A 72,089-nucleotide genomic window follows, 5' to 3' on the forward strand; every position below is an offset into this window, starting at 1 on the left:
CTGAGCCTTGGCTCACGGGTGCTACGTGGTGCAGGTAAAGGCAAGGGCAAATTAGATCAGCCCTGATTGGAGAGCTCAGCGAACAGAATGTACATAGCCAGGTGCTCGACCGCCACGGTTGAGATCTAAGCAAGGACATGTAACCTAAAAACTGTCTGTTTTGCCTTAGTGTGGCTAGTGGATGCTCATGTTTTTTTTGAGAGTTTGTAAACTTGTTCTAACTCTGTTTTTATATGGGATCCCATGTTTACTACAGTTTAAATATATGAAATGAGTCTTTTGAGACCAAAACCTTTTTTAACCTTAGCTTTTACATGTTTAGTGACACGTTTTCAAATTAAAGACTTGATTAGCAAGTCCTGCACCTTTATAAGTACACAGTGTAGCGGTCCTGGCTATCCAGGGCGTTACATTACAGGTGGCTTCTTTCTGTTCAGCTATCCTGGCCTCTTGATCTAGGACTTGTTGTTTCATTCTGACCACCTCTGGGTCCTCCTGTTTGGGATTCATCTCTTCTTCAGGGATTGCAGGATCTTCAGCATCTTGATCCTGGTATCCCCCTTCATTTTCTCCATCTTCCTCATAGTAACCCTCCTCGTAGTCTGCTCCGTCCTCAAAATTCTGGGAATCATCAGGCTGAGGCATTTGATAGGGTGTGTCCTCGGGTTGGTTCTGAGGGAACAATTGATTGGGCAATGGATCCCCATTGCCTTGTTGTTAATGGTGGGCAGGATGGAACACAGTGTGTCTAGTGTTCACCATTGTTGTAGATATTCAAGATTTCTTTCAAGCTTTCTTCGAGCTCTCAATGAAAGCACCAAAATGTTTACCGAGTTTTTTGGAAACTAGAATTATCAAAGATAAGAGAGCACAAAGAAAGGATTAGAAGAGAAAAACACAAGGGTTTTTACGTGGTTGGGGCGTTAACGAGCCTTAGTCCACGAGTCTATTGTATTAGAGCTTTAACAATGGAGTTTTTCTGTAAGTTTGAGCAGAGTATGTGCTTACAAAAGAAAACTCGGATCCCCCTTACAGTGCACAATTGGCCCTATTTATAGGCAGTTGGATGCTCTGGACTTTGGCCAGACTAATCCGGGCCCAATGCGGATGTAATTAGGATTTGCTCACTAACGGAGGCTTAATACAAAAGGTTCTATTAAATAAAATACACTAATCAGGGCCCATTGGGCCGACTCGAGCATAACCATGCTGTATGACTGACAATAGTATCCAGCTTCAGTCTGGTCTGCGTGGGCTTCTAAGGAGATGTTTGGGACAGGATTTGTCAGAGTAGCGGCAGTACTGTTCTGAATAACGACGGACATTCCGTATGTAACCTCTTCTGCAGGTTAGTTGAGGAGACAAAACTCCGTGTTTCTTGGGGTGATGTCAGTGTCGGGGACAGTCTACCATACCCAACCCGAACGCCTAATCCGGGTTCACTTACCAACGTCCCGGTCCATTTACCAGGACCTTGGTTCATTTACCAGAGGTTGGGTTCATTTGTTATCGTCTTGATCCATTCTTAGACTTGGAAGCACCCTCCTTATTCGCACCCCGGACGACGCCTTATATTGGGTCCGGGTTGGCGAATCGTGCCCAAGTCATGGTCCCGACTTCCTCGGCGCCGGGATGTCTAGTGGATAATGTTGGGCTTGCTGGTATTTGGGCCACCAAGATTCATTCCTTCCCCATCCCTTGGGCTCAGTCTGGGCCTCGAATCCCTTCAGGATAACCCATGGACCTAGAGTATTGTGCCACGTGTGCGGGGAGGAAATGGGGATAACAACTGCATATACCAAACAATCTAAAAAACTCTTCAGCAAAAAAATGCTATTTCAAAATATAAATTCAAATAGGAATTAGAAAGCTCAAACTTTTACTTCTCTTCTTCTTATGTCTAAAAGTAAAAGTGAAAGCTATACCAGACAAGCCATGCACTTGGGCTTTTTATTTTTTATAATTATGGATTTTTTAAAAGTTGTTTACATGATTATGGAGTACTAAATAAATCTTTTAAAATAAGGAAAAATAATAAAAATTTAATAAATATGAAATTAATTAAATTAGTATAAAAAGAGAATCTCCATATTTTAAATTTAATAAACCTGGAACTGTATTATTTGTCTTTTTAGCTTAACAAAGTAACATGATACATGTATTATTTGTTAATCAAATATGTTGAGCCTCAATTGATTTTAACAAAATGAAACTTGGTAGTGGAAAAAGTAACTTGGAATTTGATTCTTTATCTTTATTAGCTCAATGAAGTCACCTAGTACTCTGAATTAATATAATTTTTAATTTTTTAAGTAAAGTAACCTAGTACTTGAACTATTGAATAATATTTTGTATTAGATTACTTATTTAGAATACACTTATTAATTATGATTTTGTATTGTTTTATGTATCTTTTTACAAGTCTTACCATGCAACACCATTATTTTCCAAGTTATTGAGGGAAAATGAACATTTACAATCAACATTCAAGAAGAAACTTGCACATATAGAATGTTCCAAGAAGATGGAGTACCATGTTCAAACACCATTGTGAAATCTACCAATGGAGAAGTCACACAAGCAAAAAAAAAAAAAAACAAGGAAATGTTTCATTCAATTTACTTAGACATATATCATCTTTATACATTCATAATACAACTACTAGGTTACTTTGGAAACGTAGTGAGCCTTAATTGATTTTGAAACAGGTTACTTGGTAGTAAAAAAAGTAACATGTAATTTGATTCTTTGCCTGATTTTATTATTAAAGTAATCTGGTCACTGAAATTATCATGATTGAATATAGCGACTCTTAATGAATTTTGGAAAAAGTAGCTTGGAGTGAAAAATGTACCATGCCACTCAATTCCTTGACTTTTTGGCCGAATAAAGTAATCTAGTGTATAAAAAAAAAAACAACTTAAATGTATACGTAAATAACAACAAAATCACTTAAAAGTAATATGGAACAAAAATTGTAACCTAAAACTCATGATGGTAATCTAATCTGGAACAAATGTACCAGGTTATCGCTAAAGGTAACCTAATCTGTAAATAATGTACCAAGTTACTCATGAAGGTAACCTAATATGGAACTAACAATTATATGAAGAAAAATGACGTTAAGTAAGAAAAATGAAATAAAAGAACACATAAAATTACAAAAATATCCTTTAAAAATTAGGTGAAATGACAACAAGTGCCCCCAAAAAATAATACAAAATGCTAAACACTGAACTAGTTAATAAAATATGGATTTATTTCAAAATAAACTTAAAAATATAGAAATACTTTCCAAGACAATTAGATTAAGTTAGAAGAAAGCCATAGATTAAGAAAAATCTTAAAATGTCCATATTTATGAAAGAAAAGAAAAAAAATCCATATCCTACATAATTTCTTCTAAGCTATTTGTTGATTGGTTTTTTCGATAACTTGCATAGAGCAATAAATGAAGAGTTGTTTTGTGTGTAAAATCCCAAAGTGGAATCCTAGTTGTGAACAATGAGCCAAAGAAAAAAGAAATACATGCAGTAATAAATGAAAGAGACAAAAATTTACAGTGGTTCTACCCAAAAAGATGACATACGTCCACTTTAGTCAATATTGCTTGTGATGAACTTTGAACCCTCAAGAACAAGTACACTGAGTTTGATCTTGTTCTTGGGGAAGTTACGATAGTGGAGAGTAGGAGCTTTCTTTGAAAATGGATAGTTACTGGCTTTATTTTTTTACCCTTGTTACATTTCGATTTACACTATTTATAGCCGCGGAGATGGGAAGAGCTGACTGTGGCAACTTGTTTCCCGATCAGGCTAATTTTTGGTACACTTGAATGAAGGAAAGTTTCTGTCTCACCAAAAATGATAATGCGACGTGTCATGTTCATTTAAAGGTTTAAGATGAACTCTAGTGTAGGGAGAAGGCTCGGGTGGCAAGGGCCACAGCGAGTATCCCCAGTGATCAGCGAGGGCCTCTGACGACTAGTTAAGATTCCTAGCGACTAGCTGGGGCTTGTGGTGTGTACTCGTTTGGCTAGCTCAACTGGCTAAGGCCCTTTTCTTCTTATGGTTGGTGCCAGCATAGCCATTTAGGGATCATTTGGCTTCACGCAATGGGAGAAGTAGGCCACCTCTCGCGAGAACGTTTTCCTAAGTGTTGGGAGAGTGGCGAGGAGTGAGATTGATGAACTTTCCTCCATAGCTTTAATTAGTATAAAAACCTTAGAAATAGACAATCTTGGAAGAAAAAATCAGGGTTTGGGTTAGACATTTTTTAATGTTGGGGATATGGATATGTACAAACTTTGAATGTTAAAATTCAAATAAACAAACTAAAGATAATCTAGTCTACAATAGATGAATAACACAAATAAGATCAAGTGATAGAATAGACATTTGGAGATAGAAATCCTTAGTTACATAATATCATAAAAACTATGATTTCATGTGAATCAATGGAGGTGACAAAGGCTTGACCAAAATGAAATTTGTTGTCCAAAAATCTCTATTCCTAGCCTCCTCCTTGAGATTGCTTGAAGCTACAACAAGTGGAATGAGATTGGGAATTACATGCCTTGAATCTTCATGCAAGTCAAGCTTTCTTGAAAAAGATCTTGGAGAATACTAGTAATCTTGTGAACTAGAGAGAGAGTTTTAGATAGGGAAAATGGTTAGTGATCGATTCCCCAAAATCTCAAATGAACCCTTTAAATAGTATATGAACCCTCATTAGTCTCAACCAATGAGATTATTGCATTTTAAATTAAGTTTTGGAGCCAAAATTACGTAATTGTACGGTCCTGTATGGACCTCCCAGGCAATGTGTCACCTCCGACATGCAACGCAAACTTGCCCCAAAATGTCTTCTATTGCCTCTAAACTTTTTGGGTACTCTTATACACTCCAAAGAAAAAAAAAAACTTTGGACCCAAAAAGTTAATTTATAGATGTCTATACCAAAATTTAACCCGTTCATGTTGAATTTAGTGGAATCTTATGGTTTTTGAACCTCTTCATGCCTAACCAATTTCAACATGAGCGGGTTGACTTTTGGTATAGGCATCTATAAATTATCATTTTGGGTCCAAAGTGTTTCTTTGGAGTGTATAAGAGTACCCAAAATTTTTGGAGGCATTTGGCGATGTTTTGGAGCAAGTTTGAAGGTGCCAAGTCTGTTGTACCAGCATTGTGTTACCTGTAAAAGGCGACACATCGCTCGGGAGTGAAACCCCCAAATAGTCGATGCATCGCCTGCATGGTGGCGACGCACCACCTCGCCTAAGTGCAAGAGACATCGCCTGAGCGGTCTGTACAAGACCATACAATTAGGTGTTTTTGGCTCCAAAACTTAGTTTAAATGCTCTAATCTCATTGGTTGAGACTAATGAGGGTTTCTATACTATTTAAAGGGTTCATTCGAGACTTTGGGGAATTGATCACTCACCACTCTCTCTCCCTCGCTCTCTCACCTAGAAGATTACTAGTTTACTCCAGGATCTTCATCAAGAAAACTTGACTTGCATGAAGATTCAAGACTTGTAAATCTCATTCTAAGTTGTAGTGGCTTCAAGCAATCTCTAAGAGGAGGACAGGAATAGAGATTTTTGGACAACAAATTCTATTTGTGTCAAGCCTTTGTCACCTCCATTGATTCACATGAAATCATAATCTTTATGATTTTATGTAACTAAGGGATTCTGTCTCGAAAGGTTTATTCTCTCGCCTGTTCTTTTTGTGTTATTTTCTTTGAGTTATTCCTCTATTGTAGACTAGACTATCTTGGGTTTTTTTTTTTGAATTATAACATTCAAAGTTTTGTGTATAACCATATCCCCAACAATAACTATCTACATGCCGAAAATATAAAAAAAAAAATGCAGTTATCCTGTAAAAAAAGTGGATGCACTATAATTGCACCATATATATATTATTTAATTAATGGCTAGAGCAATTAAAATAAGTAATATCTCGTTAAAAAACCAGCAAAATAAGAAAATAGGTATATTTATGTCTTATTTCACTATTACATATATGTTTGAATAAACAAAATACATTAAATGACAAAATAAATAATTAATAAAAGAAAGAAAATAATAAATTTAAGCACATAAATATTTTTCGGTTATAGTTTTGAAAACATAATTGATAGAGTAATTTAAATACTTTAATATGAAATGTTAAAATATGTGATGAGAAATTATTATGGCTCATTTTTTTTTTCAATTTATTTACCTTATTTAGATGACTTTAAAACTAAAGGTAGTAGAAAACAATAAAAAAAATATTAAATCTAACGGAAAATAACAATTTTCCGTTAAACTCATATTTATAATATATAAAGATCTATGATATCACCCAATAGTTCACCTTGCGGTCCCAGTAATAAACGACTTTGTCGTATCCAAAGAGTGACAAAACACAACTAAATATTAGATTAGTAAAGTAAAATAAATAGAAAATATACAATTGAAAGATGAATTTTGTGAAATGTAGAAAATATTTAAAAATAATAAAATGATAGATGAAAAAGGTTGTTCAATAAAGAGCTTGATAAGGTAGAGATGCAGTACTGTAAATCATATTCCAATATTGATATTAATTCAAAACGCAATTGCAACTGGAAGATGTATTTGTTCAAAACACAAATTAATTGATCTAGATTAAATCGAATCTAACTTCTAATTTCATAATATATCATATTATATATCCAAATGTGACAAAATACCATTGGCAGAATGTAGTAAAAGACATAAAATATAACAAATAAACCAAAATTAATTATGAGTCTAAGTTACATAAGAAAAGCATGGCCGAACTTATGTAAAAACTGTTAACTAATTTTAGAAAAGAAATTAAAAGATGAGAAACAAAATAATTAATGAGATATGTAGATGAATCACTAAAAAAATTAATATCACTATTAAGAATGATAAGTACAAAAACTATACTTTAACTTTACTAATATTTCTAAAATAGTTAACTTATTTTTGTCTCATAAAACAAGCGAAACTAAGATAGAAATAAGAAAAGCAACAAAATAACTAAGTGTATTTTCTCTAATCTAAAAATCTGATGTCCTTTTTACACTTCCTACAGTCCCTATTTATTGTATTTTCGAAATGTTAAAAACTTAGGTACTCTTTGGTAATACTTAAAAAAATAGTTTTTTATTTAATTAATTAAAAAGTTGACAATTAAACATAAAACAGTGTTTGGTAACTTTATTTTTAATTAAAGTTCATTAAATTTGACTTTCAAAATTTTTTAAAACTGCTTTTGACTTTTTTTTTTCTTCTCTTCTTCAAATCAACACCTCATTTTATATTGTTAAGCAAAAAATAAAAATAAAAGTTATCAAACAAATTTTGTTATTTTTGTTTTTAAAAACAAAAAACAAAATAATTACCAAACATATTTTTATTTTTTAAAAATAAAGAAACAAAAATAAACATTTCCATTTTTGTGTTTAAAGTTTTTTACCTAACACAACCTTAGCAAATAAAAATCAAATGAGCTTCGTGTAGACCAAGACTGTGACAGTGGGTGAAGTGAAGAGGAAACTACACTAAATATGAGATTTTTTTATAAATTTTGAAAAATATGGCAGTTTTTTTTTAAAGTTTTTTATGGCATTTTTATTTTGTTTATATTTTTATGGGAGTTTTTTTCTCATATATTTGTAAAACTTTATTTGTATACCATATTTTATCTTTTATACTTTTTTCAGTACCTATTTTTGATATATTTTGATATTATTTTTATTATTTTAATCTATTTGTGTTAATTTTTACTATTTATATTTGATAAAATATTTTTTTTTACATAATTCTCATTTCTTCTTCTTTTCTTCCATTTTTTATCTTCTTCAATCAATATTTTATCCACAGTAACTGGTTACCACTATCAAAACAATTTTGATTTTTTTTTGTGATAATAATAGTATGTCACTGCCCATTTTTTTAGTGATGTGCGGTAACCGGTTACAACTATAAAAAAACAGTTTTATCATTTAAGTGGTGTGGTAGTAACTAGTTACAACTATAAAAATTATTTTTATTTTTTTAAGTAATATACCATTATCAAAATATCAACTGAATTGTAACTGGTTACTTAGTAAGATTTAGAAGGAAAAAAATTATATGAAAAAAATAAACTAAATTGATCGTGAGGTAACTGGTTACAACTAGGTCTGAAAAAAAAAATGAAAAAAAAAACAGAGACAGTTGCGATGGTAACCGGTTACTTAGCCAGACTTGGAAAAAAATAAGATTCAAACAAAAAATTTAAACTGATCATAATCGTAACTGGTTACAGCTAGGTTTGAAAAAAAAATCAAATTTAAAAAAAAGAACAAATTGTCATGGTACCTGGTTATTTAGTCAGGTGTGAAAACAAAATCAAATCTAAACAAAAGAATCTAAATAAATCGTTATTGTAACTGGTTACAACTAAGTCTAAAAAAAATCAGATATGAATAAAATGAATTAGATGTCATGGTATTTGGTTACAGCTAGATGTGTTACTGTTACCTCATGGACTTGTGCAAATAATGATTCCAACTATATTATTATTGAATTTGGCTGAAACCATCTATGTATATAATTTAGGGGCTTATGTCATCTAGATTGTAGATGATAGTACAGAGAAAATGCGTGAAAAAATAGGAGAGAAAAACCAAGGTGATCATTTAATTGTTTTGCTTCATTTTTATGAGTTTACCTACTTTCGTTTATTTCTAAAAATGTTTTCCATGTCTACTGGTGTGATACCTAAATCTTTTTTCCTTTCTCCTGAAATTTTGCTCTTCATGTACATGCACTTTTTCTTCACTTGCTTTTCTAAATCCCTGTGTTATCAGATGTTCAAATTTTGATGACTAAGATTGGAATATATGCAGATAATTCGTCGGGCAAATGAGATTGGGGAAGATCCATTAAGTCTAAGTAATCGTTTCTGCCAAGAATACCTAACTGACATGGATGTTCTTCAGTGTCTCCTTCCTACCCATCAGCCACGTGTATCTGATCATTTGGAAGAAATAAAGGATATGATATCTCTGGTAATTATATTTCTGATTGTATTGTATTGTATTCATCATAAATTAAAGCCATAACTAATACCCCAAATCATGGACACCAAAAAAAGAGAAGGATTTCAATATCAATTAGTGGTGCTTTCTCCCCAAAATCTTATTTATGAAGTTGTTTTAATATTAATCTTTCTCTTCATATTTTGCAGATCATCAACAAGGACTTTGCATATGCAGTTGATGGAGATGTATTCTTTGCGGTTGAAAATAAGAAAATAAGATAATAAGATAGAGTTGTGTAATTAAGTTTATGGTAATTTATTTTATATATTTTATGGAATTACCATATTTAAAAATTTTATTTTCTAAAACTTACCATATTTTGTATAATTATTTTTTTCTCCATAAATTTAGAAATTATATATATTTTTCTTATATTTATGTAAACTACTCAATTGATAATGGGATAGTTGCATGCTGTTGTGAAAACCTGGGCAACTGCTACTACTTTCTGCCCATTGGTTTCTTGACTTATCCTTTAATTGCCTTGGGCTTGGAGAAATGGAATGAGCTTTGGACTATATAATGTTATAGACTTGGCTGGTGTGGAAAGAAACACGCATTGGGCCAATTAACATGATGAAAGTGAAGAGCATGGGCCATAGACTTGATGAAGGAAAATTGGGCCTTTTGGGTCTTGGGCTTCCTTTTTGCAAAATTAACAGTTCTGAAAAATAACACAAAATTAAGTTAATTTAATATTTTCATCTCTAATTAATTTCTTATTTAAAATAAAACTTAATTTTATTATTTCATTGAAGCTTTAAATTATGCAGTTTTGTACACTAATCAATATATATATATATAAATTAAGGAATAGAGTCAGGTGATCTAAGGAAAGACATAATAACATAGTGATTTTATGGTAAACATTGATACTTTGTTTTATCAATTGTATCACAATTCTTTTCACTTGTTTTGTAATTGTTCTTATCCTTTTTTATAAGCTAATTGTTCAAAGTTTTTGATAAGGGCATTTTGGACTATAGATTTTTAGTTCTCTCTAACTTAGATTATGTTAATTCTTAGTATTTTTAATATTTTTAACTTAATTTTATGAATTTATGATGTTCAGGCTACAATGTAGTTTTTAGAAGAAAATGTATGGATTTCATGCAAGTTGTAGCTAGATGATTTGATGGGAAACAAAAAGACTCAAGAAAACGAAGTTTGAACAATTTCGAAAGTGTTTTGGAGTCCCTAAACTCGAGACTTGAGGTTACAATGGAGGAAAATCTAGGCTGCGACCTAGAAAATTGAAGAGAATGAAACAAAGGGCTTAGGTCGTTGCAGAAATAAGCCAAGTCGAGGCCTAGACATATTTCTAGGCCCCAGGCCACAGCGGAGGAAAGCTAGGCCACGACCATAGCCTGCATTACCATTTTCAATCCCAACTCTAGGCCGCGACCTAGAATGTTCAGGTTGCGACCCAATGTGTCTTTCTACATTTTTAATTGTATTTTTAAATGTAATTAAGAGGGGGACTATAAAAGTGAAATAATGAGAAGTTCCAAAGTAACTTTTAATTACATTTTTAAGAGACTTAAACTTAGAGAGAAGGGGGATTGATCATCATCAACAATCTAGTTTTTTATTCTTCTCCTAAACTCTATTATTTTATAGTATGATGTTGTATATGAGATTATGGAGCAGTTTCTTTCTAGGTTAAGGGTTATTTCAAAACTCTAGACATGAGTTCTTGATTTCAATGAAGATTATTGTTCTCTCTATTCCTCAATATTAAATTGCTTATATTCTTCAATATGAATGTTATGATTAATGTGAAATCTTGCTTAGATGACCACTAATTAGGGTTTGACATTGTTCTATTGTCATCTTAGGATTTCTATTCTCCTAATTGTTTAGAACTCTATGTTTAAGTGATAAATTGCAATTAAAATTAATGTCAAAGTTGTCTTTAATTGTGATGAAGAATATGAACTAGGTTAAATAAATTGTACGCTTGTTGGGTTTGTTGCTTAGATTAACTTATCTCTAATAAAATTAATGCTTTAGCTATATTAAATCTAAGATTATTTTCCATCAGGTAGTTTAGTAAAATGAATTTGTTAAGAGCACTTTACTTTAATAAAGTACATTAGAGAGATTTTGGATAATAATTACTTATGTATTATTTGTCGGGTTAATAATTTGATTTGGAATAGAGAATAATAATAATCAATATTAATCTTGAATGATTGTTGAAGGTGGAGAATAATTCTTAACTGAAACTTTAAAATGTTATTATTAGTACAATTATTTTTTAATCATTTTTATATTTCCTAAAATTTAAAGTCTAAATCCCTTTTTAATTCTTATTCTCAAAATTGGATAATAATAAATTGAATAGTAGTTCTTGTGGGTTTGACCTTTATTAACTGTTATATTGAAATAGTTGGAAAGTTGAAAAGAAAAATATAATTAATTTTAGTTCGGCATAGGACATGCACAAGTTTTAGAACAAATCCAAACTCGAAACTCCACGTGTGACCCATTTTAGGTAGTCACAAACTGAAAATAAAATTGAGTCAATATCATAAAAGTTGTACTTTTACTTAGAATATATAATACAAAAAAAAATTATGTATTTGATATTTTTTAGAAAGTAAACAAACAAATACTCCCGTTTTTGGAATCAACAATCAGATGAGAGAATTGAGTGAATGATAGAAGATTGAAAAGTCCATACATCGACGAAACCTTCACATTGTGCAAATGTTAAGCCATTATCAGATAACAAAAGATGAGACAAGTCTGGCTATGGAAGCTGATCAAGTATTTCCAAGTGCTCCACCAACCCCTGATGCTAGGTCGATCCATAGGTTCTAAATGAAAGCACCACAAACCAAGCTTCACTACCATTTCCACTTTCTCTACCACTTTGATAAGTTTTAATGTTTATATGTGTGTATATATATATATATTTATATAGTAACTTTCTATCTATCATTCAAACCCATATTTTCTACTCATTATTAGATGTGAATGGAACAGAAGAGATTGTGTTTCACTGTTTCTTAAGCCTAGATTATTAGAGTATTGCAAAATAATCTTTTCGAGAACACTTAAGTAATCTTGAAATTGTATTGTTCGTAAACCTGCTCGGCTAGGGTTTGTTTGGTCTAGTGACCTGGTTGTTGTTTGGGTGTCGTGTTGGGTTTTGTTGGGGCTTTCTTATTTGGGCTCGTCCTCTATCTGGGTGATGGCTATGATGGGGGTTTCATTGGACTCTCTAGAGGAAACGTGTATAGGTCTATGTTTGGAGGAAGAAGAGCATGGCGGCTTGGCGTATGATACGAGTAGGGAAAATTTCTCTGGGGTCGATACTAGTTGTTGCTTGGTGGGACGTTTCTTGATCGATAAGCCCTTGGATTTTGAGATCATGAAGCACATGATGGCAACTTTGTGGAAACCTGGCCGATGCATGTATGTCAAAGAGTTGGAGTGCAATCTGTATTTGTTTCAATTCTACCATGAGATTGATATACAGAGGGTGATCGAAGGGAGTCCTTGGACATGCAATCGGGTTCAATTTATCTTTGCAAGACTGAAACTAGAGGAGAATTCAAGATTGGTAAAGCTGAATAGGCTGGATATATGGGTGCAAATCCAGGAGCTACAACTTGGATTCATGGCAGCCAAGGTCGTGCAAGATATTGGTAATAGTGTGAGGATTTTTCTTGAATCTGACCCACAAAATTTCAAGGGTGTTTGGCGGGAGTTTTTGAGGGTGAGGGTTTCCATTAATATTGAGGTCCCTATAAAACACAAGCTGAAGATAAGGAAGAACCATGGGGAGTTGTTTTGGGTCTATTTCAAATACGAATGAGTACCAACCTTCTATTTTATTTGTGGGATAATAGGTCATTCAGAGAAGTTTTGTGATAGAATCTTTGATCAACCTTTGGAGACCATAGCCAAGCAATATGGAACGTGGATGAGGGCTACTCCAAGAAAGCACAACCTCTCTATTGGAGCTAAGTGGTTACGGGCAGAGCCACAGGAAGTTCCTTCTTAGGGCAGGGGTGAACCAAGTAGAAGGAGTGGGCTTTCATATGAGTTGTTTGTTGGGCTAGGTAAGGAGACAAGGCTATGTGGGGAGGAGATTCAGAGCTCTTCGTGTATGCCAAATAGGGTGGACATAGTGGATTTACTAGCGTTGCCAAGGGTTGTGAGGAATGTGGCTATTATTGGAAATGGTGGGACTCAGGAAGTAGAACTTCCACAAGGAGAGGAGGGTATCGGTGCTGATGAGGCTTTGGTTATTACATAGAGTAAATGATGAAGGAAGAGTGAGGAGGGGCTACCATTGACTTAAAATGAGGTGAAGATTGGTGATGCAAGAATGTGGATGGTTTTGGCAAAAAAACGTGCAAATGGCGGGTCAGGATGTCCAGACCCTCCTATCATCATGAGCATTCTAAGTTGGAATTGCCATGGGCTTGGGAACCCATGGAGTGTGCGATTCCTTAAAGATCTTATAGGTTGGAAGAAGCCCATTTTTGTATTTTTTAAGTGAAACGTTGTGTAAGCAAGATGTTTTGGAAGGGATTATGTCTATTGGTTTTGATGGTTTGTTTGTGGTGGATTCTGTTGGTCGGAGTGGGGATTGGCCATGTTTTGGCGTATTCGTGAGGATGCCCGGTTGCTCAGTTTCTTTAGAAATCATATCGATTTGGTGATTACAGTGGATGGTTTTGATGATTATCACCTAACTGGTATGTATGGTGAGTCCAATAGAGCCTTGAGGGAGAACACTTGACTGCTTTTGAAGAATTTAGCGAACAAATCTCAGCTACCTTGGTGCCTTATAGGTGACTTCAATAATGTTCTTAGTCAAGTGGACAAGAGAGGTGGTTAGCCTTATCCGAGTAGACTTATTGATGGCTTTAGGAAGGTAGTGGTTGAGTGGAACCTGGTGGATTTAGAGCTGATTGGCGTATACTTGGGTGAGAGGGCGGGGGCAAGCTTGGTGGATTGAGGTTCATTTGGATAGGGTTTTGGCTACTAATTATTGACTGTCTATGTTTTCGCAGGCCAAGTTATCTAACTTAGAGTTCTCCTTCTCAGATCATTGCCCTATATTACTTGAGCCTAGGGTGAACATGACTTTTCGATATCATTGGCCTTTTCACTTTGAAAATGCATGGTTAAGGGAACCTGAGTGTAGAAAAATTGTGCGTTCTAGTTGAGCAGTGTGTGAGGGTATGTCTTTAGAGCAGAAAGTTCGTTGCTACAACTCAGTTCTTTCAGGTTGGGGTCGTCACATTACTGATGCTTTTCAGACTCGACTTCATGAGTGTCAAAGTACTATCAGTCAGCTTAAAAGAAGGACGAATTTTCGGGCGTTATAGGAATATAAAGCTGCTGAAAGGAAAATGCTAGAAATTCTGCATCAAAAGGAGATTTATTGGCGTCAAAGATCAAAGTAGTTGTGGCTTAAGGATGGTGATCATAATAGCAAGTTTTTTCATGCTATGGCTTCTGCTAGGAGATGGCAAAATATGATCCATTGTTTGCAAGATGATATGGGTCATTGGGATAATGGTTTAGAGAAGTTTATTGTTGAGCATTTTCAACATTTCTTCATTTTAGAAGGCACTAATTGTGGAGAGATTCTTTCCTATATTCCCACGGCCATAACTGAGGAGATGAATGTGGAGTTGCTTCATCCCGTTGAAGCTGAGGAGGTTAAGGCAGCGTTATTCCATATGCACCCTGATAAAGCTCCTGGACCTGATGGGTTTACGCGGCTTTCTATCAGCGTTTTTGGTATCTAGTAGGGACTGACATTATTCATTTTGTTCAACACTTCTTTGCTACTGGTGAGTTTCATGATAACATTAATGATACCAACATTGTCCTTATCCCGAAAAAGTCTAACTTGAGTACTATAGGTGAGTTACGACCTATTTCTCTTTGCAATGTGCGTTGCAAGATTATTTCCAAGGTGCTTGCTTATCGTTTGAAGGTTGTTTTAGATTTGATTATCTCATATTCTCAAAGTGCGTTCATTTCGGGTAGGCTTATTTATGATAATGTGTTGATCTCCTTTGAGGTTCTCCACTATTTGAAGAGGAAAGTTAGAGGGAGGAAGGGCTTTATGGCTTTAAAGTTAGACATGAGCAAGACTTATGATATAGTGGAGTGGGGTTTTTTAGAGAATATGATGAGGAAAATGAGGTTTGCTAATCGTTGGATTAGGCTGATTATATCTTGTATTTCTTCTGTGAAGTATCAGATTATTCATAATGGGCGTGTTATGGGTCCTATTACTCCGTTTCGGGGTCTTCGGCAAGGGGATCCAATCTCCCCTTATTTGTTTCTCATTTATGCTGAGGGTTTTTATGCTCTTCTCAGGTTGTATGAAGCTAGAGGTTGGGTTCATGGGTGTCAAGTGGCCCAGAATGATCCTTCTATTACACATATGTTGTTCGCGGATGATTGCTATGTGTATTGTCGCACTTCGGAGAAGGAGACCTGCAATATTGGGCGCAATAAGAGGGGTTTTTTTTTTAGAGAATATGATGAGGAAAATGAGGTTTGATAATCATTGGATTAGGCTGATTATATCTTGTATTTCTTCTGTGAAGTATCAGATTATTCATAATGGGCGTGTTATGGGTCCTATTACTCCGTTTCGGGGTCTTCGGCAAGGGGATCCAATCTCCCCTTATTTGTTTCTCATTTCTGCCGAGGGTTTTTCTGCTCTTCTCAGGTTGTATGAAGAGGGATTTGTTGGGTTTTATTAAGGATGAAATTACTAAGCGAGTTGCTGGTTGGGATGGCAAACTGTTGTCTAGAGCTGGTAAAGAGGTTCTATTGAAGTCGGTTGCTCAATCTATCCCCACGTATGCAATGCATTTTTTTCTGCTTCCCTTGACTCTTTGCTCGGATATTGAGAGGGCCATGTGTAATTTTTGGTGGTATTCAACTTCTTCTAGAGGCCAGGGCATTCATTGAACGATCTGGAAAAAGTTGAGTAAGCATAAGCATTGCGGTGGTTTGAGTTTCAAGCATTTAAGGGATTTTACTCTTGCCAATCTTGGGAAACAAGGGTGGAGGCTCATGACTAAGAGTGAGTCTTTGGTTGTGAGATTGTTTAAAGCAAGGTATTATCCTCAGACTTCGTTTATTGATGCTCCTCTTGGTAGTAATCCAAGCTTTGTGTGGTGTAGTCTTTGGGAGGCCCGTAGTACTATTCGACTGGGGTGTAGGTGGTGTGTGGGCTCGGGTAAGGATATTAACATTCTTAGTCAACCTTGGCTCCTGGATGACAACCATCCTTTCGTAATCTCTAAGCACCCTGCGTTAGAGTCTTGTACAGTTGATTGTCTTCTAACTTCTAATGGCAAAAATTGGGATAAGGTTCTTGTTTATGATCTGTTTGAGGCTCGGGATAGAGAGCTTATCTTCAGGATTCCTTTAAGCGAGTACGTTTCAACTGATAGGTGGTATTGGCAACCTGAGGTTTCGGGTTTGTATAGTTTTTGGAGTGCTTACAGATTATTCCAAACTCACTATGGGAGGTGGACGGTGGATAATAATTCTGGAGGGCTCTATGGAATCTAAAGTTGCCTCTGAAAATAAAGAACTTTCTATGGAGAGATTTTATTGGTTGTTTACCCACTAAAGATCGGTTGGTTGAGAAACATGTGAATGCCACTATAACATGCCTGATGTGTTTACAAGAGCCTGAGACCATTCTGCATAGTTTGGTCTGTTGTCCATTTGCTCAATCATGTTGGAGTCTTATTGATTGCTCTCTGGTTGGGCAATGTTGGGTGAGTTTAGGGACTAGTTGGATGCTCTTTTTAGGCGTAGAGGGGTTGCTGATATCGATCTCTTGGCAGTGGTTTGTTGGATGTTGTGGAAGGCTAGAAACAACAAAGTTTGGAACGATGTCCAGCCAAATGCGAATTATGTGGTTGCTTCACCTAGAGATTATTTTGAACTTTGGAGAGATGCTTAGGACATTGGTGTTTCTAGCCTGGGCTCTAAAGAGGGGTCTTCATCGATTTGTGGAGCACTGGACGAAACCAAGGAGATGATGGATCAAAATCAATGTTGATGCAGCCTGTTTTGAGGCTAAGAATTACTATGGTATTAGTTGGATTGCGAGAGATAGTGAGGGGGCTATTCTTGCTGCAGGTCAAAGGGTGTAACGACCCAAAATCACTAATAAGGCATAAGGACCTTGATTAGCGTGTCAGGAGGGCATAATTGGTATATGTGTGATTACATGATTAAAATGCATGATTAATATGATTATATGACTATATGACATGCATGCTTATGTGTATTAGATATGCATGTGGGCCCTCTATAACTTATAAGGGCATATTTATAATTTTGGCTCGTTGAGAGCATAAATGTGATTATTTGTGATAAATTGTTGAGACCACATTATTATGTAGATATATTTTTAGTGTATGGCTTGAGACGGGCCTAGTGAGCAGATTAGCGAAATAGTCACAGCGGAGTTCAATACCCGGCTCGGGGGAGCCTAGGGGAATTTTTGGGAATTCAGAGAATATTTCGGAAATTATTAGATATTGAATAATTGATTGGTAAATAGTTAGACATGACATGGTCAATTGGTGAATGTTAGGAACATTTGAGGAATTAGCGCGAACTGGGAGTGGAATGACCAATTTACCCCTAGGAACAATTTGAAGACTAATAGGCTTGAGGGGAAAAATAGTCTTTTGTTAAGCAATGATATACTTAGACAAATCACTTGGGATAAGCTCAGTAACTCTAAGAAATAACCAGAAACTGAAGGAGAGCTCTCTCTCTCATCTCTCTCACGATTTCTCCCTTCTCTCTCTCTCTTGGTGATTGAGTTTGAGCAATTGAGGGAATTGAAGGACTGAGGAGCTTAGGCTTGAAGCTGGAAGTGGATGAATTGAGGATTTGGAAACCAGGAGGTTTAGCTAGGACTTAAGGTCAAGGCATGGAGGTTGTAGCCTGTGAAGATTCAATCATAATTGAGGTAAAATTTTAGCTCTTCATCTTTGAGTTTCTGGTTGGATTTAGATAGGATTATAGGTGCTTGGTTAGTTCTAAATTGGGGAATTGATTCTAATATGTTTGTTAAGGTTTTGGTGTCCAAATATGTGATTAAAGGTCCTAACCCGTAGCTAGGCTTGTTTGTGGTTGGGAGGTTTCTTTGAGTTTCAATTCTGGGTAAACTGGTTGGGAGAAGTGTGAAGAAAACCCATAATTTCTGGGTTCGAAAGGGCGCGCCGCGGTGTGTGTGGCCTTTTGGCCCTGGGTTTGCTTTCTGACTTAGGGGCGTGCAGCGACCTTAGGGGGCAAGTCGCGGCCTGCCTCCCTGTTGCCTGGGGTTCTTGGTCTCTGACTTGGGGGCGCGTCGCGACCTTAGGGGGCAAGTTGCAGCCCGCCTCCCCTGTTGCTTGGAGTTCTTGGTCTCTGACTTGGGGGCACGTCGCGAACCGCATATGGGATTTTCCCTAGATTGATTTCTAGGTTTGGTAAGGCTCGAGGGCTCGAACATAGACGCTCGGGACAATTTCTACTACCCAGTTTAGTAGAAATTGAGGTTCCAAAGGCTAGTTTTTTATCTCATAAGTATTTATTTGGATTAGACGTTGACAATTACCCATTGGCCACTGCAACTAGGTTTATTGCCAAGGCTCAGGACTTAGGACTGTACTCGGGACCATTCCATTATCTTCGCTTGGAATTCAAGGTAAGAAAACTGCACCCTTGAGTGGTTCTAACGAGACTGAGATTCCCAATACTTGAACATCTTACTGTATGGCTAAATGATTGACTTGTCATATAAGAATGAACGCCCTAAGAGAGCCGGGGCTGATAATTTGCGCATAGGACACGGCTTGGCTATTGTGAGCTGAGGTCAGCTAGATAAATATTGGGCTCGGCCTAAGCAAGTCGGAGTCAGTGAAGTAAACAGAGAGTGCGATCTAAGGGCGCCGACCCTGGATATTGTATATTGATTGAGATAAATTGTTGAATGTATATGTTTACTGATATTAGTTTGATGTCTATGAATCGTTGAATATTTGAATAACTGTTTTATAGTTGAATGATTATCATCACTGATTATGTATTACTGTTATCATTTTCTTGCTGGGCCTTGGCTCACGGCTGCTACGTGTTGCAGGTAAAGGCAAGAGTAAGCTGAATCAACCATGAGTTAGAGAGCTCTGGGAGCGAGGTGTACATTGTCAGCTACTCGTTCACCACGATCAAGGAAAAGTATAGGGACAGAAGCCTAAAACTTGTAATTTTGCCATTAGTGTGGCCACTGATTGTATATAACTTTTGAGAATTTTGTAGCTTTGTCTCTTAAACCCTGTTTTTGGGATCCCATGTACCAAACATCTATTTTAATGAAAAATAAACTGTTTATGATCAAAATCTTTTAACCCTAATCTGGTTGTTGACCCTAGGATCACATTTTTATTCAAATGACTTGATTAGCAAGTCCTGCACTATTTTAACTACAAACTGTATCGGTCTTGGTTATCCAAGGCGTTATAAAGGGGGTTCAAAGGTGCAGTTCCTTCCTGCTTGGCTGAAGCTGTTGGAGTCAAAGAAGTTTTGAGCTGGATTATTCAAGCGACTTGGTCTGGTGTTGACATAGAATCGGATGCAGCTGTGGTTGTGGCTACTATTCACAGTTACGATGAGATTGTTTCTCCTTTTGGTGTGCTTGTAAATGATTGTAAAGGGCAGCATACTGCTTATACAGATGTTATTGTGAGGTTTGTCAAGCGTTCTGTGAACAAGGTGGCTCATTTTTTTGGCTAGGAGCACCTGTTCTGATACAGGTCGTACTTTTAGCGGAGTTAATATCTCTGAAGATATTCTTTGTATTCATTTGGCTGATTTAGCCGTTTAATAAATTCGTTTTTCTTCAAAAAAATAAAAAGATTATTAGAGTATTATTATAAGATACTCAGGTGTCCAACACCACTTTACATATTTTTTCGTGTCAACCTAAAACTTGTAAACTTAACAGAAAATTTAACAGAATATGAATGAAGACTAACAGATACAAGTAAATAATTAGGATGGAGATTTAAACGCTAAAAAATTTAAATAAGGGACTTAAGTGCCAAAGATAAGAAATGTTGAGTATTTTTGCAGTAAAAAATTCCATTGCACAATACCCTAATTATATACATGACAACTAAAATCAAGTAATATTTAAATAAATAAATAAAAAAAAGTCTAAGATTAGATTGATAGAAAGTAAGGCAATTAACAAACTTTGTTGAAAACCACAAGCAAAGCTTACGGAAACCCATTATTGTCTCCATTTTTTCTCAAATTAACTGCCATCATCATCTTAGTTTCTTTCTCATTCATCAACAATATTATTTCCAAATGAACACAACCCCAATACATCAACGCCATAATTTTTAAATCTGAATAGTCCAACAATATAATATATTAACTGTGGAACCATGGTCCAAGCTAGCAGGTTGGTGGTTTGGGTGGTTTTGATGTTTGTAATAATAGAGATGAAATTTGAGGTTGGAGAGAGCATAGGAGTAAATTGGGGAACAATAGCATCGCACCCATTGCATCCAAACATAGTGGTGAACCTTCTAAAAGACAATGGGATTGAGAAAGTGAAGCTTTTCGACGCAGATGATTGGACAGTGAGCTCATTGTATGGCTCTGGTATTGAGGTTATGCTTGGAATTCCAAATGACATGCTTAACAAGATGGCTTCTAGCTATGACCATGCCAAAGATTGGGTCAAACATAATGTCACCAAGCATCTTCGTGATGATCATGGAGGAACTGATATCAGGTAATTAATATGCTATTTCAAAATTTCCATGATTGTTATTTGTACTACTCATCTTCATTCATATATATATATATATATATATATATATTTTATGAAATCTGAAATTAATAATATATAACTTGCTTTTCCTTTATGTGCATAATTAATAAACCTCACGTACATTTGTGACCTCTTAAATATCTTCTATTAACCTTCCCTTTCAAAATAATAATAATAATAATAATAATAATAATAATAATAATAATAATAATAATAATAATGTTGCTTAATGTGACCTATTATTGGATTAGTCTTTTGTCTTTTTTCTTTAGAATAATATTGCTATGTTATATCTATATTTCTATACATGTATAAGAAATGAAATGAGAACGTGGTTCTCCAAGTCTACTGACCGTTTTATGAAACCATTTTAATCTAAAAAATAAGGGTAATTTACAAAAATACACTAAAAGTTTAAAAAAATATGAAAAATACGGTACATTACAAAAATACGGAATTTTTTGATAAAAACACGGAGTGGCAAAAGCGTAAATACGGAGTGAAAAAATTGTAAATAAAAGTGGCAAAATACAATTTTTTGTGATCAACGTTTACAAACTTGTAAATATCTGTTGCAAAATTGTAAACATCTGTTATATGTTTGTAAATAATATTTACAAAAATCAGTTTTAGAATTGTATTTTTTTTTTTACATAAAACTTACGAACAAATTTGTAACTAAATTTTTTATTTTTGTACCAATAGTTTACAAATTTAGTTTCATAAATTTGAAAGATATTTTTTGTAACTAACATTTACGAAAATAATTTATTGTTAAGAGGTCGTAACCAAAATTTACATAAAAATAATATATTTTTTCATATTGTTATAATATTATACCAAAAAATTACAGGAACCATCTTATTTATACTATACAACTCAAAAATATAAATTTAAGATATTCATTATTTATAAAACACTTTATTAACGGAAATCTACAAAAATACATTAAAATATAAAAAATATATGAAAATCTGTTACAAATTTGTAAATACCTGTTACAATTGTAAATATTTGTTACAAATTTGTAAACATCTATTATTAAATGGTAAACAATTTTTACATTTTTGTAACTAATATTTAAAAAATTAGTTTAAAAAGAGATTAAATTGTAACTAAAAAATTTATTTTTGTAACAAAAGTTTCTTAAACTAGTTTTATAATTAGAAAATATATTTTGTAACTAATATTTACAAAAACATTATATAATTTTTATTGGCATAATTGTAACAAAGATTTATAATTCTAATTTAAAAATATTAAAATAATAATATTGTGACGATCATTAACTATATTGTAATATATAATTATTAAACCAATAACTAATGTAACTCATAGATATTGATTTTTTTTAGTAATCATGGATATTGAATTCGAAAGCAATAAATAAAACATAAATTTATTTAGTTTGATCAATTTTTTTAATTATTTATCCTTTGTTATTTTTATAACATCTCTCAACATATATACTACTAATTTATTGATTGACTTAATTAAAATAAGTTTATTTTTAAGAGTAATATTATATGTTTTCTTAAAGCAATATCATAATTGTTTTGTCTATATAATGCTTTGTTAACCTATTTAAATATCAAGTAAAAAGTAAAATATTAAAAAAAAACAAAAATAAGAGATATAGGAAAAAAATATAGACTACAAAGACAAAAAAAATGGAAAATATTAGCAAAAAGACAAAATAAATTTAGTTGATATATATTTATATATAAAAGTAGCATATTATAAAAAAAAAAAAACATTTATACTACCGTTGGAATCATTGAATGGGTTATTCAGCAAAAACAAAGAATTAATTTGTGGGTGGAGACTAAAACAGAAGTTACAAATGGGAGAGATAACAATTATACCGTAAATTTGTAATAAACTTATATAACCGTATATTTAGACTTTTTTTCTCAAATACCGTACAATGTGTAATTTTCCCAAAAAATAAAGCGAGAGTCTGATAACCATTTTATGTGGGCCCATAAACTATTTTAATCCAAAACATAAAGGGAAATCTACAAAAATACGCTAGAAGTTAAAAAAAATATGAAAAATACGGTATATTACAAAAATACGGAATTTTTGGATAAAAACACGGAGTGGCAAAAGTGTAAATACGAAATGGCTTTTAAATCTTAAATAAAAGCGGTAAAATACAATTTTTTGTGATCAACGTTTACAAACTTGTAAATACCTGTTACAAAATTGTAAATATCTTTTACGTGTTTGTAAATAATATTTACAAAAATTAGTTTTAGAATTGTATTATTTTGTACATAAAACTTACGAACAAAATCATAACTAATTTTTTTATTTTTGTAACAATAGTTTACAAATCTAATTTCATAACTAGGAAATATATATTTGTAACTAACATTTACAAAAATAATTTATAGTTAAGAAATCGTAACCAAATTTATATAAAAATATTATAATTTTCCATATGTTACAATATTGTACTAAAAAATTACAGTAAACATTAAATTTATGTTATACAACTTAAAAATATAAATTTAAGATATTCATTATTTATAAAACACTTTATTATATATATATTTATATAAAAATACAGTTAGAGAGTAGTGAATTACAATAATTTTATATACAAGTTTTACATTTTTGTAACAACAGTTTGCAAAACTAATTTTACAATCAAGAAGTTTATTTTTGTAACTAACATTTACATAAATATTTATAAATTTATTTAACATGATTATTACAAAAATTTACAAAATTAATTTTTTAACTTTAAAATATATTTTTACAACAAAGCTTAAACTTTGACTAGATTAATATTTTAGTTTAACATTAAGTGTTGAGATTTGACTAGCTATGATTTTCAAAATAATATAATATTTTTTATCACTATCCCTCCTACTACTATTAATATATGTTACAAAAATTTATGAATATATATATATAATAAAATTGAAAGATCATTTATATCAATTTAAATAAAAATAGGACTGTAAACAAATTAAATATAAAAAGTAATATTAAGGGAGAGAAAAAAAAGTGAAAAATGACATATTTAATTAGAAATTTTATGTATGATACTAAGATAATAAAATAAAAAAAGTAGAAGATAGTTGATATTATTATTATTAGCACACTAAAAGTATGTATGAATTAATTACTGAAGAAAAAAAGACAAAAAAAATAAAACTAAACTACAGAGAATAGAAAGAAAAGAGTAAAATATTATCATATATATATAAATAAATATTCATTTTTCAGTTTAAAAGTTGCGAATCTAAGATTTATAATTGTATAAATATATATATATATATATATGTAAACATCTATTTATATATATATAATATTGGTTTGAGGAAAGGTGAAGTGATGCATAATAATTGTGTAAGTGTGTTAACAAGTAATTATATGTTAGTCTCAAAATTAATACCGTAAATTTATAATTATTTTATATAACCGTATATTTAGATTTTTTTGTTCAAACACCGTGCATTTTGTAATTAACCCAAACATAAATCATTTACTTCACATTTTTGAGCTTGTTTATTTCTATGTATTTGAAAAAAAAAGCTTCTCCAAAATCTACTTCGGTTTGTTTTTCTAAACCGAACTTCTCATTTATAAAAAATAATAGATGATAATGGATTTTTCATAATATGAATTTTATGCTATTATTGTATAAAAATATGTGATTATACTTTTTCTAATTTGTATAGAAAAATTTATTAAAGAAAAAAATAAAGTATGAGAAACACAATTGCTAATTAACTAAATATGGTAACTTGAATAAGAGTAAAACTATGGTATTAACTAACTTTTATAAAAAAAATATAAGAAACTAAGTTCATAAAAGTGGAAATTCTTAGAAAAAAATTATAAAATAACTTTTTATTTTTTGAAAAAAAACTATATTTTTGCAAATTTTATTAAAAAACTCATATAAAATATAATTTCTAGTGACATCTTTTCATGCCCGCCTTGGCAGAGGTGAGTCATGCCTGTACCTAGGGCCCCCACACAACGAGGTTTCAAATTTTTTAAAACTTTTATTTTTTACATACACAAAAGCTTTTGTTTTGAAAAATGTCATTTTATATATAAATTTATTAAAAATAACATATTTTGTATAGGACCTTCAACTATTGCTGACCAATAATAATATATTTATTAAAATGTTATTTTATATTCCGTTAAAGTTAACATTAAAATAAAATAAAAAACTGTTAAAACAAAAAATTTCTGTTATGTACGCCCTTATTATATAGAAGAGATATATAATTTAAAAGTTACATTTTTTTTTGTCATTTTAAAAATGACACAAAATTCAATTATAATAAGCTCATTACTCCATAATTATAATAAACTCTACTGTTCAATAATTAGTGTATACAATTTGTCAAATAATAATAATAATTACTGTACACAAATGTAAAACATATTTTTTTTATATAGAGTTTTAATATAATTATGTGTTGTGTGTGGTATACGTATATATATTATGTACAGGTACGTGGGTGTAGGAAACGAACCCTTCTTATCAAGTTACAATGGAACATTCATAAAATTGGTATTACCAGCATTAAAGAACATACAAAAGGCACTAAACGAAGCCGGCGTAGGAGACAAAATCAAAGCCACCGTACCCCAAAACGCCGACGTTTACGAGTCTTCATCCAACACTCCCTCAGATGGAAACTTCCGCAACGACATAAAGGATCTCATGCTCCAAATAATCCGTTTCTTAAACGATAACAAGTCTCCTTTCGTCGTCAACATCTACCCTTTCCTCAGCCTGTACGACAACCCAAACTTCCCCCGCGATTTCGCCTTCTTCGACGGTGGTTCCAAGTCGATAAACGACAAGAACAACCTCCAATACGACAATGTTTTCGACGCCAACCACGACACCCTAGTTTGGTCCCTAAAGAAAGCAGGGTTCCCTAACATGAAAATCATAGTTGGCGAAGTTGGTTGGCCAACCGACGGTGACAAAGACGCCACCGTAGATTTGGCGAAGAAGTTCTACGACGGGTTATTGAAAAGGTTGGCCAAAAACAAAGGGACCCCACTTCGACCTGGCCACATTGAGACCTATCTCTTCAGTCTTTTCGATGAGGACGCAAAGAGTGTGGCGCCAGGCTTCTTCGAACGACACTGGGGAATCTTCCGGTTCGACGGACAACCCAAGTTTGCTATGGACTTTTCTGGAGAAGGGCATGAGAAAATGCCGGTTGCGGCTAAAGGAGTGCAGTACTTGGAGAAGAAGTGGTGTGTTTTGGATAGTAGTGTGAAGAACATGAGTGCAGTGGGAAGTGAAGTGAACTACGCTTGTTCGATGTCTGATTGCACCAGCTTGGGACCAGGGACTTCGTGTGAGAAGTTGAATCAAAGAGACTCTGCTTCTTATGCTTTTAATATGTACTTTCAGATGAACGATCAGAGTGTTGAGGCTTGTGATTTTAGTGGTTTGGCAAAGATTGTGACCCAAAATGCCTCTCGGGGTGGTTGTTTATTCCCCATTCAGATTGAGAGTTCTGCTGTTAGGCTTGTTATGGGTTTGGGCTCTTATGTGTTTCATGTGGCTGCAGGAGCTTTGGTCATGGTTTTGTTCGCGATTATGTAAATGAATTAATGCATGCACAATGCTTATTGGTATTAATTATCTTTCCATTATGGTCGAAACATTATTGCCATTTCACGCTGATGTATGTATGGTCTAATGTGCATTTTTAAATAGTAAAAGTATAACTTAATTTAAAAATAATTAAAAAATAAAATAAATAATAACATTAACATTATAATGTTAATGCTATAGAAACTCGTTAACTATAAATTATTTTAGATTAATGAGTGAATTAACTGAAGAATAGAGATGAATTGTATAGAGAGGTAGTGCAATAAAAGAGACAAAATGGAGGATCATTCTTTACTGTGTTGGTAAGGGAGATCACAAGTCTGGATTCCTTTCAAGGGAAACTCTTTCCCCTTTCATAGGGTTCATTTCATGTACCCAATTATAACAATGCCCTTGTAAAGAGAACTGCTATTCATCCTGATTGAATTGCAACACGATCCAAATGGAGAGTTTTTACTTTGCCACGTCACAGTCTTAAAAAAGTTTTTTATTCTCTTTTGTTTTTGGTCAAACGTATAAAACCTTTATTGATATTTGTTCTTATTAGTTTAATTTTAACAATAAAATGTTTATTTTATTCATCAAACCCACCGTCCTTTCTCCTAAAAAAAAATCTATCATCCTCATATTTCCTGAACTGTCTTACCAGAAGTTACTTTGACAACCACCAAGTTTAAAATTAAAAAAATGGAAAACCGAAAACAATGCCAGGAACCAATCCTTATTGGGGGCTTTGAGGATGTAATTCATAATCATACACTGTGTGCAGTGAAAAAATTTCTATCAGGAACTCAGTCCCACTCCTTATCACTTCATAAGTCTTCCACATATATCTTAGTTACCCATCCAAACCCGGACTTCAATCAAGAAACAAATCATCCCTGTTCTGTTTATTTTGAAAATAACACAAATTTGTTGGCATTCAAAACCCAAAAGAAAAATATGTGGAAATAAAAATTTATCAAGCATTAATATATATATATATATATACATTCAACCAAACCTTTACAATACACATATTATTCATTTTGCAAAACCAACTCACAATTTTATTCAATTTAATCAAGTTTCATATATCAATATCTCCACGTACAATAGGCAGCAACTCAGAAAAAGAGTATTAATCTATAATATATATACATATATTAAGTTGGGTTAGCTTATTACTAAATAAAAAAAGAGAGAAGAAAATAACACCATCCATTTAGCGGGATATACTGAGCATGGAAGAAAGATAGAGATGATGAAAGAAAGAGGAGAGAGGAAATGGGGTAAATGAGAGAGAAAGAGAAGGTTGTTGAAAGTGGAATGCAGCTGTACAATTACTTTTATTTGTTTATTATTAAAAAATAACCAAGGAAAACTTGCCACTTGGGATACCACATGGCTCGTGATTAAATTCTACCATGATATTTAGCATTTTTCCTCGTGGTTGGATACACGTGTTCATTTCTAATTTGCCTTGTCGTTGAACAATGTCAAACTTGATTACAAGATGGTGATCTGGCATGATTTTGTTACTGCTATGCATAGTGGCTAGTAGAAATAGTGGTTGTACTCTGCACACAGTGTTAGCACAATCAATAGAATCACCATCTGTCTAATTTGTAGGAATATCCCGTGCTCGTAAAGATATTGCCTTTTACTTACTGGAGCATCCGAGCTAGATGGACAGGATCACCAGGGCAAATATCTCTCCAAACTTATTGTGACTTAATCGGGGTATAGTTTGTTGCCATGTCATGGGCTCGTCAGCAATTAGGCTCCGTTGATGTCTATATTTTTTGGGCACGTGGTGGATGTGATTTTTACTTATAACAACTAATTTTAAACAAAATTATACAGTAATATATATTTAACAAATTAAACCTAAAATTGAATTTAAAATCTTAATTAATTAAAATAGAAAAATAAAACCTAAATCTAAATTAAAAAATAAACTAAATTCAAACAAAAGAAAATTTAAACTTGTTCATCAAAATGTTGGTAAATAATGCTCATGTTTATATTTAGGAAATTTGCAGCATAAATTCCTATGTATGTCATTTGTTGCACTTAAATTCCTATGTAAATTTTTTGGCGACAAAAATATATTTCGTCACATATTTGTTGCAACATTAGTCCATAAATTATTAAGTGTGTCAACATGTACACGTGCCAACACCCAAATGGTTTAGAAAATAATAAATATTAAAAAAGTATATAAAATTATTTTATTTCTCATTAAAATCTCTTAATTTATAATAACCAAGTTTCTTTAAAAATTAAAATTAAAAAAACTAATTAAACTTTTTTTCAAAAAAAAAACTAATAAAACTTTGAAATTAACGAAATGTTTGTTAAAACATAAAAGAAAATAAATGACAATTAAAACCTTTAGTTAAAAAAAAAACTAAAACCACGATATCTCATCCCTGAACCACGAACCACTATCTTCTTCTTGTATAAGCCCATATTTATAAGCTCATACCACAAATCACGAATCATGTGGTCCCCTACAAACCCAGATTTATCAATTTCTCTTGTCGATACCCACCAAGATTTATCAAAGAAGAAGCTTCTTCAAAAAAATAGGAAAGAATAAGAAGAAGAACTCACCATCGTCGGTCGCTCGCATCACCATGTGTAACGCCCTGAATAACCAAGACCGTTACACTGTGTGTTTAAAATAATGCAAGACTTGCTAATCAAGTCATTTGAACATAAATGTGTTTCTAAAGTCAACTGATAGGTTAGGGTTAAATGATTTTGATCGTAAAATAATTGATTTTCATTATGATAACAGTTTGATACATGGGATCCTAGAAATAAGGTTTACATGGTGGAAATAACCCTCAAAAGTTAATACAACAGAAGCCAGTCTAATGGCAAAATACAGTTTAGAGCTCTAGTTCCTTTAATTCCCTCGACCGTGGCTATCGATGTACACTCCGCCCCCAAAGCTCTCCAATCATGGTTGGTCCAACTTTCCTTTGCCTTTACATGCATCATGTAGCAACCGTGAGCCAAGGCTCAGCAAGCAAACCATAATCAACAAGCATAGATAGTAACAAGAGCATATAACAAACTTCAATCCAATTAGTTCAATTAATCAGCAGAATACAAGTATTAAGCTAGGAAATGTTAAACATATACTTTTAAATATATAACTCAATCTGTAATACAAATATTTAGGTGTCGGCACCCTTAGGCCATACTTTCAAATCACACATAACAGATATATAATTCACAGAACACATATGTTTAATTACAGGGAGTCTCAGTCCCGTTCACAACCACTTGAGTGTAGTTTTCTTACCTCGAGTCTTGAGCGATGGATAAAGAACGATTCCGAGCACGATCCTCATTCCTGAGCCTTAACGGTAACCCTAGTCACAAGCAACAATGGATAACTATCAAATTCTAAACCAATTAAATGTTTTGGAAACAAATACTAGTCTCCGGGACCTCGAATTCTACTAAACCGGGTAGTAGAATTCATCTTGAGCGCTTAGGTTTAAATTCTCGAGCCTCCCCGAGCCTAAAATCCTTAGCTTCCCTTTCCTTTACATTTAGGGCCGTGGCATGCCCTTTAGGGTTGCGACCCACCTCTTAGACAGAGGGCAAGGCCCTCCCTGCTGGAGGACAAGGGCCACGATTTGTAACGCCCTGGATAGCCAAGACCGTTACACTGTGTGTTTATAAATGTGCAAGACTTGCTAATCAAGTCGTTTAATTTGAAATGTGTCACTGAAACTACATTTGAACTAGGGTTAAAAGATTTTGGCCTCAAAAGCTTCATTTCTTATAAACAAACATTTTCTTTACATAGGATCCCAAAAGTAGTAAGTTAAAAGACAGTCTACAAAATTTTAGGATAAAAGTACAGTGATTAGACAGTCTAAGGAAAAACAGACAACTAGGCATTTCTCGTCCTGTGTCACTCCTTGGTCGTGGCGGCCGATCAGCTGACTATGTACATTAAGCCCTGTAACTCTCCATCTCAGGATTGGTCCAACTTGCCTTTGCCTTTACCTACACCACGTGGAACCCGTGAGCCAAGGCCCAACAAGAAAACACGATAGCAGAGCATAATCATTTAACAAACAACCAGATAACCCATATAGTATACACACATATACTCAACATTTCAGACATTCATGTTATTCAAGTATTCAGCATACCAAATACATCATCTCATACCATTAAACAATTCACATATGATAACTAGGGTTAACGCCCTTAAGCCGCACCCTCTATTTATCCCACTGACTCCGGCCCGCTTAAACCGAGCTCAGTGAATATTAAGCTGTCCTCGGCTACTAGTGGCCGAGCCGCGCCCTGTGCACAAGTATTGTTTACGGCACCCTTAGGTTTTTTATCGTATGTCCCATGGCATAATACCATCTATGATATCATTCAGATATAGGGAGTTCTTAGTCCCATCACAAACACATAACCGGGTGCAGTTTTCTTACCTTTAGATTTCGATAGCTTTGCTCAAATCGATCCTCAAGCATGATCCCGTATGAGCTCTAGCGAACACCTAGTCACAGCCACAGATCAGAATCATCACCAAACCTCAAATCCATAACCTAGCCTCGGGAAGCCCTAATTCCACCAAACGGGGTGGTGGAATCGAACCCCGAACCCTCGGGAAAAAACCCTTAGAAATAACCCAAAAACGCATTTCTAGAAATAGGGTAGCGCTACAGCGCCATAAGGAAAGCGCTATAGTGCTACAAACAGAGCCAAAAGGCTCAGGAACTTTAGGACCTAGCGCTGTAGCGCCCAGTGACTAGCGCTGTAGCGCTAGTCACAGCATAGCCCTGCACAACTTTTTCTCCTTCGAATTTTCCCGAGCCAACCCTTCTCAAAACTCAATCAAACCTCAACCAAACTTCAAAACAAGCCTCCCAACATCCCCAACTCATCCCATAAGTCCAAACCACACAAAATTGAATCACATACACCCTAAATCAAGGAAATCACCATAGCTGAACCTAGAGCTTAAAAACCCAACAGGAAGAACAATTGAAACCACAGAATTCAAGTGACCAAGATCAGAGCTTCTTACCTGATGGATGAGCTCAACCTAGGTTATCCTTCACACTAGCTTAGCCTTCACCTCCTCAAAGCTTCAGCCTCAACTCCCTAGAATTCCCCATCAAAACTCAGCTTAAAATCCATGCTTACATTAAGAACCAAAAACTGAAAAACAACCTTAGACCTTACCTCAACTGGATGGACTACTCTTGCTAACTCCTCAAGCCAAGCCAAGGACCCTAGCATCAAGCTCCTGCCCAGAATCTCCCTGAGTTTCAGCTTCAAATTCCTTTAGGAATTGAGGTAGAAACCCAAAACCGAATGGGAGAAGAAATGACCTTTGTTTTCCTTCTTTCTTTTTCTTCTTCTTTTCTTTTAACTTCCTTCAGATTCTAAACTTTTCACTAAGGCATAAAGCAGTTTAACTCTTATCGCTTATAAGCCAAATGACCAATTTTCCCTCCCTTTATTCCTAAGCCTTTAAATCAACCTAGGGGCATTTTGGTCATTACACCCAATTCCCACTAATTCCTCGAATGTCTCTAATATTTATCGCTTACTTTCCGACACCTAACTAATCACCACTTACATTCCTCAATATCAAAATAGAGTCCAATATATCCTCTGAATTCCCAGAAATACCCCTAGGCTCGCCCCGAGCCAGGTATAAATCCCCGCCATGACTTTTTTGCTAAACTACTCACTAGGATCGCCTCGAATCAGAGATTACAAATATATCCACATAATAATGTTGTCTCATCAATTTATCATAAATATATACAGTTATGCCCTCAACGGGCCAAAATTACGAATATGCCCTTCTAACCTAATTAGGGCCTACATGCATACTAATACACATAGTCATGCATCTCAGATATTCAAATAATCATATAACATGTTTTTAATCATTAAATCACATATAATCCAGTTATGCCATCCCGACATACTAATCAAGCCCCTTAAGCCTTATTAGAAAATTCAGGTTGTTACAACTATCCCCTCCTAATGAGAATTTTGTCCTCAAAATTTACCTGAATAACTCGGGATACTGATCCCGCATCGTTGTCTCAAGCTCCCAGGTCGCTTCCTCGACCCTACTATTCCTCCATAACACCGTAACAAGAGGAATCGTCTTATTCGATAGTACTTTATCTTTTCGATCCAAGATCTGAACCGGTTGCTCCTCATAGGCTAGATCTGTCTGCAACTCCAAATCTTCATACCTTAACACATGAGTCGCATCTGAGACGTACTTCCGGAGCATAGAAACATGGAATACGTCACGGACTCCTGACAACGATGGTGGCAAGGCTAACCTATAAGCCACCTGACCAATCCTTTCCAGGATCTCAAAAGGTCCAATGAATCTAGGGCTTAGCTTTCCCTTCTTTCCAAATATTCTCACCCCTCGCAATGGCGAAACTCGGAGAAACACGTGGTCCCCAACCTGGAACTCCACGTCCCTACACTTGGGATTAGCGTAGCTTTTCTGTCTACTCTGTGAGGCGAGCATCCTAGCTCGAATCTTCTCTATAGCTTCACTTGTTCTTTGAACCATATCTGGCCCCAAATACTTCCTCTCACCCATCTCATCCCAATGAATGGGTGATCTACACTTTCTTCCATATAACATCTCGTAGGGAGCCACTCCAATTGTTGATTGGTAATTATTGCTATATGAAAATTCAATCTATGGGAGATACTTACTCCATGATCCCTCAAAGTCAATCACACACGCTCTGAGCATATCTTCCAACACCTGAATTGTCCTCTAAGACTGTCCATCAGTCTGAGGATGAAAGACTGTGCTGAACTTCAACTGAGTCCCAATAGCTTTCTGAAAACCACCCCAAAACTTGGAAGTAAAGATGGGATCTCGGTTTGACACTATAGACTTAGGAACCCCATGGAGATGTACGATCTCCCTCACATACAACTCAACATACTGATCCATAGTATATGTCGACTTCACTGGAAGAAAATGGGCTGACTTGGTGTATTTGTCCACTATCACCCACACCGAGTCATGAAGCCCAACTGTTCTGGATAAACCTCCCACAAAATCTATCGTAATGTCCTCCCATTTCCTCTCGAAAATACCCAAAGGCTGAAGCAACCCTGCTGGTCGCTGATGTTCAGCTTTCACATGCTTACAGGTTAAACACCTGGCTACATACTCTACCACATCCTTCTTCATCCTGGGCCACCAATATAACGTCTGTAGATCCTGGTACATCTTCGCGGTACTTGGATGAAGTGAGTACGGCGTCGTATGAGACTCATCCAATATCTCTCGTCTGATCCCCTCATCATTCGGAACACAAATTCGCCTCGATACCGAAGAAAATCACCCTTAGAAATAGAATAATACTTAGCTACCACCGCTAAGACATTCTCTATAACCTATTGTAACTGAGCGTCTACCAATTGCCATTCTCTAATCCGCTCTAGTAGGGTCGACTGCAGAGTAATATTGGTCAATCAGCCCACCACCAATTCTATCCCCGCTTTGACCATCTCATCAGCTAAGTCTCTTGAGATCTGGGTGGAACTATATAAATGACCTGGGCCTCTTCGGCTCAATGCATCTGCCACTACGTTGGCTTTTCCCGGATGGTAAAGAATATCACAATCATAGTCTTTCACCAACTCTACCCAACGTCTCTGTCTCAGGTTTAGGTCCTTCTGTGTAAAGAAATACTTCAGACTCTTGTGGTCGGTGTATATCTCACACTTCTCCCCATACAGATAATGTCTCCAAACCTTTAGTGCGAATACCACCGCTGCTAGCTCCAAATCATGGGTAGGATACCGCTGCTCATACTCCTTCAGCTGTCGTGATGCATAAGTTATGACCTTTTCATTTTGCATCAACACACAACCTAATCCCAACCTCGATGCATCGCAGTAAACAACAAATTTCCCTTCCCCCGAAGGAAGACTCAACACAGGCGCAGTGATAAGTCGTCGCTTCAGCTCTTGGAAACTGACCTCACACTTGTCTAACCAAATAAACTTCAAATTCTTCTGTGTCAATTCTGTCATCAGTGCCGCGATCTTCGAGAAGCCTTCCACAAACTGTCTTTAATAACCCGCTAAACTAAGAAAACTCCGCACCTCTGAGGCGTTCCTTGGCCTCGGCCAATCTCTCACTGCCTCTACCTTAGATGGATCCACCTTAATCCCATCTGCACCCACAATATGACCAAGGAATGTCACTTCTGGTAACCAGAATTCACATTTCTTAAACTTGGCATACAACTGATGCTCCCTCAACCTCTGTAGAACCTATCGAAGATGAAACTCGTGCTTCGCCTCTGAACTGGAGTACACTAAGATGTCGTCGATGAAGACAATAATGAACTGATCCAGAAAATCCTTGAACACCCTGTTCATTAGGTCCATAAAGGCTGCTGGGGCGTTGGTTAAACCAAATGACATGACCAGAAACTCATAGTGCCCATACCTCATCCGGAAGGCCATCTTCGGTATGTCCTCGTCCTTGATCCTCAGCTGGTGATAACCAGATCGAAGATCAATTTTCGAGAACATCGTCTTACCCTGTAGCTGCTCGAACAAGTCGTCAATCCTTGGTAGGGGATACTTATTCTTGATAGTCAACTTGTTCAATTCCCTGTAGTCTATACACATTCTCAAAGTCTCGTCCTTCTTCTTCATAAACAAAACTGGAGCACCCCATGGAGAGTAACTAGGCCTGATGAACCCCAAATCCAGAAGCTCCTGCAACTGTATCTTCAATTCTTTCAGTTCTGCCGGTGCCATCCTATATGGTGCCCTCGACACTGGCTCTGTCCCTGGCACTGACTCAATGACAAGCTGAATCTCTCTACGCGGCGGCAACCCAGGCAAGTCCTCAGGAAACATATCCAAGAACTTGCAAACCAATCTGGTCTCTTTCGGTCCTGCTGGCGAAACCCTGGCGGTATCCACCACACTAGCTAGAAAACCAATACACCCTCCTTGTAACAAATATTTGGTTCTCAATGCCGATATCCTGGGTACGCGGGGTCCATGCAACGCTCCCACAAAAACAAAGGATCCTCGCCTCCGGCTCAAAGGTCACAATCTTCTTCCTGCAGTCAATAGTAGCTCCATATCTAACCAGCCAATCCATACCTAAAATCATATCAAAGTCCTCCATACTCAACTCAATCAAGTCTACTGACAACTCTCTACCATAAACTATCACTGTCAGTGCTCTAATCCACCTCCTAGATACTACCAGTTCCCCTGTAGGCAAAATAGTCCCAAACCCTGTAGTACAATACTCACTAGGTCTACACAGTCTATCAATCACCTTACTAGAAACAAATGAATGTGTAGCACCAGAGTCAATCAATACAGTAAAAGGAGTGCCAGCGCTAGAAAGCTGACCTGTCACTGCCGAGGGACTAGTCTCGGCCTCCGCCTGCGTCAAGGTGGACACTCGTGCTGGAGTCAAGCTGTCCACCTTCCCCGCATCTCCCTTCTTCACTGTTGGGCAGTCCTTCTTGAGGTTTCCCACCACCCCGCACACGTAACATGCCTTAGCCTGACACTCGCCCGGATGGCGTCTCCTGCACCTCGTGCACTGAGGATAAGTCCTCCATGCATCACTGCCTCCCTGACGACCACCCTGAGTACCCTGACCTCTCCTATCAGGACCAGGAGCGGTCGAAGCATCAGGGGTCTTCCTCTTTAAATCACTAGGGCCTCTGCTCCTACCAGAACCAGAATATGGGGGCATCGCCCTGCGGCCCTCCCACCTTGCTGCACTCTCCCTCCATATCTTATTTTCTGCTTCCTCAGTGGTAAGAGCCTTCTCTATAGCCTGGGCATAAGTTGTTCCTCTAGGAACTGTTGTAATCCTCACATCCCGGGTTATCATATCATTAAGCCCTCTAATAAATTTGTGTAGCCTAGCTGCATCAGTAGGCACAAGGTCAGGTGCGAATTTCGCAAGTTTGTCAAACTTTAGGGAATATTCTGTAACTGTCATGCTGCCCTGAACCAGCCCCACGAACTCATTTACCTTCGTTGCCCTGATGGCAACATTATAGTACTTCTGACTGAATAGGTCCTTGAATCCTTCCCAAGTCAAAGCAGTAACATCTCTAGTTTGTGATGCCACCTCCCACTAGATTTGGGCATCCTCTCTTAACATATATGTGGCACAGGCCACTCTGTCATGTCCCTCTACCCTCATAAAGTCCAGAATGGTAGTAATCATGGTCATCCACTGTCAGCCTTTAGTGGATCAGGTCCTCCCTCAAAGATCGGGGGCTGCTATTTCCTGAACCGCTCATACAACGACTCCCATCTGTTCCCAACCTCCACTGGCTGTACCGCTGGTACAACTGTAGGTGGCACAATAGGGGCAACACTCCCTGATGGAGCCTGCTATCACAGAATTCGTATCTGTTCATCTTGGCTCTATAGCTGAGCTTCCATGTCTGCCATAAGCTGTTGCCAGTTCTCAGGGACTGGCGGAGGGGTCTGGCCCTGATCATCATCTCTAGTCTCAGACCTGATGCTGGCTAGTCGCGTAGATTTTCTTGGACGCATAATTATCCAAGTCAATCTGCAATCAACGACTTGACAGTCAGACTATGATGACAGGGTAATAATCCTTTCATGATCCACCATTAGGACTCCAAACATTCACAAACAATCAAAATATAACAGTTCATCCAATTATCCAAATATTTATCCATATATTAATACACATGCATAGCAGTGCTGATAAGAATGCCTCAACATCATCATGCAATAGTCAAGGGCCAGGCCCTATCAGTATCTTATGCTCCCTATTAATCAAGCAGATATCAACAGTCATATCTCATTCAGATCATTTAAACATATAGTCATGTATACACAATTACCAAACCCTGAGTCGAGCTTGTCTTTTGCGGCGAATGTACATGTCCAGCTAGTCTTCAGGAACCCTTAAACCTAGGACGCTCTGATACCAAGTTGTAATGCCCTAGATATCCAAGACCGTTACACTGTGTGTTTATAAAGGTGTAAGACTTGCTAATCAAGTCGTTTAATTTGAAATGTGTCACTGAAACTACAGTTGAACTAGGGTTAAAATATTTTGGCCTCAAAAGCTTCATTTCTTATAAACAAACATTTTCTTTACATGGGATCCCAAAAGTAGTAAAGTTAAAAGACAGTCTACAAAATTTTAGGATAAAAGTACAGTGATTAGCCAGCATAAGGAAAAACAGACAACTAAGCATTTCTCGTCCTGTGTCACTCCTCGGCCGTGGCAGCCGATCAGCTGACTATTTACATTCAACATCGCGGCTCTCCATCTCAGGATTGGTCCAACTTGCCTTTGCCTTTACCTACACCATGTAGGACCCGTGAGCCAAGGCCCAGCAAGAAAACACGATAGCAGAGCATAATCATTTAACAAACAACCAGATAACCCATACATTATACACACATATACTCAACAGTTCAAACATTCATGTTATTCAAGTATTCAGCATACCAAATACATCATCTCATTTCATTAAACAATTCACATATGATAACTAGGGTTAACGCCCTTAAGCCGCACCCTCTATTTATCCCACTGACTCCGGCCCGCTTAAACCGAGCTCAGTGAATATTAAGCTGTCCTCGGCTACTAGTGGCCGAGCCACGCCCTGTGCGCAAGTCTTGTTTACGACACCCTTAGGCAGTTTATCGCATGTCCCATGGCATAATACCATTTATGACATCATTCAGATATAAGGATTTCTTAGTCCCATCATAAACACATAATCGGGTGCAGTTTTCTTACCTTTAGATTTCGATAGCTTTGCTCAAATCGATCCTCAAGCACGATCCCGTCTGAGCTCTAGCGAACACCTAGTCACAGCCACAGATCAGAATCATCACTAAACCTCAAATCCATAACCTAGCCTCGGGACCAATCCCGAGCCCTCGGGAAGCCCTAATTCCACCAAACAGGGTGGTGGAATCAAACCCCGAACCCTCGGGAAAAAACCCTTAGAAATAACCCAAAAACCCCTTTATGGAAATAGGGTAGCGCTACAGCGCCCTAAGGAGAGCACTATAGCGCTACAAACAGAGCCAAAAGGCTCAGGAACTTTAGGACCTAGCGCTGTAGCGCCCAGTGACTAGCGCTGTAGCGCTAGTCACAACATAGCCCTGCACAGCTTTTTCTCCTTCGAATTTTCCCGAGCCAACCCTTCTCAAAACTCAATCAAACCTCAACCAAACTTCAAAACAAGCCTCCCAACATCCTCAACTCATCCCATAAGTCCCAACCACACAAAATTCAATCAAATGTACCCTAAATCAAGGAAATCACCATAGCTGAACCTAGAGCTTAAAAACCCAACAGGAAGAACAACTGAAACCACATAATTCAAGTGACCAAGATCAGAGCTTCTTACCTTTGATGGATGAGCTCAACCTAGGTTATCCTTCACATTACCTTAGCCTTCACCTCCTCAAAGCTTCAACCTCAACTCCCTAGAATTCCCCATCAAAACTTAGCTCAAAATCCATGTTTACATTAAGAACCAAAAACTGAAAAAACAACCTTAGACCTTACCTCAACTGGATGGACTACTCTTGCTAACTCCTCAAGCCAAGCCAAGGAACCTAGCCTCAAGCTCCTGCCCAGAATCTCCCTGAGTTTCAGCTTCAAATTCCTTTAGCAATTGAGGTAGAAACCTAAACCGAATGGGAGAAGAAATGACCTTTGTTTTCCTTCTTCTTTTCTTTTAACTTCCTTCAGATTCTAGACTTTCCACTAAGGCATAAAGCAATTTAACTCTTATCGCTTATAAGACAGATAACCAATTTTCCCTCCCTTTATTCCTAAGCCTTTAAATCAACCTAGGGGCATTTTGGTCATTACACCCAATTCCTGCTAATTCCTCGAATGTCTCTAATATTTATCGCTTACTTTCCGACACCTAACTAATTACCACTTATATTCCTCAATATCAAAATAAACTCCAATATATCCTTTGAATGCCCAGAAATACCCCCAGGCTCGACCCGAGCCGGGTATAAATCCTCGCCGTGACTTTTTCGCTGACTTGCTCACTCGGATCGCCTCGAATCACAGATTACAAATATATCCACATAATAATGTGGTCTCATCAATTTATCACAAATATATACAGTTATGCCCTCAACGGGCCAAAATTATGAATATGCCCTTCTAACCTAATCATGGCCTACATGCATACTAATACACATAGTCATGCATCTCAGATATTCAAATAATCATATAACATGCTTTTAATCATTAAATCTCTTATAATCCGGTTATGCCCTCCCATCATACTAATCAAGGCCCTTAAGCCTTATTAGAAAATTTGGGTCATTACACGATTTGCACCCCCAGGGTCGCGGCGCGTTAGGCAAAACAGAGGCCTTCCAGCCTCTTCGAGCACACGGGCCACGCTTCCTGAAGAATAGGGCCACGACCCGAGCCCCCAATCCCAAAAAATCAACCTTTTCTAGAGTTTTTCCTTGAGCCTAAACCTCAAATTCATACCCCAATCATCAGCCAAACTCAGAATCAAGTCCAGAATCCTTATACATATAGCCTAAACATCATAAGTAACCTATAAACAATTCCTTACACTCATCAAACATCCAAAACCAGTCTTGGAATCCATTTCATGCAATCTCTAAGTTCTAACAACAATTCAGCAGAATTCAACAAGTTAGGGCCTGAAACCTTACCTCTGTTAGTAGCTTGAATCCCCCAAATATTCCTTGTCTATCCTAGCCTCCATTCACTACGACAAAAAAAGTAATTTGTGACAATTCCTAACTGTCACAATTGATTTTTTGCGTCAGTTTTGGAACTGACGCGGAATCCCACAATGCAAACCAGCCTTACATTTGCGTCAGTTGGGCACTATTACAAATGCCACATTTGTGACAGTTGGGCACTGACGCAAATGCTATATTAAAAAAAAAGCTATGAACCCCGACCTCGTGTACCCAGCCCCCAGCCATCCTATGCGACCTCAGCCCCCCCACCCCTTATGACCCCTGTGACCCCAGCCACCTACATGACCCCTGCGAACCCAGTCAGAGAAAAAAATCAAGATGAGGGTTTTTGGGTATTGGTTTTTCAAACAATAATATTCAAAATAAAAAATATATACAAAATGAAAAAAAAAACTATGTATAAGGCTCATAAACATATTATATTCATCAATTTAACCTTAAAATTAAAAAAAATAGAAAAAACTCACCAAAATGGGTCTAGAAAGTTGGAGGCGCCGCTGGTTGTTGGGAGAAAACTTAAGTTTTCAAATTTGGGAGAATGAGGGGCTAGGGGATGATGGCTGAGATTTAATACTGGGCGCACCGTTTGCGTCAGTGGGCAAATGACGCTAATGGCGTGTTTGCGCCAGTGGGGCACTGACGCAAATGGTTAAGCAAAATGCGTGTTTTTTAACCGTTTGCGTTAGTGCCCCACTGATGCCAACACGCCGTTAGTGTCAGTTTCCCACTGACGCAAACAATGCGTCAACGTCGTCAGTTGGCCACTGACGTAAACTTCGCCGCCACTGACGTAAACTTCGCCAACACTGACGCAAATGCCCCTACATTTGTGGCAGTGCTCAACTGCCACAAATACTGATTCTTGGTCAACGACGTCAGGCAACTGCGTTGACTGACGCGTTTGACTGACACAAAAGGGGTATTTTGGTGTAGTGATTCTTCAAATTTCCCAAGCTCCAATTCCTTGAGTTTTCTCCTTCAAATCTTCAAAATTCTCTTAGGTTTAAGAGTGGGAGAGAAGGTGAGCTGAAAGTTCTTGCGATTTCCTTCCTTCTGATTTCTTCCTAAAGTCTCAGCACCCAAAAACCAAGTATATCCCTTATCCAAATGTCCAAATTACCCCTTAAGTCAATCTAAATCCTCAAGTGCCACTAAGGGCAATTTCGTCATATGCCACATCCCGCTAAGTCCTCGAGTATTCCTATAAATCCTTGTTCAATCTCGACACGACCAAATAATTGATAACTTACTACCCGTTATTTAATAAACCCCAAAATATTCTCTAAGTTCCCAAAATACCCCTAGGCTCACCTCGAGCCGGGTATTAAACCCTGTTGTGACTATTTCGCTAATCTCCTTACTAGGATTGCCTCGAACCGTATACCGCAAGTATATCCACATAATAATGTGGTCTCAAACATTTAACACATATAATCACATTTATGCCCTTAACGGGCCAAAATTATAGATATGCCCTTATAAACAATAACGGGCCCACATGCATATTTAATACTTACAAACATGCATATCAATATGTTCATATCATCATATAAATCATGCATGCCATATAGTCACGCATTTAAATCAATTAATCACACACATATCCAATTATACTCTCTTGGCACGCTAATCAAGGCACTAAACCCTATTAGCATTTTTGGGTCGTTACACCATGCTTTTGATGGGTTCTTCAATCATCGTCGATAATGGTGGTGGGGTATTGCCTTGTGCCTAGTTTTGGTCTTCGCCGATTCGTGGTTCAGAGGGAGAAGACGATGGGATATGTCATTTCTTTGTTTGATTTCTAGGTTTAAGTTTTGTAAGGTTTTAATTTTCATTTGTAGCCTAATATGTTGTTATAGATATTTAATTTGAAAGTTTTAATAGTTTTCGTAATTAGCAACTTTTTAATAAATCCGGTATCTAGTATTTAATATATATTGTTATTTTTATGAGATACAAAATAATTTTATTAAATTTTTTAATATTTATTATTTTCTAAACCAATCGGGTGTTGCCATGTGTATATGTTAACACACTTAATAGCTGAGGGACTAACGTTGCAATAAATGTGTGATGGTAGGGATTTTCACCGCCAAAAAATTTACATAGGGATTTAAGTGCAACAAAATGAACTACATAAGAATTTATGCCCCAAATTTCCCTTTTATTTTATCCTTGTTTATAAATCCACCAAATTCTTCATTTCAAACAATCTTCTAATTTAAAATAACAAATCTAAAATCATAAACCACAAAAAAAAACTAAACACAACCATTTAAATATCTTTAAGTAACTCAAGAAACTCAGTCACCACCAAAAATACCATTCAAATATCATATCTAAATATGAGAAACTCAACATTCAATCCCCAAAACTAATATTCAATCAAGAAAAACTCAATTTAATCCCACAAAAATCAACAGTCAATCAACATTCAATCCCAAATAACCTAACATTCAGTCCAACAATACCTATCATTCAATTCAAAAATCCACACACACACACATGCACACAATCCAAACCGGCTAGCCGACTCCATTTGATGACAACTAGGAGGACAAGGCGATGATGACCATTGATCTTAGGATGTGGGCGAGGACAATAGCAGTCGACGATGCAAAGTTGTGAATTTGGGCTTGACGAGTAGAGGGTGGGCTAGGGTGTTGTATTGAGAAGAAGAAGAAGAAGAAGAAGAAGAAGAAGAAGAATCATAAGAAAAAAGATCTTTTATTTATTTTAATTATATGTTTTTAAAATGATTTTAATTATGTTTTTAGGTTTATAAGTTTGATTAAATTTTGCTTTTTGAATAAATAAGTTTTGATTTTAATTTAAAATATTTTTTAAAGTTTTTAAAAATTTAAAGATATTTTTAATTAATTCTTCCTATTTTAAAATTATGAAAATAAGATCTAGACTAAAATGAGTGATAGATGTGTTGGGATATGTGTCATTATAGTATATTTTTGTAAAACATTTACTGAATATATAAATAAAGAAAATACTTTCATTCATATTTGCAAATATATTTACATGACATTTATCTAGAAAGATCCATTGTTATTACATGTAATCTTAAATTAAGTATATATATGAGATTATATATACAAGATGATTTAATTCAAGATAATAACATAAACATTATCTGTAATCATTAATAATAAAGTGGGAGCTTTTATATCAATTAAAATTATGAGCATTGTCTCTTTCCTATCTTTGATATAGGACATCCTATTTGAATTGTTACGTGTAATTGACACATGGAGATAGGTGTATCGTATACAATATCGATTGTATAGGACTAGGGACACAATGAAATAAAGAACTTCTAATAATCTCTATAAAAATATAGAAGTTCATCATCCCAATGGTCATTTGAGACTTAACCTTAATCATGATGTGAGTAATGAACTCCTATTTGTAGTCTTATGGCTTTTGACTTATCGGGTACAATCTACGAAAGAAAACATGGACCTAATTCCTGATATCTTGGAGTCATAGGAATATGGGTAGCTGGGAACATACTTTACATATACGGAATCCACTCCTTTATTGATTGGAAGTAGATTAATTATTCCTTTCAGTATTGATAGCGGTACTTGAACATAGAGCTCTCAATTTCTATTAGAAAACTAAAATATCATCTGTATATGAGTTACACAAATGTTCATTAAAGTATCAAGGACATTGATGAATATATAGTTAGAGAGGCCAACGGATGAAGACCTAGCTGTAATTATGAATAATTAGTGGAGGGTCATAACTCATGCAAAGACTATATCAATGTACAACTATATGAGTTACAACTTCTAATAATATAAGACTGTATGTTCAAAGGGTGCCACTATGAATTTTCATGGAAAAATCTCATAGTTAATAAGTTAATTTATTGAGCCAAGAGTTAGAGAGATAATTAATTTATTTGAGCTTAAAACTACGAGCCCATTTGTCCTTGAGCTAGCTTGATAACACAAGTATTTGGTGAATTAAAGAAGTAATAAGAGTATTATTTCAGAATAAAAAATAATAAAGTATTATTTTTAATTAAAGAAATAATAAGAGTATTATTTATGTTGCACCCTAAAAATACAAGCTAAATTGTCTTGTTCGAGGTACAACTCTCAAGGAATAGATGAAGGATACAAGACTGAAGACATGTCATTAACTCCGGATGAAATAGCTCGAGATTACATCATTGAGGTGGGCTATCATGAAATCCTCTAGATCACCCTAAATTTCTATGACAAAGATCGAATAACATAAATGACTAGATCGCCCTTGTCAGTCTTCAAGCATTACTTGGGTCAGATCGCCCTGACATATAACCTCTAGTTCGAGGAATACACTCAGTTCGCGACATAAGGGTCACAGACTTGAAGATTCTGTATGCACAATTAATATTTGTAATCATTTTCTAATAAATGACCGATATCAAGGGAATTAGCATATTTAAGGAATTATGTATTTGGGAAGTTACCCATTCCTGTAAGTTACTAAATATTGTACAATTACCCAAAATTGTCCATCAACCCCATACAAATACAAAGGGAATTGATAGTAAAAGGGACTGAATTTTGTATGCAAGAACTTTGCAGAAATTATCTTAATAATTTCTCTAAGAGTTCATAAATAGAATAATATAGACTTGTGGACTTAGTGGATTTTAACCACGGAACCACGTAAAATTTCATGTGTTATTGTTTTACGGTTTACAAAAGCCTAATCATCTTATTTTTTTTCTTTTCAGATTTCTTAATTTATTGTTGGTGAAAAACCTCGTCAACAGATTTGTGCTTTCATTGAGAGCTAGATTAGACTTATTAATTTTTTTTAGAAAACTTTCATCCCAATATCATTATGGTGGTAACACATTCAAAGCACAACAATGAGTCTGAGTGACCTAGAGATCAAGGAGAATTTTGTACGGTTGACTATGCAGGAGAGGACACCTCTATACCCCATCGTCCTGGAAAAAAAACCTCAAAACTAGGATGACAACCATGGCGATACTAGAAGCTCAGCTTCGCGTTCCCACAATCGTAACCCAGGATATCTCACTGCCATAAAGATGGAGAATGCTCAACTGAGGAGCCACCTTGCCCAGGCCAATAGGCGAATCGATGAAATTATGGCACGTTTACCCCCTCCTGTAACCGACGGTAATGTCTGAAGGAGAGCAAGTGAGTCCCACAGGTCTAGATCCCACGGGCGTAACTGTCCTAATATGAGCCACTCTGTTTGGACAACAACTCTGAGTTTCGTGCCATTAGACTGGACTACCAGAAACAACCAGCCTGCCTATAATCCCAGGAATGAGCAGACAACACACATTGTCGAAAACTAGCCCATTCAAACAAGGCTAGCAGGGACCATGTCAAGGAGAGCAGAAGTCCCTATCAATCCTCCAGCACCTCGACTAGCTAGTCAGGTACAAAGAAATGAGGAAACTCTACCACCAACCAAAGATATTGGAGTGGATAATGGGCAACCTAGTTTGGTGCGCCCTGATGGACGATAGATTGTGTAAACTCCTACTAATCTAGGACCGTTACACTATGTGTTTAAAATAGTGCTTAACTCATTAAGCGAGTCATCTGGACTTCAACGTGTGATTAAAGTTAATTAAATCAATTAGGAACTAAATTTTTTGGCCAAAAGAGTATTACTTTTCATTAAAAGAGTTCAGTATATACATGGGATCCTAGCAAGCAGTTTACAAGCAGTTACAATCGTGAATAAGGTACAAAATGGCCGACCTAGGCAACAAATAAACTAAAACCATAGATTCCCAAAAAAAGTCTTGACCGTGGCGGTCTAGTAGGCCGCATATGTACACGTTGACCTCGAAGCTCTCCAACTCATGGCTGGTCTAATTTTTCTTTGTCTTTACCTGCACCATTAAGCACCTGTAAACCAAGGCCTGACAAGAAAACTCAATTCAACATAATATAATTCACAAATAACATGCTTATCAGTTATAACCAAACTCAAGCAAGTACACAGTATATTTATTTCAATCATATGAATTATTTACACGGCCCAGGAAAAACAACCTTGCCGAGTGAGTGAAGATCGCATCCTCAAGATAAACTCGCTTTCACGGCTTGCATTCCACATGATATTGCCAACCACAGCTCATAAGCTGAGCTTTCCAGACAAATACAACCAGATATACATCACATATACAACATAATTATACATAGTTCAAATATTGACATTCAACCAGGTATTCAAAGTGTGGTTATAACCATGTTCAATGTCCGAGGTCGATGCCCTAATATCGATACAGGTGCAGTTTTCTTACCTCAAGTCCTCAGCGATAAAGCGAGGTGACCTTGAGCACGTTCCTTTCCTCCTGAACCAAGCGGAAACCCCTAGTCACAACACATTAGGGAATATTCATCAAGAACTAAATTGACGAAGGGCTTCAAGACAAAGCCCTAACCCTCGGGGCCTCAAATTCCACTAAACCAGGTAGTGGAATTGTTCACGAGCCCTCTGATTTGGTTTTCCAAAACCTAAAGCCACATACTTAAAAATTCCCATTTAGCACCACGATGCCTCCAAGCTACTTCGCAGCCCCATAATAAGCCAAGAGGCCTCTAAGAATTCACAAGCATTTTGTGCTGCTACGTCCACCACTAAGGGCCGCAGCGCCCTACTTGACAAAGAGCTAACCAATAATTTTTTTCCCATGTTGCATCGCGGCGCTGCCCACTAAGGGTCGCGATGCCAAGGCGGCTGAGGGAAACCACAGCCTCGAGGACATTCAAATGGGCCGCGACGCTCCTACCAAGCGCCGCGAGGCTACTGTGAAAACCCAGAAATCTTACGAATTCTAGAAATCGCAAGTTAACCCAAATTCATCCCAAAAACTAATTTCAACCAATTACTAGCCTAATCTCGACCACAAATCAATAATGCTACCCATAATCATCATAAAAACATAATTAACATACACCAAAACCCAACCAAGCCCCCCAAAATAGAAGCCAATAAAACACACCCAAACTCAATATTAAAAGGTTTTCCAAGAACATACCAAGAAATTAAAAAAACTTAAGGCTTCTGAATTTACCTCCTTGAAAAAAACTCCCAACCGAATTCCCTAGCTTAGCAGCTCCTAATCCTCATCAACAAGCTTCCAAATCCACTAACGATCACTTCTAGACTTAGAGAGAGAGAGAGAGAGAGAGAGAGAGAGAGAGAGAGAGAGAGAGAGAGAGAGAGAGAGCTAATAAGCTCAACAATTAGTCTATTTCCAACTTAATGGTCCTAAAAAGACCAAAATGCCCCTGCCCCACAAGTCTCTCTCTCAAAGCCCCTCAAGGGTAAAAATGTCATTTGACACCAATTTCCCGCTAAATCTCAAATTTCACTTAAACTTCCCAATTATTTTCACAAATCACAAAATACTACTATTTTTCCCAAATATAACTCATACTCCAATAATTCCCAATAATTCACCAAATTACCGAAATACCCCTAGGCTCACCCCGAGCCAAGTATTTATCCCCGTTGTGACTTTTCCACTACCTTGCTCAAAAGAACCGACTCGTACCGAATATCTTAAATATATCCACATAATAATGTGGTCTCAAACATATAACACATATAATTACAATTATACCCTCAACGGGCCAAAATTACAAATATGTCCATTTTTAACAAAAGCGGGCCTTCAAGCACATTTAATACACTAAAACATGCATAATCAGTCATATTATAATATAACTCATGTAATTCACATAATCACATAATATATTCAATAAAATTACAAATAAATCCAATTAGGCCATCCCGACCCCCTAGTCAAGGCACACTAAGCCTTATTTGGAAATTTTGGGGCGTTACAGATTCTCTCACCAACAAGGCACCCACCATCACCTATTCGTCATCCGACACCCCCGTGACCACAAAGGAATGTATCAGCTCCCAGGAACAACTGAAGAAATTCCGTGCCTAGAGAAGATGTGTATGTTTCACGTTCTTGAGATACTAGAGTCTGAGTTCACGCGAACAACCAAGCCCCACGACCTCACCCGCGAATGGTAAGCTTCGAAGGCAGTTCCTGGATGGAAAGCCATCGTGAGGGTAGGTTGGAAAGTGTGTGCAGTATACATTCTCGAAGGCACGAGACCGACCTGAGGAGTCATTTATATCTAGCTCAGAGTTTTTGCTCTAACCATCAGCCCGACTTATGCGATCATTTGAACACCCAACAGGGACAGCGAGCTCGCGATAACGATATGAGTTATAATCAGACAAGGTAAAATCCTTGATGAGGCGTGAAAATGGGATCATCCCAATTAACCAAGCTTAAGATTGGAGGGACAATAACCCAAACAACGTGCAGATTGGGATATGAGCTAATAATAAGCTCCCAAATAACCTGGAAGTGAAGGATCCAACCCTTGAGCGACTTGCTCTGATGGAAGAGTGAATGAAGCGTCTACTGTCTGGAAAAAAATTAGGACAACTGTGATTCTGACAAGGAGCTTGAGCCCTTCACTCCTCACATTGCTTCAGCTCCGTATCCGGTAGGATTTTAAATGCCAAACATGACCTCCTATGATGGGACTACCGACCCGTCGAACCACATTGGGACTTTCAATACTTTGATGAGAACCCACAATGTCAACATCGACCTGCGATGTGTCTTGTTCCCAGCCACACTGACAGGACCAACCAAGCTGTGGTTTAATAAATTTAAAAGGCACTCAATCACCTCCTAGAAACAGTTGTCGATAGAGTTCAAAAATAGTTATGAGCTACGAAAGAAGTACGAGTAGAAGCCAATTCCTTGGCTAACATAAAGCAACAACCGGGTGAATCCCTCAAGGCGTATATTAACCAGTTCATAAACAATAACAGCTCGAGCTAGGGACGCTGATGTCAGCTCCAAGCTCATGGTCATGCGATCAGGAATCACTGTGGGAGGTGAATTGTGGAAAGAAGTCTAAAGGAAGGGAGTGAAGAATACATATGAGTTCTTGGCCTGACCTCAAGAATGGATAAACTTCAAGGAGACAGAATCCGCAATGGCCAGAACTATCCAAATTCCCACTCAGCCTGTTAGAGTGGTAGCAAATATTACTGCTACAGCTCATCTCGCTACCCATAACAACTAGGGGTGCACATGGGTTGAGCTGGATCGACTAACCCGGCCAACCTAACCTATTTTTTGGGCAGAAACACCAATTATCATTTAGGTCGAAGCCTAGTCAATAAAAGAAGTGCAAGGCCGAACCTATACGGCTCAGCTACGGGCTGTGAATATGCGGTCCCTATATAGGCCAACCTGGCCCGTATGTGTAACATATATATTTAATTTGTTTTATATATAATATATTAAGATCATTTTAATGCAAATTGTATAATGTATATACTTTAGAACAAAGAAAACCTAACCTTTCACTTAGCTCCCAGCCGTAGACCTCACTCTTTCAATCTCATTTCCTTCATTTTCTTCTCACTCAGTCACTCACACTCAATCACTCACTCATCTCTCTCTCTCTCTCTCTCAATTTCTTACTCATAAAGTCACACACTCACAAGTCTCTCTTACACTACTACACATTCTTCTCTGAGTACATCATCACCACCGTCGGCACCTGGAAATATTCCACGAACTCCACCCAACCACATAATATATATATGAATGAAATAAGTTAAATGTTTTAATATTAATGGTGTTGTGTTGTGTTAATATTAACAAAGATTCCAATTTGGATTAGCTTTAATATTGATGGTGTTGTTCAATTATATATATGTATATATGTATATATGTATACATATAAATATGAAATCCACCACCGAGAGGTTGCTTTTCTATTTCTATATTAAATATATATGGAAGACTTCTCAATGGTTACTACCCATAGATGGGTACTAACAATTATGATGATTTGATTTGATAACATAGTAACTTGGTATAGCAAGTCACTAATAGGTAAAATTTGTTTTTTCTACATTAATTTCGAATTAGTTATTTTTCTTTTGTCATAATTAATGTTGTGTCCAACCAATGAGAGACACTAGCTATATTTAAAAATTGATGTGTATTTGAAAAATGAAAAGTTTACAATATTATATTTTCATAATAAATACATTTTTTTCATCAAGTAAACCTTTCAAAAATTTGAAAAATCAAAATTTATTTATAGAAATATTAATTAACAACTATAAATATGGACCATTGATCTTAATCCAATGGTTAATATTAAAGTAGCTATCCATGGGTAGTAACCATTAAGAGTGCACCCATATATATACGAATATATGTAAATGTTATAGTCACATTTCACATGGTTTTTTATGCATTGCAAAGGAAGTAAAAAAATGGATTTTAGTTATCTGAGACCTATTATTTTTGGTGGTTGTATGAGAACCCAAGTGAGTTCTCCTCCATTGTTTTTTAACATTGATTCTTTTATTTTTTTTCTAAACAATAAAATAGAAAACTTAAATCTCTTCTGTATTTTTTGTGTTTATTGTTCTTTGTTTTTCCACATATTTACTTTATTATTTACGCTTTGAGATTATAAATTATAATCTTTATCTTGTCTTTTCTGTTGTAATTTTATTTTAACTATATATGTTCTGTTCTATGATACTAATTGAGTAATGTTTGTTTTGAATTGTAGACAATCCAACTAAAGTCAAGCAGTACAAAATGAGAAGACAAAGAAAACCATTGTTGATTGATGAATTGTAATTTTTTTTTTATTTCACTTGAACTTTTTAATGTTCACAATTTATTTGATATTATAGTTGACTATATCTATTAACTTAAGGGTTGTGCTTGTTAAATTTAATTGAATATGTTTACATTTTTTTTGAATTATTAATTTGAAGAATGAAGGCTATGATTTACTAATCTTCAAAATTAAATTTGACATGAATTTTAAAATTTTGAAGTCTAAAAATTAGGTTCAACCTAACCTAACCCAACCCAACCCAACTCGGTTCATAAGGGTTGGGTTGGGTTGTACAATACAAACATTTTTAATGGGTTGTAATTTCTTGAGGCTAATATAGTTCGGTTGTCTCATTAAAACGCTCTCAATTGGGCCAACCCAACCCATGTGCACCCCTAATAACAACCAAACAGGAAATAACAAGAGAAAGGGAAACAGTGAAGGCGACCATACATGGTCCAAGAAAAACAAAGCCGGAGAAAAGTACACCTCAATATTCACTGCGTATACCGACCTCATGGATACGCGGGAACACATATACCTGAAAAATTCTACCCACCTTCCTTGCAAGAAGCCAGAAGCCTTGATAAATTAGCGGGCAAAAAGAGATCCGCCCAAGTTTTGTCATTATCATAATGACATTGGCCACAACACTGCCGATTGCCGTCAATAAAGGATAAGATCGAAATACTCATCCGAGCTGGACCATTAACACAATGCGCTTGAAATCGAGTAGCTCCCAACCTGCCAGTTGTGCAGAATCCACAACTAGCTCAGGGACATCAAGCTAGTCCACCACCAGCTGTCCTAGCTCCAGAAAGTCAACTCTTCCCTCCTCTTGTTGAAGGAAGAGATATAGCCACAATTGCAGGCAAACCTCATTTGGCTGGCACAAGAAAAGAGGCCCAGAAAAGATATATTCAAGAGCTAAAATCTCGTGAAGGCGTGGTATTCACTCTAAAACAGTGACTATCAAAGCTACAACGACTGGATAAACAACCAATCATTTTTACAAAGGAGGACACTAGCCACGTCCAATTCCCCCATAATGATCTGCTTGTAATAACCATTCAGATCGCTAACAAGAGAGTTAGAATGATTTTTATCGATAATGGGAGCTCTGGGAACATGCTATTAAGGTCCACTCTAGAAAAGATGGGGCTATCAGTAGTCGATCTAAAGGTGACCTCCACGACTTATATGGGTTCTCAGGAGAAGGAACGACAACCATTGGGATGACCGAGCTCATTGAATCTATTGGAGATGAAGAACAGGCTATGGACAAGATGTTCAAATTTATTGTAATAGACTATTCGACTGCCTATAATGCCATTTTGGGGCGACCAGCATTGGTGGTGTTCAAAGCCATAACTTATGTTCGCCATTTAGCCATGAAGTGTTGGAAATACTTGTACAAGATCTTATTTATTTTCATCTAAATCATATATTAAACAAATTAATACAAGAAAACCTAGAACATGTTTCTATAATTGAATTTAAAAAGAGATAATGATAAGAACACTTACATTATACGCAATGGAATGAATAAGTCATCCCTTCACTTTCTCTAACCCTTGAATCCTTTCTATCGCAGGGTATCACCAAGAAACTGAACCGAACTTCAAAATTCTTCACAGTCTTCCAAAGTATCCTTAGAATCACCTAGACTAGAGTGAGAAATTATCAACACATGAGATAGATACAGATAGAAGACGATAAGAGAATATTGAGGCTTAAAAAAGGACTTTTGCTGTAGAGAGAGTCTAAAACCCTAAAGCATCAAAACTAGATCTTCTGATCATCTGTTTATCTTTTCATCTCTCACTTAGCATTCCTTATATAGGCTTAATCAGGCCACTTATTTTAATTTAAAAATCAATAAAATAATTGGTAATATCAGCCATTAGGTCAAAATTATCATGGGCTATAGGCCCGTGAAATTTCCCATTTAATTATAAGCCCATTAGACTTAAATTCAAGGCATGACTTATTTTTAATTGATTAATTAATTAAATCCTTTATCAAATTAATTATTTATAATTTGAACTTTGATTTAAACTTATTTATTAATTTAGACACCAATTTTTCTTAATTAATAATTTTTCCATAAAATCTATTTTCTTCTCTAAATTGCATAACTTTGTGAAACTATCCAAAATTGACATGGTCAACTTTGATAATTCTAATTGATAATTAAATCAATTAATTGAGACTATCTAGTTGATTTTATCCAAGATACATTGGGGACCATGAGCCTATGAAATCAAGCTCCAATAAGTTATCATAAATTTAACAAATAACTTCACTAACTTATTAATTCCTTGTGACTCCAATAAAGACTCAGAATTGCACTCTTTAATTCATAGAACGCTCTATAAGAAATATAGAAATGTTATTAGTTATCCTCTGTTACAACCATAATTATCACTCAATCCTCTATAGACGGTCTACAATAAGATGGGACTAAAATACCATTTTACCCCTCATCGTATTTTATCCTTAAAACACTTAGTTCCTTGTAAATGATATTCCAGTAAACTAATATTAATTACTGAAATGAGATCTCTATCATTTAACATGTCGAACCAAAATAAAAGGAAATCATCGTTTCACTTCTTCATTAGAAGCTATAGATGTTTATATCTATGATTAACACTCCCACATAATTATACTACCTAGTTCCCAAGATGTAAGTATAAGCTAGTCTGTAGGTTAAGCTGGTAACGAACAAGTCAAAGAACTCAAATAATACAATCAGTTAACAAATACATCTGATCTTATCCACTTTGCTAATGTTATGGAAAGAACATAACACTAAAATGTGTAGGTAGATCATATCGTAGATTGGCAAGTCATTTTAAATCTTGTACACTGACTAATCTTAGGACTAACTTATTTATGAACATTTAATAATATTTATATTCTACTGCGATTACATCACTATAAATATGATTAGCTATATGCTCGGGATTTAATAAAAGTTTATATTAAACAAATAATTATGAAAATAAAACATGTGAGCAAAGTGCTTGACCATGTCAAAAATGATTTCTATTCTTTTATTGATAATAAAATGAGATTACAAAGAAATTGAGTTTTAATTAGGTCATAAAACCCCCAACAAACTCCCACATGCACTAATTGAAACTAATGCCTCAATTATACTAATCCCAATTCCTTGATATGCTTATCAAATGTAGCTTCTGGTAGTGTCTTTGTAAACATATTCGTAAGATTGTATTCAGATGCAATCTTCATAACCTTCACATCTCCCCTGGACACATATTCTCAAATTATGTGATACTTTCTTTCTGTATGCTTAATCCTCTTGTGACTTTGAGGTTCTTTCGAGTTGGCTATCACTCCTGTGTTGTCACAAAACAGCACAAGCGGTTTATCCATATTTGGAATAACACCAAGATCTGAATATAACTTCTTTAGCCAGACTATTTCCTTAGCTACTTCAGATTCAGTTATGTACTCAGTCTCTATGGTGGAATCTGAGATCGCAGTCTGCTTTACGCTTCTCCATATCATAACTCCACCTCCAAGAATAAACACCATTCCAGAAGTAGACTTCTTGTCATCAACATCAGTCTGAAAATCTGAATCGGTATAGCCTACAGGGTTTAGAACACCACCCTATTAGACTAACATATAATCCCTAGTTTGCCTTAAATACTTTAGAATATGCTTAACTGCTATCCAATGTTCTAGTTAGGGGTGTACACGGTATGGTTTAGTGCGGTTTAGAAGAATTTTGAAACCAAACCGCTCGTGTAGTTTTTTCAAAATGGAAAACCAAACCAAACCATTAAAATTAAAAAACCAAACCAAACCAAACCATAAATAAATGGTTTGGTGTGGTTTGGTTTTAACCATATAACCAAATTATTAAAATTTAAAACTGTTTTTATTATAAAATAATTAACTAAATAATTGTATTTAAATAATACTAGTTTTAGCTTTACTTTTAAGACCATAAAAGTCTACAAGAAGCTTATTGTATTTGTTGTTGTAAGTTTAAGTATTTTGAATCATTTTATAGAAGTGAAAAGAAGAAATGTTTACTTTCTAAACAATGTGAGACTTTACATTTTTTTTTTTTAGTTTTAGAAACTTGTGCATGTATTAAATACTACTAAAAACATATCCTAAACAATTAAATTGTTTGGCTTGGATGGTTTGGTAGACTTTATATTAACTTAAGTGTAGGGGTTCAAATTTTTGAACCATCATTTCTAAAAATTAATTTTTTAGAAAAAATCACGATCCAGTCCAGTTTAATTGGTTTTAAAAAATGAGAAACCTTGACCAAACCATTAAAGTTGAGCTGTCTGGTTAAACCGAACCATCAAAAAATGGTTTCACCGGTTACAGTTTTTGGCAGTTTAATGCGGTGCGGTTTGGTTCGTGCTTACTACTCCCATTGCATAGTAGATATCTGGTCTAGTACACAACATAGCATACATCAGACTTCCAACTGTAGATGCGTAAGGAACTTTTCTCATTGCATCTTACTCTTTAGAAGTCTGGGGAGACTGCTTCTTTGAAAGATGAATTCCATGGTGGGATGGTAAACATCCTTTCTTGGATTTTGTCATTAAAAATTGTTCAAGCACTTTATCGATGTAAGCTGCTTGAGATAGAGCTAAGAGTTTATTCTTTCTATCCCTAATGATCTTGATACCTAGAACATAACTTGCTTCACCCAAATCATTCATCTAGAATTGAGTGCTCAGCCAATTCTTCACGTATGATAATTTCTTAACATTGTTTCCAATGAGTAAGATATCATCTACATAAAGAACCAGGAATACCACTGTTTGATTTGCCTTCAGTTGGTAAACACAAGGCTCATCAATATTTTGTTCAAAGCCATAGGTTTTGATTATATCTTCAAACCTAAGGTTCTAGGAATGAGAAGCTTGCTTAAGTCCATAAATTGACCTGTTCAATTTGTAAACTTTTCCTTCTTGTCCAGCTACTTTAAAATCCTTCTAGTTGATCCATATAAATGACTTCATCAAGCTTCCCATTAAGAAAAGTTTTCTTGACATCCATTTCCAAGATCTCATAGTCGAGAGCGGCTGCTATGGATATGAGGATGCAAATGGACTTGAGCATGGCTACCAGACTAAAATTTTCCTTATAGTCCACGCCTTTTCATTGGGTATAACCCTTTTCCACTAATAGAGCTTTACAAGTTTTGATATTTCCATCAACTCCTCATTTCTTCTTGTAGATCCACTTGCACCCAATGACCCTAAAGTCACTAGGTGCTTCCACAAGATCCCAGATGGAATTTGAGTACATGGACTCCATTTCCTATTTCATGGCTTCGAGCCATAGTTCATTTTAAGGGCTAGCCATTGCCTGTTTGAAAGACAATAGATCATCATCACTAGTGTCACCAACAACAATATTCAAATCTCTATGTGAGAGAGAAATAGTGTGACTTCTTGAGAATTCAAGGTCTATCTTATCAGATAAAGACTCTAGTGTTACTTCCAGGTCTTGGAAGGGTTAAGGAAAAACATAAGTATATAGGTGGAATTTAGTACAGTTTATTCTTCTCAGACTGATGGTAAATCCGAGAGAGAAATAAAGTTATCCAGCATTGGAAATGTACCTTATGAGATGAGGTATGTTGAGAATGCTTAGCACCAGTTCATTGGAAAGAGATGGGCAAGGATCCAGAATCAAAATCATGTGATGGTTCAGGGGACCATTGAGATTGTTAGAGATTAGAGTGTGAATGCTCACTTCTCAGAATAAATGGAAACGTTTTACTGAATAGAAAAGCAGGAACATGGAGTTCCAAGAAGGGAATTGTGTCTTCCTTAAAGTATCACCAGGGAAAGGGGTGAGGAGTTAAGGGAAAGTTGAGCCCTAGAGTAGTATAACAGTTTGAATCCTGGATAGGACTGGTTAGGTTGACTTTGGATTGGCCTTATCTTTGGCACTGTCAGTTGTATACAGTGAGTTATGTATTTCCATGCAGGGGACATGGGTTAAAGGAAATCATGAGTTGAGTCCTAAGAATCTGAAGGTTAAGGTTAAGTATTCCGGTAAGGAATAGCCAGTTTAGATTGTAACAGAAGAAATAAGGTTCTGAGGAACAGAGTGTACCTTGAGTTAAGGTAATGTTACAGAAACAGTGAGGTCGAGGGAGGGACCTGGGAAACTGGAATTAATTGTGCAGAATTCTTATTCCGGGCTGTTTAGGTAAATTTCAAGGACGAAATTTCTATAAGGAGAGGATAGTTGTAATGCCCCAAAATTCCTAATAAGGTTGAGGACCTTGATTAGGAGGCCAGGAGGGCCATAATTGATTTATTATGTTATTAATGATTATATGCATGTTTATGTGAATTATATTAGAATATGATAGTAAACGCATGCATATGGGTGTATTTTTAATTATAAGGGCATTTTGGTAATTTGGCCCGTTGAGGGCGTAATTATGTATTTTCGTGCATGTGGGTGAGTTAGAAATGGTACCACATTATATGTAGATTTTTTTGAGCCTTTCGGCATGAGACGATCATGAAATGCAAGTGTTCGGTCTGCTCATAACGGGATTAAGTTCGGGGCTCGGGGCGAATCTCGGGGTGATTTTAATGATTAGAACATTACCGGAAATTAAAGGGTAATGGGATATAATTTATTGGTATTTGAGAATATTGAGAATAACGGGAATTGGAGAGTGTTAATTATGATTAATGAAATAGGTGCAAAATGACGGTTTTGCCCTTGGTGGCTGTTAAGGTTTTATTTTAGACTTGAGGGCATTTAGGTCTTTTCACCCTAAAGGATTTGTTTCAACCATTTAAGCTTAGAAAGCTATAGAAACCTTCTAAAAAATAGAGCACCAAAATCACCTTCTCCCGTACATCATTTCTCCCCCATTTCTCTTTGAATTTTTAAGCTCTTTTTGAGGAACCAAGCTAAGGAACCAAGTTGTGATAAGCTAGGGTTATGCTCTACCATTGAAGAGGGTGTGTTGCTGAAATTGAGGTGAGTTTTAGCCATTATAACTCTTGTTTTTGCTTTATTTTCCTAGTTGAGTTTCAACTGGTTTTTGAGTTAGAAAGTTGGGAATTGATTGGAGTATTGGCTAGGGTTCTTGGGGTTGTGGTGCTTAGGACATGTGGGGATGGTTTTTGGGTTCATTTGGGACTTAATTTGATGTTTGGAAGCTTTTGGTTTGGGTTAGAAATGGTGGAATCGAAGGAAGAAGTTTCTGGGCATTTTCTGGCTGAAGGTAGCACTACAGCGCCCAGTAAGGGGTGCTACAGTGCTACCTGAAGAGGTGTTAGGGCTGTTTGGGGCGCTAGGGTTTCTTCAGAACCCCGTTTTGAGTGTTTTTAAGGGTTTTTGGCTAGGGGTCAATCCTTAAGGCTCGGGATTGAGTCTACTCACCATGTGGGTACATTTCGGGGTCCCGAGAGTGGGGTTTAGATCAAGACCCTATTATTGTTGATTCTCATTAATGGAGGTTATATTTGGTTATGACTAGGTGACCGCTAAAGGATTAAAGGACTGATTGTTCTCAAGGGTCGTTCTTGTTCTAATTCTCGCTTGAACCAGAGGTATGAAAACTGCACCCTATGTATATGTGACATGCATGGTTATTCTTGATGCATGTTGGATGTCTAAATGTGATATATGTAATGTACGAGAAACATGTGATTAGGGCATGCCGTGAATATTGAATATGAGATTGGTCAGAGCTTGAGCCTCTATGTTTATGCATGATCCTAATTGTGCTAGCAATTATTAAGTAAGCATGCTGAATGCCCTGTATTCGGATATTTAACATATGATATATGTTTGGTAGCATTGCTTACTTGTGTATGGGACTGACTAGTCAGGGACGACACTGGTCCCGCTTCACCGACCTAATAGCCCAGAAATGGCATAGCGTCATGAACGCAGGGACGATAAAAGATTAGATCTAATCGATATCAGCGTTGAATGACTCTAGGAGCATTAATGCTGGACCGACCCTAAGGTCGATGAAAATTATAAGCGCTTGACTAGTCTAGGACTAGTTACTTAGAGCCAGGGCCAAAGGCCTAGGTGACAGTTTGTCACATGGCTAGGGAGCGAAATCCCATGGTTGTGACTCTATGGTCATGCGATAGGTTATATCGGTTACTAGTTCATCGAGCACCTATCTTGTTTAAGCTAGTGAAATGATCACTTATCTATTAAGCCCCGGTGACCTTATCGTCACATGGCTAAAGGGAATGGAACCCACTTTAGTGACTATTACAACTGTCACTCTTCTATTTAGGGTTATAAGCCTGTTATGGTTACCAGAATCACCAGTATTAAATCATTTATCTGATTTGGATTGACTTGATAGTCATCCACTCAGGAGGGCAGGATTTCTTATCCTGGATACCCATCATTACAGGAACCTATTTGCCTGCTTGAATAAGGCTATATTTGCTAGGCATGTGCCTTATGTTTTGATGACATGTTATTACTGTTCATGAGCATATTAAGTTTTCTTGCTGGGCTTCGGCTAACGGGTGCTATGTGGTGCAGGTAAAAGCAAAAGAAAGCTGGACCATCCTTGAGCTGGAGAGCTTAGGTGACGATGTGTACATATGCGGTTGCTTGACCGCCACGGCCGAGGGTTGAAAGAGGAACTAGGGTTAAACCCTATTTTTCCGCTTAGATTGAACAGTTGTAAATATTTTCTTGTAATAGACTTTCAAATTATATTTTTGGGATCCCAATGTATACAGTAAACGTTCTAATGAAACGTTATATCCTAAACAAAATTTTTAATCCCTAAACCGCTAATCATACTTAGTTACACGATTTTGGCCAAATGACTCGATTAGTGAGTTTAGCACTGTTTATAAGGGACACTGTAACGGTCCTTGGAGTTTAGGGAGTTACAACATGTCCCCAGAATGAAGTTGCCAGAGTTGAGTAACTAAGCATGCATCTAACCATTTCCAATAAAGTTCTATTCCGGTGTTCCGCTACACCATTTTGTTACGGAGTACCCGGGGCAGTAAGCTGTGATAAAATCCCAAGTTTAGTTAAATAATCTTGGACCTGCATATCCAAATATTCTCCACCCCTATCAGATCACAAGATCTTTCACGTTTTACCTAATTGGTTTTGAGCCATAGCTAGGAATTCCTTAAACTTTGAAAATGTTTTTGATTTCCTATGCATTAGTTAAAGACATGAGTATCTAGAGTAATTGTCAATTAAAGTGACGAAATACTCAAAACCACCTTTGTCTTGTACATTCAAAGGTCCACAAACATCTGAATGAACAAGTCCAAGGTGTTCTTTGGCCCTATCATCCTTTGTAGAGAATGGATGATTGGTCAGTTTGCCTTCTAGACAAGATTCACAGATAGGTAATTCACCTAAGGTGAGTTCCCTCAAAGGCCCATCCTTTGTAAGTCTTTGAATTCTATCATAGCCAATGTGACCTAGACTCAAGTGCCATAAAACATCATGTTATCGTTATTCGTCTTTTGACGATTATTGTTCCTAGGTTATGCTATTTTGAATAAGTCATTATTAAGCGCAATGGGTTCGTTAGGTTGCAGAATATAAAGCCCGTTTTCCAAACATGCAATACACAATTGTGATCTATTGAAAGAAATAGATATATAAGAACTTGTAAAAGTCATAACAAATCATTCTAATTGCAACATGGAAACTGAAATTAAATTTCTACTAAAGTCCGGAATAAAAAATATACATTTCAAAATTAAATATTTATTTCCGAACTTCAGGCGAACTTTTCCTCTAGCTTGGACTACAACGAACGCTACATTCCCAACTCTAAGCTTTAAGCCTTCTACGTCCACTTCCTCCCATGATTCAAGAAGTTGTAAAGAGTTACAAACATGGTTAGTAGATCCAGAATCAATAATCCAAACCGTTTTATCATTCTCTAAACACACATGTTTCTAAGATAAATGAACTATAATCATTACCTTTACTTTTTGCTGCTAGAAACTTGGGGAAATTCTGTTTCCAATGCCCCTTCTCATTGCAGTGAAAACACTTACCTTTACATTTCTTGTTATTCTTTTTCTTCCCCTTTGGCGTTTGTGCACTAGGTTGTGCAATCGTCTTTGCAGCCTTTGTAGGCCTGGGGTTGGTGTTTTGTCCACCTTTCCTTTTGTTTACAGCTTTCAAAGATGACGCTAGGTTAGCTTCAGCCTTAGTTGGATCAAGAACAGCAGCGGTAGTCTTCTTTTCTCCTCCCTTACTTGGTCCACCAATGATTGACTCGAAAGTCTGAAACTCGTTCATGAGCTGCGTCTGACCATAATTGAGTTTATTCATCACATAGTTGGTAGTGAACATCAAGAAAGCTGGAGAGAGACTATTAAGGATTAAGCTGACTTGAGTCTCCTCATTTGGAACTTCTGGGGATTCACAAGTCATGACGAACTTGGAGTTGTCACCAATCAACACTATGTTGATGTTCTGCTTTCACTTAAGGAAATTTTCTCCAGTGAGTTTCTCCATAGAAAGTTGAGAAAGGATGGGAGTAGACACAACCATAATAATACTACGTATTATCAATAAAATAGAAATCAATGACACTTGCTCAATAAAACTTCTGTTCACTCCAATTTCAAGAAATAACACAACATATACCATATCCCTATTTCTTTAGGATTTTAACTAATCTGTGATATTCATGTTCTCGTTGGCGAGAGTAAAAAATATCATAAGTTAAATAGAGTTGTAAACTCATTTAATAATGGACATCATTATTAACAACTTACTATTCGATCAAAATAAGAAAGCAAAATTTCTTATTTTATGAGCTAGACTCACGATTTCGATAATCATAGATTTAGTCCTAGTAGTCACCGTAGGGGTAGCCTAATATAGTTTGACCTATAATTATTTATCTTTCGAAATCTAACCTTGTCAAAATAACTAATGAACATCTTCCGTAGGGGGATGAATCGAAGGGTCTCGAGGCCCCATAAAGCTATTGACCTACTTAAACTAACGGTGGAGATAGAATATAATTCTTAAAATAAGCTCATTATTACTTAAAAATAGTATTTTTATTCTTAATTTTTGAAAATTAATGACTATGGTTCTCCAAAAAATTGTAAAATTAATATTTTTTTTAAAACCAAAGTCCTATAATTTTCTATTAATTCTAAAGTGTCACATTGAAACAAATTCAATTAAATTAAAATCAATTTTTTGCTGATCAATATTTAAGTTTAACTATTCTAATGAATCTATACAATTAAGTCTAATTCAGGCAAATGGACCTTAACAATTGAGCTTGTATGGAGGAGTGCTGGGTCCAGTATGTCGTTCCCACTACTAAGACCCCCAAATATCCATACAAGGTTCAAAAGACTGGAATTTAAACCTTCATTTTATTAATTGATTAGGCTCACTATAGTCATGCAAAGCAAATTGACCTCTACAAGTGGAACCTCCCACAAGAGAGGAATTTAAACTTTACATTTTCTAATGGGCCCAAATAAAACCTATCATTTCATGAATGTTTTATTTAGCAAAATCCATATATTAAGCAAACATATGGACCACTATATGCATCTAAACCCAATTGCAAAAATACCACATATAGTACAAACATACATGTTATAATTGGATGAGCCTAATCATGTTACTATATGAGCAAGTCTATGAATTTATGCAAAAATACCAGAATTTATTTCATTTGCAAAAATACAACAATTAATTTTCTAGAATTTATCCAAAATTTGAATTAATTAATTTTTTACAAAAATTAAGTCAATTTAAATGAAATTGATCAACGATTAACAAAAGTTAATTTAAATTTTATTTATTCACAATCAACTTAGTTTAGGTCATTTTGAAAAATATTACTTTAATTTAAATAAGATTTATCAACAATTAACCTAAAGTTAATTTATATCCCATTTATTAACAAAAAAAATTAATATTTTGTTAATTGGTTTGAAAAATGTGATATTTTTAAAATTTAACCAACTTTAAATTTTAAAAAAACTATCATCAACTGTTTTTCAAAAAAATATATTGTGTTGTTACAACTATAACAAATATTTTAAGCATTTATATAAAAAAATATTAATAGTTATAACAAACCTAAAATATCTTAAAATAGTTAAATAAATTCAAATATCCATAAAAATATCTAGTCAATAAATTTTTAAATTTCAAATAATTTAAATATTAAAATCCATAGAATAATAAGATATTAATATTTTTAAATAAAAGATATTAAAAATAATAAGTATTTAAAAAATATCTTTAATATGTCATAACTAAATTCTAACATTTTAATATATTAAAAGATTTAAAATTAATTAGGTAACCTATTTTTAAATTTGAATTTGAATTTTTGTAGAAAATATATAATTTTTAAATATCAAGTAACAAAAATATCTTAATTTAAAAAATATTTTTAAATGAAAAAATAAATATGATATTTTTGGGTTTGTTATAAAAAATCAATTTCATATTTTTATTATCTTTAATTTAAAAAAATAAAAAATATTATAGATGAACAGTGTACTCGTGATGGGTACTATTCATCGCGTGTGGCTGCTGGAGAGATGCACGCAAGGACACGCGCGAAAGGAGAGATGAGCGCAGGTGTACATGCGCTGAAGGGGACACGCGTGTAGGCACGCGCGCGATAGGGGTGATGTAATGCCCTGGATTGCCAAGACCATTACACTGTGTATTTAAAATAGTGTAGGACTTGCTAGTCAAGTCGTTTAGACATAAACGTGTTACTAAGGTCAATTAATGGATTAGGGTTAAAAGATTTTGATCATAAAATAGTTGTTTTTCATTAAAAAAAAGTGTTTGTACATGGGATCAAAAAAAGGTGTTTACAAGGCAATTACAACCCTCAAAATAATTACAACTGTAGCCAACCTAAGTGGTAAAATAAAATGTGGCTCTAGTCTATATCAATCCCTCGGCTGTGGGGGTCGAGCAGCTGCTGATGTACATACCGCCCCTAAAGCTCTCCAACTCATGGCTAGTCCAACTTTCCCTTTCTCTTACCTACACCACATAGCACTTGTGAGCCAATGCTCGACAAGAAAACTTAATTCACAACACAAATGAACAACAATATAAAAATAGTAAACCTAAATCGTTCAACTTAGTAGTAACAGATCATAAGCAATAAGCTAGGCAGTAATAATCTGCTCAGTTCAACATATAATTCAATCACAGCGTTAAACATAGTTAGTTAAGTGCCAACGACACCTCTGTCTACTTAGTAACGTTCAGGCTCGACACCCTTAGTTCGAGTCCTCTGGTTGTATAGCTGACCTCGACTCGTTTAGGTTAGGCTGCGTTCCACATGCTTAACGTTAGCCCCGACTCCCTTAGGCCGGACAATCAAATCATATATAACAAATGAATAGATTGTGGAACACGCAATCGATCGCAACACAAACAAGTATGCCTATCCAAATATTCTCAAATACAGATATATTCACAATCATAAGCATATTCGTTAACAGGGGTCCAAGCCCCAATCACAATCCGGGTGCAGTTTTCTTACTTCGAGCCCCAAGATGAAAGTGTAGAGCAGTCCTGAGCAAGATCCTCAATCGTGAGCCTTAACAGTAGCCCTGGTCACAAAGCGATAATGGATAGCCATTAAAACCTACACCAATTAAAATCTTCAGAATAACACACTAGCCTCCGAGACCTCGAATTATACCAAATATGGTAGTAGAATCCTTCCCAAGCACATAAGTGTGAGTTCCCGAGCCTAAAAACCTGGTTTGGCTATTTCTCTCAATTAGAGCCGCGGTCCAAGCCTTAAGGGCCATGATGCGCTACAAGTCAGAGAGCAAGGGGGCTCTCTCTCATGGATGACACGGGCCGCAGTGCGCCCTGACTTGCACCGCAGCGCTTGGGCAACCTCAGGGACCCCCAGGGCCTTCACGCACAGACGGGCCGCGGGGCTTGAAGAACGGGGTCGCAACTCGAGCCCAAAACCCAAAAATCTTCAACGTTTTCAATCCAAAAATGTAATACACTGGATAGCCAAGACCATTACACTGTGTGTTAATAAAGGTGCAAGACTTGCTAATCAAGTCATTAAGTTAGAGATGTGTTACTGAAACTATATTTGAACTAGGATTAAAAGATTTTGGTTACAAAAGTCACATTTCACATAGTTTAACATTTTGAACATGGGATCCCAAAAGAAATAGAGTTTAAAACAGTTTACAAAAATTCCAAGTTATAAACATGTACTGGCCACTATAAGGGAAAACAAACATTTAGGCTTCTCCCGTCCTGTATCACTCTTCGGCCGTGGCGGCCGATCAGCTGACTATGTACATTCAGCCCCCGAAGCTCTCCTACTCAGGACTGGTCCGCCTTGCTCTTGCCTTTACCTGCACCATATAGCACCCGCGAGCCAAGGCCCAGCAAGAAAACCAGATAACAGAGCATACTCATCAATCAGATAACTCATAAAGCATAGTCATATATTCAACAATCCATACTATTCACATAATCAGGCAATCAACATGCTAAGTTCATCAACTTAACATAAATGATCAATTCATATATTAACCAGGGTCAACGCCCTTAGGTCGCACCCCTATTTATCCCACTATCTCCGGCTCGCTTAAACCGAGCTTAGTGAATATTAAGCTGTCCTCAACTACCAGTGGCCGAGCCGCGCCCTGTGCAGAAATATTGATTTCGGCACTCTTAGGCCGTTTATCATATGTCCCCATGGCATAACACCATATATGACATCATATAAATATAGGAAGCTCTTAGTCCCAACATAATCACATAACCGGGTGCATTTTTCTTACCTTTGATTACGCTAGCTTGATTAGTAAAACCAACCCTCAAGCACGATCCCGTCCGAGCCCTGGCGTGCACCTAGTCATAGCCATGAATTAGAACCATCACCAAAATTTAATTCCAAAACCTAACCTTGGGACCAATCCAGAGCCCTCGAGAAACCCTAATTCCACCAAACAGGGTGGTGGAATCAAACCTCGAGCCCCCGACAAAAAACCCTAAGAAATAACCCAAAAAATTCTCTTCTGAAGGCAGGGTAGCGCTACAGCGCCACTAAGAGGGCGCTACAGCGCTACAAGCAGAGCCAACAGCTCCAGAAAAACCCAAGCCTGGCACTGTAGCGCCCGAAGGCTAGCGCTACAACGCTAGTCACAGCACCTTCAACACTCTATTTTTCTTCCTTCGATTTTCCTCGAACCGAAACCCCTTAGAACCCTTCCAAACCTCAACCACACACAAAATTGAGCCTACCATCATCTATATCTCACCACACATAACCCAACAACCCAAAACTTAGCCACATGCACCATCAAAGCAAGAAAACAAGATTTGAATCCAAAACTCAAGAACTCAACCAGAAAACTAGAATAGCCCAGAAAATCAAGTGTTCAAACTCAGAATTTCTTACCTTAAGTGGGGAATTCGACCCTAAATTTCCTTTCAAGCCTTATGCTCCTCAATTCCTCAAGCTTAATACCATGAATTCCCATCCAAAGTTCAAGATCATAATCAACTTCATCAAGTTTAGAAAATTCAGACCAAACTTACCAAAACTCAACAATCTCAACATAGCTTTAAACCTTACCTTAATTGAGTAATTAAATCCTACTAAATCTCTTAGCTTCACCAGGGATCCAAGCCCCAAGCTCCAGCCCAAGATTTCCTGAGTTAAAGCTTCAAAATTCCTCAAGAGATGGTGAAGAAAAAAGGATCCGAGTGAGAGAAAATAAGGTAAGCTTAGGTGTTATGTTTTCCTTTCTTTCTTCCTTCTGCCTCTTTCCTTTAGCTTCTCACACTTTCTAAAAATTCCACTAAGTCCATATAAGCAGCATATCATTTATCCTTTTATTAAACCAAATGACCATTTTGCCCTCCCATTAAAATCTAAACCTTAAAACATTCTAAGGGAATTTTGGTCATTGCTCGCAATTCCCGCTAATTCCTCGAGTGTCCCTAATAATTACCGCTTAAACCCCGATACCTAAATAATCACCAATTATTTTCCTCAATGTCAAATAGTCTCCAATATATTTCCCAAATTCCCAGAAATACCCCCAGGCTCACCCCGAGCCGGGTATAAATCTCCACCGTGACCTTTCCGCTAAACTGCTCACAAGGATCGCCTCGAGTCACAAGCTGCGAATATATCCACATAATAATGTGGTCTCAACAATTTATCAAAAATATTTACATTTATGCCCTCAACGGGCCAAAATTAAGAATATGCCCTTATAACCTAATCAGGGCCTACATGCATACTAATACTCATAATCATGCATCTCATATATCCAAATAGTCATATAAGCATGCTTATCACATAATCATGTATTTAGTCATTTAAATCACACATAATCCAGTTATGCCCTCCCGGCACACTAATCAAGGCCCTTAAGCCTTATTAGTAATTTTAGGTCGTTACAAAAAACCTTCAGAATTTCCCTACCAAAAACCTCATTTTTCCCAAAACAAAACCCCCAACAAGTTCACTGCAGCACATACAATATATATGACCTATAAACTAGCTCAAAACTACCTTAAATCTCAAAATTCATACTTAAGCTAAAAACCCCAAAAACCTTACTTGATTACATAAATTACAAAGATATCAAGCTTTTAGAGCTTACTTGAGCAAGGATTTTGACCCCTGAGCTAACTCCAATCTTGCTCCTAGCTTGATTCCTCAGTTCTTAGCCCAAAATTTCAAAGCTTCACCTCAAAATCCCAAAACCTTCCCAAGCACCATGAAGAGAGGAGAGAAACGAGAGAGAGAGGTGAGAGACTGCTGAGAGTATGCTAAGTGGTTTATAGTGGTTTCCTTAGGTCCCCCAAGTCTATCCTAAGCCTATTGCTTAACACAATGGACTGAAATGCCCCCTAACTTATCCTTAGTCTATTATGCCTTTAAGGGCAAAACTTGTCATTTACCGCATTTCCCGCTAATCCTCAAGTGGTCCTATAAATTCCCAATTAATCCCAATGTCCCCAATTAATCACCAAATAATTACCCGTTACCTGGTAAATCCTAAATATATGCTAAGTTTCCCAAAATACCCCTAGGCTCACCCCGAGCCGGGTATTAGACCCCGTTATGACTATTCCGCTAATTCGCTCCCTAGGATCGTCTCGAGCCGAATAACACAAATATATCCACATAATAATGTGGTCTCAATCATTTAACACATATAATCACATTTATACCCTCAATAGGACTAAATTACAAATATGACCTTATTAACAAGAACGGACCCACTTGCATATTTAACACACATAAACATGCATATATATTCATATTACCATATAAATCATGTATTTCACGTAGTCACATATTTAATAAATTAATTCCACACATATATATCCAATTATGCCCTCTCGGCACGCTAATCAAGGCACTAAGCCTTATTAGCAATTTGGGACGTTACAACTATCCCCTCATACTGAAAAGTTTGTCCTCAAAATTTATTCAAACGTCTCGGGATACTAGTCCCGTGAATCTGACTATTACTTCAAAGTCTAGTCCTTTACCTTGCTATCTCTTAGTAACACCCTCACTAGACCTCATCTCATTTATAAAAAATTCCACCTGCTTTTCCTTGCATAGTAAATCCCACTGAAATTCTAGGGTCTCCTCACCCAATCAAGGGTAGTGCTCAACACTTCTTTCCTTGACATTGGCACCAGTAACACCTTATGAGCCTTTACCCAGGCTGGGGTAAGGCTAATCTGTAGGCCCCTGGCCAAATCCTGGTTAAGATCTCATAAGTCTATCAAATCTAGAGTCAAAAGTTTTCTTTCTTTCCCAAACTATCTTATCCTTTTTTAGTCCACCATACTCGGAGAAGTACAAAGTCTCGAATCTTGGAATCTCCACATTCCCATGTTTGAATTTGCGAACTCTTATGTCCTTTCAAACAAGCATACACTCCTACCTTTATAATCTGCAATAACTTCATTGGTCTTCCGAACCGATTCTGAACCAGGATACTTCCTGTCCCTCACCTCGTTTTCCTAGAATGAGTAATTCTAGTTTCCTATCTCACAATATCTTGTCCAGAATCACTCTGGACATCGACCAATATTCATCATCGTGACAATCCAATCAAGGGACCATCTTTGCCTCAATGTCTCAAAAACTTACTCATCCAAGGTAAAATTCTTAAAGTATGAGTCGTTCCTTTAGGTTGTCAGTCAGTCTGAAGGTAACCAATAATTCTAAACCTCAATCTTATACTCATTGCCCTCTACGACCCTTTTCAGAACTTGGGAAATAAAGGGTCTCAATCGAAAACTATCGACTTCAGTGTCCCACGGAGACGTACGGTCTCCCTTCGCACATACGCATTTCTATGATAAGTCACTCACACACACCATAGTGTGCTAATCTAATGTGTCAAGTCACCACTTATCGCATCCATTCATCTCACCTGCAATCTGAGGTGATCCACCCTTATGGTCCATAACTATATCCGTCCATGCTAACTCCAAGATACCCTAGAGTCATAATAGCCTTTCTGACTTCTGATTATCATCTTTCACTTACTAAAAGATTAGGCAGTGCGCCTCCCAGTATACAAATTTTAGGTCTTAATACCCATTCAAACTTCCTGAATAACAATCATAAAGGGTGGTATAAGACTCTTCCAGAATCTCTACCTTAACACCAATATCCATCAGATCACTCATTCAATCCTCATATGTTAACCCATCCATGTTAAAATAGTAGGATTCTTAACCATTCTTACAAGATCTTTTATTTTTATTTTTTTATATTTCATTGTTCATAGAGGTATGTTGGAGTTTTATGCCCTAATTAAAACCCAATTTCTTTGTAATCTCAGTTTATTATCAATTAAGAATAGAAATAATTTTTTGACTTGGTCAATCACTTTGCTCACATGTTTATTTTCATGATTATTTGTTTAATATAAACTTCTATTAAATTCGGAGCATATAGCTAATCATATTTATAGTGACGTAATCACAGTGGAATATAAATATGATTATATGTTCAAAATAAGTTAGTCCTAAAATTAGTCAGTGCACATGATTTACACTGACTTGCCAATCTACGATATGATCTACTTACACATTGTAGTGTTATGTTCTTTCCAGAACATTAACAAAGTAGATAAGATCAGATGTATTTGTTACATCGAACTGGACCGATATTGACAGTAAATAGGATAAGTAAACATACCATTATTATCTATTCTAGTCATATCATATAGTTGACCATAGGTGTAACATCCCAAAATTACCTAATAAGGCTTAGGGCCTTGATTAGGGGGCCAGGATGGCAATATATGGATTTATATGATTATTTGTTATATTTAATTGTAATTATGTGGATTATATGGTAATATGACTAGTTGTGCATGTTTAGAGATATTAAATATGCATGTGGGCCCACTTCTTATTAGAAGGGCAATCTTGGTTTGGCCCTTTGTGGGTATAATTGTATATTTATGTGATATATGTGTGAGACCACATTATTATGTGGGTTTATTTGGGTTACTCGACACGAGGCGATCCTAGGGAGCAAGTTAGCGGGAAAGTCACAACGGGGCCCAATACCCGACTCGGGGCGAGTCAAGGGGTATTTTGGATGTTAGGCATTTAATTGGGTTATCGGGTAATGGAAATGAATAATTGGAGATATATTTGAAGTTAGTGAGTTTAGGAGGGAATATTGGGGAATTTGACCATTTTGCCCTCGGGGACGTTTTTGGTACCCCGAGCCTCGGGATTAGCTTAAGTCACGTAAGCTTAGGAAACTAAGGACAAAAACATAAAACACCTAAACACTAACTGACTCCCTCTCTCTCACCTCACTCTCTCCTTCCCTAAGCTTCTTTGAGCTAACTATTAAAGAACTAAGGAGAATTTTTAGCTAGAAATCAGAGACTTGAAGCCTAAAACTTGGGGAATAAATTCTGCTGCAGCTTGTGGGATCGATCATCAGTTGAGGTAGGCTTTAGATTGTGTTTTTGGCCATTGAATTTTGTGTTTTGCTTGGTTGTTTTGAACTTCTTAGCTCAAGAATTGAAAGTGTTGTTTTGATGAGTTTTAAGGCTAGATTTTTGTTGGGTTTTGTTGCTGGGAAGATGTTCGAACTATTATGGTAAATGAATTATGGTTTTGGGGTGAATTTGAATTAGTTTGGATTGAGATTAGCTGCTGAAAAGTGTGAAAATTCTGGGTTCGAGGGGCCAAGTCGTGACCTTGTTCTTGAGGGGTCGTGATTTAGCTTGAACCCAGGGCCTTAGGAGGCCTCTGTCTGGGAGGCGTGCATCGACCCTATAGGGCAAGCCCGCGCCTCTTGACAGAGGGGAGGAGGCTTGCTGTAGGAGGGGCGCGTCGCGACCCTCAGGGCTAGGTCGAGGCCCGCCTGGGCATTTTTGGCCTTGGGAAGCTTTTTAGAAAGGGAATTTTTTCCTTAGGGCTTAGGATCGATTCCACTACCCAATTTAGTGGAACTCGAGGCACCAAAGGCTAGGACTCGGTCCGGAAGCCTTTATTCGATCGTTGTTGATGAAATTATATTTTATGGTTGTGACTAGGTTACCGCTAGGGCTTGAAACCGAGATCATGCTTGGGGGTCGTTCTTTTTTACGCTTGCTCGGACCTGAGGTAAGAAAACTGCACCTAATACATGTTATATGTGATTAGGGCTTGGCTCGACTGTTATCAATTATCTTGACTAGGGCTTGGGCCCCGAGGACATTTATATTTAAGCTTTTGCTTCACATGTTGATTGATATCTGCTTAAGTGCTTTATGACTGTTGTGTGAATTCCGTGGTTAGGGAATTAGGCCCTGTTAAATAAGTATGATTAGTATTGTAAAAATGGTTATTCGATGGTGTTATGTGATTAACATGCACGCGTGCTTATTTTGTTGGGATATGCCTATCCATATCTGTTTCTTTATTGAGGTCTATATTCCTGGATCAGGGCTTGACTTATTAGTCAAGGATGGCAATG

General features: G+C 36.3%; 1 protein-coding gene and 1 long non-coding RNA gene across 2 annotated transcripts; both read left to right on the forward strand.

The window, feature by feature from the left end:
- Positions 1-8,675: 8,675 nt before the first annotated feature.
- Positions 8,676-9,283, forward strand: LOC133827779 (uncharacterized). The gene is made up of 2 exons (XR_009890435.1): positions 8,676-9,060; positions 9,240-9,283. It is a non-coding gene; the product is annotated as an uncharacterized LOC133827779 (long non-coding RNA).
- A 5,284-nt stretch (positions 9,284-14,567) lies between these two features.
- LOC133829898 (uncharacterized) lies at positions 14,568-26,626 on the forward strand. Its single transcript, XM_062259738.1, has 6 exons — positions 14,568-14,862; positions 14,988-15,631; positions 15,684-15,808; positions 19,623-19,844; positions 20,567-20,902; positions 25,427-26,626. The coding sequence occupies exons 1-6, from the start codon at positions 14,568-14,570 to the stop codon at positions 26,541-26,543; spliced, it is 2,739 nt and encodes a 912-aa protein (XP_062115722.1). The 3' UTR covers positions 26,544-26,626.
- Positions 26,627-72,089: the final 45,463 nt, after the last annotated feature.

The sequence above is a fragment of the Humulus lupulus genome, chromosome 1, assembly GCF_963169125.1.
Source record: "Humulus lupulus chromosome 1, drHumLupu1.1, whole genome shotgun sequence".
In the NCBI taxonomy this organism is placed as follows: domain Eukaryota; kingdom Viridiplantae; phylum Streptophyta; class Magnoliopsida; order Rosales; family Cannabaceae; genus Humulus; species Humulus lupulus.

What these genes read in the sequence shown, in the direction of transcription:
- LOC133829898 (XM_062259738.1), top strand. Translation starts at nt 14,568, where the DNA reads ATGGCTTCTGCTAGGAGATGGCAAAATATGATCCATTGTTTGCAAGAT. An exon ending in AATATGATGAGGAAAATGAG is followed by an intron (nt 15,632 to 15,683) that starts GTTTGATAATCA and finishes TCTTCTGTGAAG; the next exon opens with TATCAGATTATTCATAATGG. An exon ending in CATGGAGGAACTGATATCAG is followed by an intron (nt 20,903 to 25,426) that starts GTAATTAATATG and finishes TATTATGTACAG; the next exon opens with GTACGTGGGTGTAGGAAACG.